The sequence below is a fragment of the Ascidia mentula genome, chromosome 1, assembly GCF_947561715.1.
Source record: "Ascidia mentula chromosome 1, kaAscMent1.1, whole genome shotgun sequence".
In the NCBI taxonomy this organism is placed as follows: domain Eukaryota; kingdom Metazoa; phylum Chordata; class Ascidiacea; order Phlebobranchia; family Ascidiidae; genus Ascidia; species Ascidia mentula.
In genome coordinates, this window is record NC_138566.1 from 3,070,299 (window position 1) to 3,128,496 (window position 58,198).

The window sequence follows — 58,198 nt, forward strand, 5'->3', positions numbered from 1 at the left end:
ATAAATTAACGCACACTTTATTGCACGTAGCGATAATTCAGCGGCCCGTTTTTCATAACTTTTTAAGACATATTGCATCCGTTGGGACTGGAACGGCATCAGACATACATTACAACTGCTTAGCCGCTGTATTGCGAATAGCCGCGGGTCACATTTAGTCTTTGTGAACTGCACACAGTGCAGGTTGTAACTCTGTTTGTCCGGTTTCGACGGTATCTTATATTTTTTGGTATGCGCACATTTTCCTTTTTTTTTTCTTTTGCATTTTCACTGCAGACGACTGCACTTTTATTGAAATAGTGTAAGCATTTTGTATGCAGCTCACTGATCATCACTTGTAATAGATTCTTATTTGTTGTGGGTTGTATTGGCAAATTCAAATAACGGTCACACGCAAAACTTTACGTAAATCAAAAAAACGAAACACTTCGATCGCGCACAGAAAGCGGCCAAAACGGAAGCAAAACTGCAAAACAAATCAGCAGCTAGCAACAGATAATAATGAAACGAATGCCCACATAAAGCAGCTGTACATCAGAAAATAATAAGAAAGGATACATTGGCAAGACGTTTGCAAAAAAACAGAAGCACCTTTTCGTAAAGTATGATTTTTATGCCAATAGCTCGTTTTTTTTGCATATGTTGTACAATCGAGTCCCTGGTTCGGTTTGTTCGTTATTTTTGCACTCGATTGTTATAGCCTAGAAATCAAATTAAGTAAAAAAGTCTTTGAAGTTAATTCTGGACGTCGATCCACATGAAACCTTAAGAGGCTTTATAAAAGACCCTCGTCGATGCCGCTGTGTGAGGTTAGTTTACCTGCAAAATCGTTCAATAAGTTATGAAATAGAATTTTAAAAAAAGTGTCGTATTTAGAAATAACCTACCTGGCCTTGCGTACGTTGGTAAGCCCTCCACAACCACTCCTGCGCAGCGTTCACCGAAACATTTCCGTTTGATTCACTTTGTTCTGGTTCCCCGTCCGACGAAAGGCTGTTCTCTGTTGCGCCACCCTCCGGTGAAGCTAATTCACAACAGTAAGAAGTTTAGTTTAAAGGATTATTTAATAAAGTGTAAATTGAACAGATTTGTAGAAAGCGACTTTTCGCTGAATAAAAAATATATATTATTTATTATAAAAGGGTTTATTAGTCATTCTATTAGTCATTTTCGCAGCATAAACTGCGTCATTTCAAAAAAGTCAATATCGTTTCTTCTTCGTGGGTCAAAATAATAGGAGGTAGAACCGATTTGTAGAAAGCGACGTTTCACTAAATAAAAAATACTGATTTAATTTCTCACCCTCAGTCGACCGACTCTCGGTGTTTGGTGGCATTTGTTGTTGTTGGAGATACCGGGAGGCGACGATTGCCGCCGGGTTGAGATTCATCACGGGGTTGCTAGGAAACCGGGACTCCCCCTGGTTCCGGTTCATCAGACCTTGTGCGAGGGCCGCGTATTGCTGCAAAAAATTATACAACTTTGACAATGAAATAACAAACAACAACAAAACTTCTGTAAATCTATTGTGTTTTTGTCACAAATTGATATAATTTTGTCACTGAGAGTAATGAAAACAAAAGTAAGCAATTACAATTAAAGTTACAAAAATTTACCAGAAAACTATTTAATTTTTGTAACGTAGAGGTATTTAAAATGTGGACAATCCACCCGACTAACCTGGTAAATTGACGCCACCGCTGCAGTACCGGCGTCCCTTGGTGGCGCTGAAGAGCCAACTTCAATCGGTTGAATTCTTGGGACTCCGGGAGCAGGAGCTACTTGATCTACATTAGTGGAACTCTTCATCCATGACGACATAATAGGGTTGTCCATGGAAACGCGACGCCCCCTGCGGGAACCACCAGCCCCCCAGACGTGGGTGCCCATGTGAACCTGTTTGTAAAACAATTGTTAAACCGATAAACAAACCAATACATAAGTTTTGGGGAAGTAATATTCATACAATTTGTTGCTGACGCTGCAATGCTTAATGCTCAATAAACTCACAAGCTCGTTTGGTAAAAAAATAATGCGTAACACACTTTGTGACAAGTAAATAGTTTTTTTTGCCAGACGAGCTTGTGAGTTTATTGAAAATGATTCTAATATTTGCAAAAGAAATTGCTGTCAACATAATGAAAGACTATTCTTTAATGTCACAATTACATGGAATTTAGAGGAAGGATGCCAAAAACAGGAAAACAAACCTTCAAGTTTCCTTTGGTGGAAAAAGCGCGGTTGCAAACGTTGCAGGCGTACGGTTTCTCCCCAGTGTGAGTTCGTGTGTGGATTTGTAGGGAACTTGCAGAGGAAAATTGCTTCTTGCACAAATCGCACCAATGACGTAGCTGAGATTGCGATCTTTTGGCATCCGGGTGATCGGAAAACTCGTCATCCATGAAAGGGCGCTGGTCACGTGATAAAGTAAGGTTTATAGAGATCATATTATGAATATTTTATCGTTGAATAAATCGATTTGTCATGCTCAAAAACTATAAACTTGCTTTTTGGCGGGATGTTGCTTCATGCAACTTAATTCTATTTAAATCAGTTGCGTTGATTTGAGTAACGCAGCAACGTAAATACGAAACCAAATTTACCTTCAAGGCGTATCGTTGCTCCTCGGTCAGACCTGGTCGATTATGGTCGATAGAAGATTCGCTTGACGGGCTGCCGCACGAGGCGCTATCGATGCCTTGTCGAATCACGTGATGCTGTTGTTCTGAGTCGTGGTAATGCTGGAATATCAAAGATATTTGGTTTAAAATGTTGGAATCATTTGATTCAAACACGTGAATTTATATTTAACCAACCTGATTTTCTTGTTTAACAGATGTCAAAGTTTGTTCTTGCATCTGTTCATGCAGAGTTTCTTCGTCGTTGTTGCTTCTGTTAAAAGAAAAGAGTTTTATATAAAAGTTACAGAAAAACAATCAACCCTCTCTCACCGACCATTGATTTGATTTCATGTTCAAATGAAATGTGAGATTGAAAACGCATTTATTATCGCATTACAATAAGAAATTTCATTGCCTACCTTTTGGGTGATTGTCCGCCCATGAAAAAATCCCTCGGTGATGATTCGAGAGATCTATCCTCTCTCTTCACCTGATTATTTCCACCTCCACTTGGATGAGACAAATCCAATGCACTTCCAGAACTAGCGACATCTTGCGGAGACCGAGCAGAGCCATTGGCAACTGGGTAGCGCACTTCGGCATTGCGTTCGGTTGGAGAGCTGGGCTGTTGTGACGGCGCAGTTTGAGGAGTGACGTCATCACATGACGTCATACTAGCCGGTGGGCTTAGCTGCGGAAAGTTGGCGGCTTGCAGGGAGGGAAGGGGACGCCCCGGGATCATTGTTGGGAGATCTTAAAGAAAACGATGAAAGGTTGTAATATTTCGTGGCAAGTTTCGTGATGAGTTTGAGGGACCAATATTTAGATCTATGCGATTTGGCAGAAGGGAACGATAGGCTATAGATCACCCCCGGCTTGTGATTAACTGGAACTCTGAAGGAAACCTTATCACACACCTTGCTGGGCCAGTTGCTGTTTCATAACAAACAAATGCTTCTGTTGCTGTTTGTTGGCGAGCGAGTGCATCTGCATATGTTGCGCGAAAGCTGATTGGTCGTCGAATATGTTGTTGCACAGAGGGCACACGTGACCACGAGAAGATGACGACGAAGAATTTGTAGAATGGGAAGCATTTCCCCCACGTTTACCGATAGATGTCGCGCTAGAGGCGGACGCTGGAGGGAGCTCTCGGCGGTGGACGCTGCTGTAGTGTGTGCGTAGGTTCCCTCTTGTGGTGAATGCGCGGGAACAGAGGTCACATTGGTATGGTCGTTCACCTGCAAAACGATAAAAAAATAGCGTTTATATTACATGTGGTAACAGAACCCAGTTATGCAGAGTTACCGCCGCCGTCTGTTAAAAGTCTTGTTTATTAACGATATATTTAGATTTTATTCAACTTACCGGTATGTGTTCTGTAGTGAAGTTTCAGGGCGCTCGGACAACTCAAAATCCTCCTGCAAGTTCGGCACTGATTCTTCACTAAAGGTTCCTCATCACCAGGTGTCCCCTCCACGGCTCGCTGCTGCTGCCTTCTCGCTTCCGCGGCCGAAACCGAACCCATCGATTGGTTTCCACACTTACGCTGCATTTCCGGCGGCGAAACAACCGAGTCCAGCTTGGAGAAAGCCTTGATCTGTGTTACGTCACCGGTCAAACCGGACGCGATGTTTTTACGCAACAGCGCAGTCACGTGGTCGGGAAGGGAGCCCCCCGGGCGTCCGAAGCCATTTACAAGACTCGCGAAGGGACTAGGTTGATGGGGGGGCGGGTGAGCAATAAATGGGTTCCTGTGGGCCTCGTCGCCGTTCTGGGTGATCCTGGCAGGTGGCGAACCCAATTTCGGTGCCATCGATGGCCCTTTGCTCTCCGGTGACGTCATCGCCTGGCGCTGGGCCGCCACGTCATCGTATCTCTCGCGGAGGTGATCATGCGGAGAAACACCCATTCTTCCGAATGAAGCAGCGGCCAGAGAAGCGATCTTGGCCGGATCCGCGGTGGGGGGGAGCCCCTGCATCATGGCGGGAAACGGAAGCCCCCCGAGCGGAGTGGCGGGCCTTTCCCCGAGGGGGACTACCCCGTTCTGTTGTTGGCGCTGCTGCGATAGGAGATTCAGTTGCCACTGGAGGTATTGGATCATTTGGATCTGGTAAGCATGCTGTTGTTGGATCATGCTGATCTGCTCCCGGAGGACCTGAATCTCGCTCCGACTGTCAGGGGAGCGTTTGTCTTCTTCGCTGCTCTTCCTTGAAGATGTGGGTAGTGGTGGTGATGTGCTCTGGGCGTTTTCCATGCTTCTGGGAGTGCCGATGTGTTGGTTGTCATGGTTACTGCTCTCTTCTGCTTTCAGTAACACTAAGCCTGGGGATTGTTTTTCAAGCTGCTCTGATTGTGGAGACGCAGCAGGATGAGGTTGGAGATCTTCCTTCTCCTCTTCATCCATCTTCTCGTCGATACACAGTTGGTTGTCGCTCTCATTGAAAGAATGGTGTCCGTTGCTGGTCGAATGGTCGTGGCCAAACTCTTGAGTGGGTTGAACTGGTTCTTCAGGATGGTTGGATGGCGGGGGTTGGTAAGTGAGTGGGTGTGCGTGGTTGTTCTGGTACATGTTGTAATGGTTTCGTTGCTCCGAAAGTTGGTTGTTATCTGGTGTTTAATATATGGTGTGAAAAGTGGTTTGAAATAGAAACGATCAAGCAGTTATAATATCTGTATACGTCACAAATATAGCTGTACAGTCTTAAAGGTAGGAAACAGTTCAAGACCTGCAGACTAAAACACTTGATTTCGAGACTGACATTACCTGACATAAGCGTCTCCGGGGTGCCACCTAACGGGTGATGTGGTCTAACTGTTTCCGGTTTTTCCGTTTCGCACTGCGGTCGGTCGCCTTCAGAAAATTCTACAAAGCAAACAAATTTAAACATTTAAACAAAAAATGACAACAATCCTTTTAAAATTTAAAAATAGATTCTTCGGTTGTGGAAAAACAAAAACAGTAAATGCAGCAGTAATTCACAAAAAACAGCACCACTCATAAAGCAGCATTTTCTGGGTTCACCAACACGTACGCGAAATACGCTATTGTTATCGGTACACTTTAGTGCACAAACAACGCCCGTTTTGATCTTGTTGAAAACAAGTTATTTTCGGGTGATCACATGCGCAGGTCTGTTATGAACGTCTACGTCAGTAGCAGGTATGTTTCGCGGGCGCAGTCAAAATGGCACAAAAGCGTGCATTGTTGTCGAACCACGGGCGCCATAAATAAACTCATATTCCAGAAAAGTAGTAACAGATATTCCCCGTGTACGATTTTCGTTGGTAAAACAACAAATTCAGACACACCCTTGTAAATGTCTGCGATGCAAACAAAGAGGAAACCAACCCTTGGAACAAAGATCGAAAACACATTGTGGAGTCGTCACAAGTTTTGATCAGATAATTGTGCTTGCTAACAGAGGGTCGTGTCTCTGTAGGGCTGAAAATACCTCTGTTTTTGACCCCCATTTCAAAATACCCCCATTCATGTCCGGTTGCAAACGAAGAGACAAAATCCACTGTTGTTTTGAGGGGGAGGGGGACCCACAGGTTCAAAGGTCGTGCGGACATTCCGTGACTGCCTATCTGTTTCAATACTGGAAGTACATCCACCATAGGAGCGTGCGATTGCAAATAAATCTTATTTCCACTTTAAACGCGTCAGGTGCTTTGCAGTGTTGCATGTCACCATCACACATTGTCCATAGATGTAACTTTATATTCGGGGTCTACCCAGAAATCCCGAAGGCGCCCACATCTACTTAGAAACCCACAGAGCGAATCGCCATTCATGTTCACACTACTCGCTAAAAAATCCTATTCTACGGGAAGTCTACGAGTTTAAAAGAAACTTCTGTACGTGACGTTTTTTAATAATTCATTGCTGGTTGCATATTTATCACTAGAAGACGGCTCTTCTGACCAACATTTTATCCCGTTTTAAATTAAACAGAACCACTGACCACTGACATTTTGCCATTAACAGGAGTTTCTTATCTTAAAACGGTGACAGTAAATGGACAAAAAAATCCCAACGCAACGAAAACTTAACTAAAAAACAAACACAGACGATATCTCGTGTGTGAGAAAATTGAGTCGGTGAAATGACCCGTGACTTGAGTCCAGTCAGGGGTCCAGAAAGAGCGGCCAACACAATATTAGTGTTTGTTTTAATTCCGCGCAGGTTCGGCAGGGCCTCAAAAAGCGCCGAACATTCCTGTAATTTAATCACCTCACCTGGCTACGCCAACCCAAGCGGCAAAGCTTAAAAAATGGGTCATCTATAGCGAGGTTCGCTGACCACTCACGTGGGGTGGGTAGTCACACGGCGACGAGATCGCGGGGGTTAACGGATTAGCGGGGGCACGATTGGGTGTATCAAGAGGTAGATTTTTTAATCCTGCAGCTTTCTGTCACAGGATTTTCAGCACTATTAACGCATTTTTTTCGAAAAGCGTGGTCAATTTGTGGGGATTTCCTAAAAAGGGTGGCCAAATTATAGATATCCGATTAAACTATGTGTTAATGGATATGCGATTGCTTCATTATTAAACCTTTAGATTAAAAATTTCATAAAACCACCTTTCTGTCGCAACAAAAAATAATATAATTAATTCGATGGTTTTTTCATCATCTGTTATAAAAACCTTTGCCCCCATTAATGGGGTTGCAAAAAGTGACCGAGGCGTTCCTGGTTCATGACAACGCAAGCTTGTTGACCCGACTCACCGATCGTTCAAAGCAAAATGCCTGGAAACGTAATGGAAGAAACGAACACCAACAACCTGCACTTAATCAAAACATACCACGCTCGTAAGGTGGAAGAGCACGTCTCAAGAGGCAAAGAATTAATGCGATTTTCTCTGCTTTGTGATTGCAGTTACAGCGGTACAAGCTGTGATGGGATTCGACTTGTGGACTTAGCAGTCAACTTATGGGTTGGGAGTGATTTTACCTTGGGTGATAAGTTCGTGTCGTGGAATTTCTAGTCGTGGTGTAGTAAGTTTTGCAATGACGTTGGTAATTTGGTATTTAACAAACACCTGGCTCCATTGTTTTATGGAGTTGAGATTATTTTTAGTCATATTATGGTGTACGTCACTTCCCAAAACGTTTGTTTTACAAAGTTTCTAAAAATAACTATTACAGAGGGGTTTAGTTATAGGTCACAAGGTCGTATCAGCACAATGCGAATAGACACAACCTTAAATTCTTTATGTGATTGCTTGTATAATGCTACTAATCACAAACACATATTGCTTAATTTTGCTTTAATGTGGTTCCATAACAGGGGGATTGACCGCGAAAATTCCACAGGGATTCGCCTTCTGCTCTCGCCACGCCTGCTGTCTTCCCATTCCATGAATATTAATGAATATAAACCGCTGCGCAAGGGGTCGTATATGAAGTCATAATATACAGTGATGGCAGTCGTTAAATACACGCATATCGATGTGGCATGTTTTCGATTTGAATCGTAGTTAATGAACGATTTACGCTGATAAGAACGCAAAAACAATAGAAAACCGTAAAAGAGCCATAATAATCTATTGAGCTGCAGAAACAAATTCCTTCCACAAAATACGTCAAACTTGGTTAACAAAATCTTGGTAACTATTTCATCCTAAATGACCCTAACGTTTCCATGCGTGGTATATGATGTAAATTCAGTTTACGTGTGTTCTGTTACATATACACTAATTGAAACACAATAAGAGGAAGTAGATTGGATTGTATGCGGATTATTAATCAGGTTAACGTTTGCATGTACATTCATGCAAGCCTAACACAGTGACTGACCAACTAGTTTTATATGTTAAAGATCACAAACATAACCGGGTTCCAAACCGCACTAAAGAAAGTATTGTAACTTCACCGACACTCCGTATGTTTTCAAGCAGTACTTATTTCATATTGCCAAGGAAACCCTGACGATTTGAACTCTGCATTTTACAAAACCCCAAGAATAACTCGCTTAATACAACTTTAATTACAAAAATATATACTTTTAAAGTGACAAATTTAAACCAAATTCATAAGAACAAAATTAATACCTGAACAATTCAGAACTCGAATCATTTCCTTGTCGACATACGCCAAACGGCTTTCCTGAACAAGAAACTAATATAACTGCTACAGTGAACTAATAACCCTTCCTGTAAGACTGCAAAGCACAAATAATATGAGGCAAGGTTGCAGCACGCCCTTTAATGCCTGGCGCATGAATATCCCGCACCGCGCGGGGCAAGAGGCATGCGCGCTCGAGTTATGACGATGAAAAAATTTAGGGCGCATTTTTTTGCCACGTCGTGTGCCGCTCCTCTCTGCTACAATGTCGATACTGGTCCTGCCTTTGCGCCGCGGGAAGCCGACTTTGATTCCTGCGGCTTAACACTTATCTGAGTATGGATGCCTCAAACTGCGCAAATGCCAGACGCAAATTAATTGATTGGCCGCTGCAAAAAAGGTGCGAGTTCGAGAACCTCCCCCTTGTCCATTGTTTGCGTCGTTGGGGAGGGAGGCCCGCCACGGCCACCGGGCGCTGATTAAACAAACTTTACAGTCGTCTAGCTTGGGAATAGGCGTTCGAGAACTAGGACGTGCAAACAATGTCGACCTCGATCGTATTTTATCGTACCCCGGTGTTATCGCGCCACAAAAGGTGTTGCGATATTCGATTCTGTATCGTATCTCCCCCCAAGTACATTGGACCGCCAGGTAATTGTTGCAAGTTTATTGATATCGCGAGTCGGCGCCAACATTTGCACCTCGTTGACCCGGATTTTAGCGCTACATGCACGCCCTCCCGCACCGGATTAGGGTTTAATAAACGACCCGTGTTTTTGGCGACAATAATGTTCATGACACATAATTATTTTCGAGGTAAAATAATTGGTCAACGATTGTCAGCTATAAGATATAAAAAGATGCTTGGATGTAACTGAACTATACTACGACACAACTTTTAAAATCGTGAATCACTATCTTACTACTGTTAGAAAAGAAGAAATCTTTTACCACCACTAGATATGAGTCCAGTCCGAATCTACGTCTGCGAAACACGTGCAATATTCCACAGATTGTTACAAAAAATAATAAAAAGTCTAATTAAAATAAAACCACACTCGTAACAAATAAAAATCGACCGGTAAAGTAGGTCCGGTCCATGGCGTTCCCATTAAACCCAATCAATTAGCGTTTAATTGTGTGCAGTGCGGTTAATTGTCTCGTGTCAGATATTTGGAACGCGACCTCTGCGGTCTGGTCTTCGGCCGGACGTTAAAATTCACGCCATCCGAGCTTTTCCGCCTAAACTCGTTCAATTTCCTTGACCGCGACCTTTCACAAACAAACAAAAAGTCACGAACTTGGGTCGGTTTACATTCTAGAACGTTGATATTCAAAAGTGAAAGGAAATACCCTCGTACGGAAGTGGCGCGCCGTTTGTCCAACAAGGCGTGAAGGAATATAAGAGTGAGTATGAGGTTGCGACAGCTGGTTTTGTCGCGAAGACGTAAACAACTTCGAACCAACTTCCTGTCCGCTTTCTTTGATACAGATATGCGAGCAAGATGGAAACAACGTATCGACAGGAATGTTTATAGACAGTGGTGTTTTTTTTCTTGTTTTTACCGCACCGGGGATTCGAACCCAGGTTATCCAGGTCACGAATCCCGATAGGTTTTGTACATGATGTATGGGGGTCGGCACCGTGACCGATGTTGTCTGCAATTGAGTTTTTTGCAAAGATTTCACCGCAGTATGGGGATTTACCGCACTCCGTTGGAGCTGATATATGTTTCTGCCTGAATCAGTGTAGCAACACAATTTTCCTATTAAATGCTTGTGATAAAACATGTTTCATAAAAAAAAATATTCACTTGTGCCCAGGTTGGGCAAAACCAACACAACTTCTCCAAACGTGTGACGAAAATTCAAGGTCATTAACCTTAACACAAACGTTCAAGATTATTTAATATACATAAACATTTTGAAGTAGTGCTTAATTATAAACTACTACTCCACAATATACGATGTCGTCATGACATCCACGCGACCGCTTGTCATATTTCAAAGCCCGACCCTACAGATAAAGCGAGACTGTAGTTTCCCGCTGAAACCGTTGGTTATTGAAACCCCAACACCCAAAAGTCGATAAACAAAGCCCCAATATCAGCCGTGTTAATGTAACCAAACCCGAATCTACGAGCAATGATCGGGATAACCAAATAATGACGCAACAACCCTAATGGATCACGATATATCGTATGAAAAGGGATCGGCCCGCGCTTCGCCTCTCCAGTTACATGTTGATCATTATACACGAGCAGAGCAATAGAAGTTGCGGCGAGAGGGGATATTAGTTGACGATCAATTAAGTTAAGGAGTGATGCTTTCTAAGGGTTGCTGCTTTGTGTCTGCTAAGTTACCGACAAACCGACAAGAGTGGGTCTGTTAAAAAATCAACCACGATGGACGAGTCTCAGGAGTCTTCGCTTACGCGCTTGAATAGAAGTATTGGTGTCGGGTTGCTGTTTAGTTAATAGCTCACATCTATCGAGTCGTGATCGGCAAATTTTGGGAGAAAATGTGGAGAGACTTTGGGTATTCGTATAAAAGATGGAGTGGAATACAATTGCGGGTCACGGAAATCTGCGGTCGTTCTGTTGTTGAGGCTGAAAACTATCTTGTTGCGCCCAACTTGCTTCGACAAAAATCGACTATAGTAAAATATACATAATTTGCAAGTGCATGATACATGAAATTTACTTCTTGATCGAATCATGAAGTGTAATGCTGTTGTGGTGATAATAAATATCAAAATCTGAATAATTTGAATCATTGGCGAGGGCGGACTGACTTAACTATTATACGATAAGCAATATAGGTATGACACATTCATTTCTTCAAGTAAAATTTTCCACAATGTTTTGTGCTTGATCGCTTTTTAGTGAAACCACGCATTGCAAGTATTTGCGAAGTTTTCTGACTACGGTGAGAAGTCTCTCATTGAACACAAAACATGACGTCAACATATGACTCTTCTACTGACTCATGGTGCGACTTTTGTTCAATTTAAATCTCTTTTATACCTTTGGGTCTCTGACCGAGGGCTTGCTAATAAAAACCTACATTTTATGAGGGCAAATAGTGACGAACCCGCCATAAGTCAGAGAAATTCAACTAAAACCACATATGCATGAAGGTCGTATTTCTATCTTAATTCCAATACAGCGATCTTGTAGACAGCTCAGTTTGTTGGTATTTTGCAAAATTCAATGTAGGTCGTTTAAAAAACTATTATTGGCAGCCAAGCAGTCGGGTCCACTTTTAGCTTTTGAAAGCTTTATCGCTACCCGTGTGACTGCATATAACATGTTTAAACCAACATCGTTGCACCCAATGTGTTTGACGCGTGCAGATGTATACGTTTTGACCCCAATCACCGGGGCTACACTTGTAACAACAATTCCCCTGACAAGTTACGTCACAATGCTTTCGTCTCGCATGGCTGATCACCGCAGGTTGGGGGTAAACATATTTTGAAACAAGGTGCGGTGACGTTTCGTCCTACGCGAATATCGTCAGCTATATTGAGGTCTCGCCCACAAATTTCCGAACATTGCAGATTATTTTATGTATGCAATGTGGAGCCAATAATATGAATTTGTGTATAAGCTGCAGACAGATGGCCACTGTTTCGACCTAAAAGGTCTCATCAGTGCAGCTGGTGTGACTATAAGACGAACTTTGCAGACCAAACGGCCAAGCAAAGACTTCCACTTTGTGGTGACTACACAGTCACTGTCATCCGTTGGGCACCAAACTAGGTGCAACCAACTATTTTATGTATATTTTAACGGGCGTCGCCTTTTGTGCTTTTTGTCCACCGGTTGGAATCAGAATTTGTTAAAAGTCGGTTTATGAAGTAATCTTGAGTAATTTATTTACGAATGGAGTTCCCCGTGAAGAAGATTGCAATGCACTTAAATACCGAATGCCTTCTCCACGGTCCAAAAGTACCACAAATCAACCGTCCAACCACAACAGATGGCGTTTCGATCCGTATCGCTTATACATACTGCAAATACTTCAAGGGGCAGGTCATGCCTGCTTGAGCAAACTGTATCACACTTAATTTACAAAAGCAGTCTAAAGTTTTCCCGTCAACAATCACTGTGGTGCTGTTGAAATGTGCACGTTCATGACACCAGCATAGTCTTTCGATGGCAACATTCCTCCCGCCCGCACTTGTTCAACTCCAACGCTCATCGTTTCAATATGTGAAACCGAGCATATGTTGGATGTGGGACAGGTTTATGACCTTATCCATATACTGCTCTGTACATGTTCATGATCGCTTACAGTTTTACGGCCCCCGCGATGACGCTTAATCATAGGAGTGGGCGTGGAGTTTATGGCTCGGGCCCTGCGGGACGCCGAACGTATTGGGATCAAGAATGAAAGATTTATGTCTCTCCCCTTGCTTTCATACCCAGTTTAATCAATGGTAATATTTAACGATTTTTTGCTTTGAGGAATGAATATTTATGGAGCAGAGTGACATGTTTTCGCCTAAGAATGACCTTCACCAATACACAAAGACAAAGCAAAATCTGTAAGATAGATACGTTAGTAGCGAGATGTTTTTAAAAGCACTGTAATGCAAATAGCTTCCATTATAAAAACTAACAGCATTTTGAGATAAGCGAAGGTTAGTGTTTATTGTTGAATGGAAGCAATTATGGTTGGGTTTTACCCATTTACTCTTCTATCAAAAGGTAAAGAAACTTCATACTCACTGTGGAACTTCAATCCCCCCTTATATCGCAATTAGGGGTTTGGGAATTTACTTTCATGTTTTCTCATAAACTGAAAGCGAAACTTTGGTGAATTCCCCGTTTTGGGAAACGTGTATGTGAACATATTCACGATATTCAAAACCCCGGGTTTAAAACGTGTCTGTCTGGGCAGATTTACCCATCTCTTATGTCAGTGAGAAACGGCCCTGACCCCATTCGAACCCCCCTTCAAACACCCCAAACAGACCCATCAACAGGGTGTTTGACGTCATAAAAATACGCGTATAGTTACACGTTGTGAGTCACCGCCTCTCACCGACAAACATGTTTTAAGTTTTAGGGCGGTGATTCAAAATTCAGGATGTTTACTCATTCAGACTCGAGACTGTAAACGAGACATTTTTAACGCCAAATATTTTACGCACAACGCCATTCCCTGTGTCGCAAAATTTTTCGTCATGGACTCACATCAAGGATTACATAACATGAATCTGATTGTAGGGCTAGGATTGTTTCTGCAAACAAATCTTTTAAAAACTTTTATTGTCGCGGAAGGTTAATCGCGTCCCCAAGGTTATTAAAGTTGGGTAGAGGACAAAACATTAGAAACGTCAAACAAACGTTTATCTACGTTCATATTTAAGTTGTCGTTATTTTTCCTTTTGTGTTGTTTGCATGCGATTGTATCGATCCGCGTAACCCACGTTTTAGTATTGGTGATCCAAGCAATTTTAAAATCCACTGAACTGTAAAATACATGCAATATTCTTCTCAGTGCACAAACCAGGAAGTTTCCAGAAAACTCCAGAGCATTAAACACCCGACGAAAACAATGTTCTGCGTGATTTTTGAACTTGACATTCTCCTGAGCACGTGACGCATGTTTCCCTGCATGTCGCCCGTCACGTGCCCGTCACGCATGACTTACTGGGCAAGTGTTGTTCACGCTATTTTCGTAACAGATTTTCCACTTGTTGTGTTTTGATTTTTCAAACGCATATCCCAGCTGTAATCTATACGTCGTGACTTTCGGGAAATTTGTGTAAATCACATAAAAAAACGGAATCCCAGCCATATTTGGCTAAACACGGGGTGTGCCATGGATACAGTCTTGCATTGCACTAACAAAATTTTAAATAAAATATTAATTTAGGCGAGGTGAATAGCGAGTATACTGTGGGGCGGGATATTAAAATATTGGGCCGTTATTCCGTCTCACGAATCTTTTGAAACTCGAACGGGCGAAACGCGAACACAATAACACAAAATTCTGTGGTTTGTTGGTGACCAAATTAAACCAGCGCATATTGGGTTTTATACGTTCTCTTAATAGAGGCGTACGCCGCGAAGGTGGCAGACGATTCGGTTTCGTTGTAACAAAATAATATGAAATGTTTTCACATGTGACCATACCTCGAAGGTCTGACAAAAACAAGCAGGAAAAACGCATGCTTACAATTAGACACACGGCTTGAACACCATTGCTTAGACACGTCTATGACGTAGACACAATGTAAATTTAACCACTCGTATTCTTATCATAAAAGAACACTATTTGGAACCTCAAAACAGCGTCAGAATGTGCACACTAAAATTAAAAGGCAAAAATACACTTGTTAATTGAGAGCTGCATTTGCAGACAGTAATACGCACTGTTTCGACCTGTAAGGTCACTTATTTATGTTAACGCAGTAATGTTTCATGGTATCGCACAACCGGCAAGATTGTTTATATTATTCACTCTCATAAATTTCACTAAAGAAAACAACACCATGATGACGTATTCGAGTCATGGTTCAGTTCACGCACAGAAGAAATTGTCTGATTTTAATGGACATCTGGGCTGTGTGTGTATTGATCGTGCTGGTTGGTGATAGCGCAGCATGCTCCCCCATTAAATGACACCACCTTTCAATATCAAACGGTGGTATTCCCAACTGTTGCAAAACACTATTAAAATGGACATCTGTTACTATTTTGCTTAAATCTTATTGACATTTTCAAACTCAAATTAAGTAAATTCTATTCCACCTATACAGCTAACTAGACGATTACTTATTCTATGACCTTTAGCATTGGATTGGTTAAACAGCATTTGAGATTAAAATAAACATTTTGGAGGCAAAATTCCACGCAATGTAAAAGGGTAAGTCTATACATGGCGATGTACAGATGATTTGTTGAAAAAAATATCGGAACGAAGTACCGAACGATAATATTGTTTGAGCAGCTTTAGTAAATACAGCACGACGACGAAAGAAGTAATTTGCCCAAATCCGCTATTGTTTAAGGGGTTTACTTAATATAGTTTAACCTTTTCCATGTTAAAGTAATCTATTCCTATTACTGCTCGAGCGTCAGAGGCAATTTACTGCACATGGTCGAGTTGGCAAAAACAATCACTTGTTTTCTATTTCCCCGACGTGAATGCGCAGCAAATATTCGAGAGCTTTGACGTATTTTCACAAACTTTGTTTGAAGTTTAAGTGGCAGTTTCACGGGTCATGGTTTAGTTACGGCTTCAACACGCAAAAGTCAACAAAGTTTTAGGTATGCAAGCAGGTGTTGGCCGACGTAACACGGTCTTGTAAGTTTATCAAAACTATAACTCGGTTACACCCGTGCGTCCTGAACGGACAGCGCACAACTTTGAAGTCGTGCAGATGATTTAAAACAATCTATTAGTGCTAGTTAGTGCGCTAGAGCTTGACCCGAAGTTCTACCAAGCTTGAAGGACTTGATTCAAGTTTAACAACATTGTTCAATTGTCGATAAAAATATTCTAGAAAAAAATCTTATATTTTGCAATTCAGATTGTAAATGTTTTAAATCTGTACCACAGGTGGTACCTTTTTATCAAAGCACCACTTGTCACATAATACCGCTACTACAATTAATCACTTGTTAATTTTACCTTTAGTGAAAGATCCGTTCATTTCTTCGCCGGGGTGCAAATCTTCTGGTCTCAGCGATCGTAGATCGGTTTCGCTAATCTTCAATCCACCGGAAATGGCTCTTCTAAAACCGGCGGAATTTTCTTTCGCACACGTTGTGCCTTTTTCGTCCATTTCGCAAGACTCCATATCGTTCTGAGCGGCGGAGTTTAAAACGTGCCCAAAGGGTGCTCCAGTGGCCGGGACTTCGTCTTGGAACTGTTGTGGCTTGAGCTGCTTACGGCGCGACATAACGTTCAGGATACGGCGTCGCAATGCTGTGACCAACATGGCCGCGGAATTTCCGCCAAACTTTTTCGGCACCCCTTTTTTCTGCCCCCCCCCCCCCGAACGACGAGCAGCAAATTTTCAAGGGGTCTTTAATAGACACCTTATACTCCTCGCTTTATTGGGTCATAGATAGAGCATAGTGACAAAGTTTACGCCCGGCTAAACCCGGCGCTCGGCTACTGTACACGATCGAAGTTGTGAGTACAAACACTTGGTAAGGTTCTTGCGCCTTTCCATGCAGTAACAATGGAGTTGCATGGGGCGGTTGTTTTACAAGAGTTGTTCGGATTGAGAAAAACATGTCGATTAAAAAACCTAATCGCTTTCATTTTGCACGCAGAGTTGTGATGAACGATAACATAGGGACCGTTAAAACAATGAGGATTATCGAGTCAGGCGCGTATGTGAAGGTGTCATCAAAAATGATGGCAAGTAAAATAACTGTTCTGCGTTCGTCGTTGCCACATAACAAAATCACTGCGGATCATTTGGTTCAATTGTCACGCCTTTAATTTTCCATTTTATTCACACTCGAATTTAGTTGTTGTAATTGTACTTGTTTTTCTTATGCATTAAAATAAGAAAAAAGAAAACTATTATGATTTTCAAAATTCTACGCATTTCTCGTGTGAATAGAATTTCTTGCGGCATTTGCAAGAAACACAACAGTATTAATGGTTTGGGTTTAAAAACTCTTCGCGTCCAGTGTACCGTGACGTCAAGTGATGCGTGACCTGCGTCACAAGCTTCAAACTCCGGATTAAAATATTTGTGTTTCAAGTCATATTTCCACGCAGTAGTGATTTTCCTAAAAACATCTTACTCAGGACGAAAGAAACCTTCAAGCGTTTGCCGTGATGAAGATGTCATCAGTTTCAAAATTGATCAAAATTTTTTCAGGCCTACGTTTGTAAAGGTTTGATTACTGCGTGGGGTGGGCATATTTTGTGCTAAAGTTGGTGGATTTTGCCTTAAAATGTAAAATTCTGTGCGATTGTGGGTCGAAATTGAAAAACCACAAAAAACAAGGTGGAAAATATGAACCAAGAATCAAATGAGGCCCGGAAAATATTTGAATTATCTGGGTATAAAAAGTTTAAAGTCAACCCTGTAATGCGGCCAAAAAAGTAACAAAACAGTGTCGAGCTGACGGCATAAAACCTTTAAATAAAGTTAACTTGCTCGTATATAAAAGATTAATGGACGACTGATGAAGCATTCTGCTGCAAAACCGATTATATGTTTACAACTTCAAGTAGTGATGTAAGAAATTGGATTTCATTGAAGCATTGAAAGCAGTGCAAAGTGCTACAAAGTGGACGAATCTTAGTCCGACTCGTTTGCCAACAAGACCTTGACTCTTCTTTTATTTTTTGACTACAGCGGGGTTTAAACCCAGGATATCCTGGCCACGAATCCCGATCAAGTTTTCTTCTTGGTATATGGGTTAGGCGCTTTACCGATGTTGCCAAGCACCCGCCAACCCAAAGTCAAATTACTAGAAAACTCTATAGCGACACCTTACGGTATTTGATTTTGCAATATGTTCTTTGCGGTGTTTTCCAAATATTCACCTTAATTTATTGACCAGAAATGTAAAAAAGCATTCCAACAACAAGTGTAACACTGGGTTAAGTTTGTGGAGATGTTTGGTTGTACTGGGTTTTATGTTTTACGAAATTAAAGCCACAGAAAGACGACGTGAAAAGGTGCTGAAAAAATGGCGCGGGTAACAGTTTTTCCAAATAGAAATTTAGGCTCGTTAATTCAATCGTTAACCGAACTGGCGTATAGTGAAACTGTAAAACGGGGGCACATTGTAATGGTTGCTATGTACATATTGCAACGTGACTTTTGCAAAAATGTAAATATTTGCATTCACGCATCGCTGCACATTGCGTCAGTGTTGGTTACGGTTCATTGGTTAGCACACAATCCCCGGAAAACAAACATGACTCAGCAAACACACGAAACCTTAACAACAACCGTTCATCGCACACTAAGATTGCCGACTGTTGTGAACGAAGTAGACACAAAAAATATGTATTCGGAATAATACCTGCGGAATTTTGTTCGGCGGTAACTATAAACTGTGTAATTTAATTGCCAAGCAAAACTTTTTTAGTCAGTCTTTCAGACAGCTCTTTTAAAGATGTTTTTATTTTTAGCCGAAAAATATATTTCGCCCTGAAATCAGGGCATCATCAGAAACTGATGTCTGAAAGATTGACTAAAAAGTTTTGCTCAGCAACTACAGATACGGTTATTGATCGACAACCTACCAGGGTGGCTTGGTTCACCAATCCGGTTTTGTTTATTGTTTAATTTAAAAGAGAGAATTTGTACCTATTTTTGAATTTTTGCGTTAACTTAGTGTAACAATTGTTTTTTTATGAAGTAAGTTGTGACAAATATTCGAATTTACTTGATAAAAAACTTACTCACTAAATATGTGTTCTTGAATCCCAACATTTTTGCATGACATGATTTTCAGATGTTCATATAGGTCCTAACCACATCATCATCATGTTCTCCGTAATAAGCGATCTGCTGAATTTTACCAACCTAGTTTGGATTCTTACTGCTGCTGTTCTGTCAATCTATTTGAAACGATTTCTTCCCACAAGCAATTTGCCCCCTGGACCATGGGGTTTACCAATTATTGGTCACCTGCCCTTCCTGAGCAAGAGAGCAGAGTTAGAATTTTCCAAGTGGGCTGATGAATATGGACCTGTTATGTCTGTGCGTCTTGGCAACCAACCCACAGTTATACTTAGTTCATTGGAAGTTGTGGAGCAGGTAACCTGCATAGAAAATATCTGTGCCTGCTAGGTAAAAAATGAGTCCAGTGCCACAATCACCAGCTGCACTGATGATATTTATAGGTAGAAGCAGTGTGCACTGTCAGTGGCTGCAACGATTAGTAGAGCTCGTTTGCTTATATCCATTATGTATGGGTTACAACTTACAATGCAAACTTTTGTTGGTGATTGTTACCAGCAATGTAAAGGTTGTGCTAAGACTGCTAACTATATCACTATTGTATATATTTGAGCACAATTTGAAACTTAATGCCCAAATCCAAATTTTAGTTTAGTTTGGTGTAATTGATGTGTTCAAAGAAATATTTCTGTATAACGATACAATACAAAAACAATGATTACCAGTTTGATTTAAACAGTTTTTCATAAATTTTATGCTTTTCAGGCATTTATGAAACAGCCCCAAGTATACAATGGTCGCTATACCACGTATTTCACGACAATCACCACAGAGAATGCTGGGATTATATTCCTTGATGATCCAGTGAAGTGGAATATCCACAGGAGATTTGGTTTAAAGGCTGTTGGGAGGTCAGTTTAATTATTACAGAAGGTAAACGATCAACAATGACTTTAACAAGTTATACCTCTTATAGCAGTATTTTTCAACCTTTTTGAGCCATGGAACACTTTTTTTATTAAAACAATCTTGCGGAACACATAACTGTTGGAAGTATTGCCGCATTATACTTAACCAGCAACAGGCTCACGCAAATTATGTGTTTTTGTGTTTACAAAATTCCGCCCTGATATGTATGTGTTATTTTTTTAATTTTTATTTCATATGAATGCCCATGCTCCAAAACTGTAATCTGTAATTTTTCAGATTTGTCTATAAAATATTGTAAAAAAAATAATTAAAAAAATAATTCTAATTTATTCAATATCATTTGCAAAACCTGTTTGTGAATAAATTTATTAAAATTAACATGTTATGACAGTGGTGGACAACTTGGCAACAACATTGAAAGCATCGTCCAAGAAGAAAGCGACCATCTTTGTGAAAAAATTAAAGAAAATGAAGGGATGCCATTCATTGTTGAAGTGTGTTTTACGCTTTGTAATAAGATTAGAGCCATGGTAACAAATGCTTGTAATGAAACTCAATCTTTACTTGAATGAGTGCTTCACAGAGATAATTTTATTATAAAACATGGACATGATTTCCCTTTCTAATAAACCTTTCCTAATTTATTAGCATTTTTGAAAAGAAAATCCAAAGCTAAGATGCTGTTAATCATTTTAAGTAAACGTTTCAAACCTATACTTGGCTCATCATCAGCACTACTACAGCTGGTAACTTTGCTTTTTTGCAACCTGCTGTAGTAGTACTGATGATGAACCATGTGTAGGTTCGAAACGTTTACTTAGCATGATTAACAGCATTTGCACCCAAGTATATTAGCATTGTTTTATGACCGAGCACTTTAATCACAATGATTCTAATCCTTTTTACAGAGAGATTTGTTTTTGTTTATCGCAAATGTGATAAGCCGAGTGACAATCAGCGAAAAAATCACGGAGACACAACATGAAGCACTAAAAACTAAATTTCTGGAGAACATTGATGCGTAAGTAAATGTATTTCAACAGCTTGCTGACCAGTATCTTTGGCAAGTTTCAATAGCAGGTGTTAATAATATTGCAGACGTGAGTAAATCTTTGTGTTTTACAAAAGAATGAGGGAAGATGGGATGGCTTATTTCGTCCTGGCAGTCATGCCCTGGACAAGATTTTTTCCTCCGATTTTGAAACACTTTAAACACATCCTGTTAGAAAAACAGAAAACTGATGGTAAGGATGTTTTTTTTTGTACTGCAGTATTCAGGATTGCAAAAATAGTTTGTACAGTACACAAATTTGCCACTCCTAAACATTGAACCAATAATTCCTCTTTATTGTAAGTACTTGGAGTCACTTTAAATCAATCCCAAATCAAAACATAGATTGCAACAAAAGGGATACGAAGCCATTATGACGTAACAGAATCTTTGTCATTCATATTGAAACAATTTTCTTTTAAGATGTTATGAACCTTCTAATCAATGAGCATGATAACAGCTTTGATGTAAATCACCCAAGAGACATGGTTGACCTTTATCTTTCAGAGGTCAAAGCAAACAAACCTGGATACTCAGTGAGAACAAGTTTTATTTGTGACCAAACTGATATATGAAAACCAAAATTGGGGACCTTGTTATATAGTTTGAGTGTTTTAAATGAATTATAAGAATGCAAAGATATTGCCAAAAATAAGACACCCTAAACTTTAGTCAGGGCTTGGTATACATTAGCGTCATTAAATTTAGAGGTTTTTTTGGATTTGGGTTGCAACTTTTAAACGTTAACTTAGGTTGGTTCATAAACTGAAGAGTGAACACTCTTGTCCACGTTTTGCTCATCACATGTACCGTAAACTCGTCTGTCAAGTGTTTTTTATAACTTCCGACCAGTTAGTTGAAAAAATTGATCCAACGGAGGTGGCAACTAAAAAGTAACACGGGCTACGTGGCACCAGAGGGATGCTAGTTGACAAAAGTTTGAACGCGGGTTACTCGGCTGCCTTACGAAGTAGCGAAAATTTACATTAATATTCCAATATGAATATGAAATGTACGCTATGTCATAACCATAAGTAAACATCGATTCCCGCCGAAATCCTTACCACGCCAGCTTACCCCGCTTAGCACGCATGGCACCAACGTAACTTGGGATTTTGCTGTTATTTTTCTAACTAAAAGGGACATTGTTGATTTCAGTGTTTTCATCTGGGCAAAAACCTGGCCGATATTTATGTGGCGGGAACGGAGACGAGCACAAGTACCGTCCGATGGGTTCTCCTCTATCTCATCAAATATCCTGAGGTCCAGAAACGAGTGCATCAGGAAATTGATGAAATAGTCGGTATGTCACTTTATTTAATTACTTCTTTGGTTTCTGCAAATATGCAAAGGGAAAGTTATCAGTGGCTGTGGATTTTATCATTTTTAATTAACTCACAAAGTTCTCTAGCAAAAAACTCTTTACTAATTTCAACATTTCGGTCGGTATCCAAGGGACCTGCATCAGGAAACCGTGCGTAGGTAAACCACCATCACGGTGAATATCAACTTAACGATAAAAAGGCCACTATAATCCCCTTAACACCGAAACATTCACAGTGAGACGTTACATGTTGTGGCTCTGCTTGTTCCAATTTTCCTCGGTGTTTCGTTTGAACGTAGATATCGTGTTGGAATTATCTACCTTGAAAATAAAAAGTTTACAATCCATAGAAAAAGCAATATCTCTACAATCCTCGCTCAGTGCATCCAATTTAAATGTGGATGTGTGGCTTGCTCTTCGTATTTTTTTGAATTGTGGGCATTCTTCCTAAATTTAATTGTCAATTGTTGAATCTCCAGGCAAGGAAGGTAAAATCTCTCTTCACGCTGACCTCCCGTACACACGAGCTGTGATCCAAGAAGTTTATCGAATTGACGCCGCGGTTCCGCTCAGCGTTCCACGAAGGACGACCCAGGACTCAACGCTCATGGGATATAAGATTCCAAAAGACACTCAGGTAAATTCATAGCTGTGTTTTGTTGTTAGTTTTGTGATGTTTATTGAAAAGTTATTTTATGTTTTCACAAAAACGTTTATTTAAAAAAAAGTTTTGCGACAAGCACATTTAGGTATTTTTGTTAAAATCCACGCAGGACAAATAAAATGGATCAATTTGCTCAACGTGGAAAAAATTGGTATTGGGTTTATACAAACTGTGATGCATTCATTTTGCTATTTAAACCAACTATCTAATTAATAAGAGTAACACCAAGCTGCACTGGCGAGTCCTTATTTGCCGACATTGGCCGTCTGTATGCAGTTAACATACATCTAATTAATAGTTTCCGCAAAAAATTCTTCACTAATCGCCAGATCATCCCGAACATCTACAAACTGCACAACGACCCCACCGTGTGGCCGAACCCTCGTGTCTTCAAACCCAGTCGTCACCTTGACAACGACGGAAAGTTCGTCAAATCGAGTCACGTGATTCCTTTTTCCATCGGGCAGAGAAATTGCATGGGTGAGAATTTGGCTCGGATTGAAGTTTTCCTGTTTGTAGTGAAGATTTTGCAAAAGTTCCAACTGTGTCCTGATCCCGAAAACCCAGTGCCCGGGCTCGGCGCTATTTTCGGAGTATTCCATTCTCCCGAGCATTACCGTATTGTATTCAAGGCTCGCTAACCGACATATGTAAAGAAGTGTTGATCTCTTGTCTCTGCTTCTGCTGTATTTTTTTCAAAAAATCTTCAACGCAATTTCCAGTGTTAAATTATTTCTCAGTACTTTGATAATTCAACTTCGAAAGAAATGTCGCTGTTTTCGCTGTAATTGCTTTAAAAGGTCTTCATTGTACCTCAGTTTTTAATTAATGCACACCACTTGTGCAAGTGGTGCCTTGTTTTTGTTAACACTGTTGAGAGTTAAACTATATTAATGGTAAAACTGCTGGAAATTTGCAGCTGGACATGAGTTGCTTTGATAAATTTTTCCAACTTCACATGTTTTTCGACTTCATGTTGCCTCCCACTTCCTATATTTAGTGTTCATTGCTTCCTTTTTCTGTACGTACGATTTAATACCTCTGCCAACGACCAGTCTAAATTTCTTTCTCACTTTTCAAACCTGTTTGCCAGCAATGCAAAGTTTTTTTGCCAATCAATGCATCTGTGTAGCAGTTGAGTTTAAATAGTTGTTTTATGCTTTCTGTATATTTCTGTTTCAAAGTTTAGAGCGATTGTTGTACGATCTTAAGATTTTATTTACTTAATTGTGTCATTTTTTCCAATCTACATCAACGCCAACTACTTCAAATTGCATATATGCGTATAATAATTTATCAAACGTGATTACAATATTTTGCCTTCACTTTAGACACTCATGCTATGCATCTCCACAAGGTTTTGGGTTCTTGAAAACTTCTCATTCATAATTGATAGTCACACATACAGAACTGCAATTTTATTCCGATATACTGCATGATAGTAATGAAATTAGCACATTTCACCGTCCACAAATCCGAAACAAGCTAGTAATTCATATCAGATGACTGTCATGGGACCGGCGTTGGACTGCGAGCATTAAGATTAAGAACAGCAACAAGTGTGTTTAAAATATAAGGGAATGTTTTGCAAAGGGCTGAAACGACGCGTGATAAACAAAATTACGAAGAACTTCAGCAACAAAGCAAAACGCGCATCAAAATTTTATAATGTTTGTTTATGAAATAATTTAACACAGGCGACCCTTCTTGAAACATATTGACGAAAACCCAAACACAATAAATGAAAGAATTATTAAAGTATTATTATCACCTTTACATGGGCGCCTGACTCGATAACCCTTATGGTTTTATCGGTGCCCATGCCATTTCATTTCTCTTTTACGCGCAGTTGCATTTTTTTCGCAAAATAAACATAATTTGATTTTGATTTGTGGAAAAAATCGACATTACTGCAAATGCCGTTGCCCATATGAGGCGTAGTCTCAGTGCGTTTACCCGTTCGAAGTTCTTTGAAAGGAAACTTTCCACTAACGCCTCGGAACCAACACGACGTCGAATGGCGCCGGCACAAAGGCAGATGCATGGCAACCGTTGTCAACCGATGGCGGCGATTTCGTGTTCGGATCGGTTGTGATTGAGAACTTCTGCAGGATGGAGACGAGAGTCAGGAAAACTTCAGTCTTGGCGATGTCTTCCCCCGGACAACGACGTGGACCCAAGGAGAAGGCGATAATTTTATCACTTGTGACGAATTTTCCTTCAGAACTCAGATGTCTCTCTGGTATAAATTGTTTGGGATTCTGCCACAATTTCGGGTCGTTCTGAACAGACCACAGGTTGGCGATCACCTGCGAACAAACAAAGCGTTAAATTGTTTCACGAAACAGTGTTAAAAGGAATCGGTTCTGTTTAGCGATATGGGCCGAACTTAGTTTGTTAAGCGCGGGTAACATATGTCGATAAAAACGATGAAAAAGCGTAGCTATAGCGAAAGTTCATTTCAAAATACATCTTAAAGTCAAATTTGAAATCTGTTTTTAAACAAAGTTAAAATTAAAAATGCATTTTCCATTTCAATTCATTATCACTTTTAAAAACGTAATTAAATATAAAGTCAAAATACAAAACAAATTACGCATTTGTTATTTTTTGTCAAAATGTGTGTGATAGCGATGGGCCACCATACATGTGTTAAAACACTATGATAGCGAATCCAGTATGTATTTTTCGCACACTGGCGTGTTATGTTCATCAACTTGTGGGTAATGGATAGTCTGTTGAAACCCCAAGCCGGTATATGTTGCTTGGCAAATAACACAATCAAGTTTAAGACGCCAATTGCATCCCGGTTTTGGATCAAGTTTAAAAAACGCAATTGAAACGTCATTTTTGCCAGAGCAATGTGATATGTAATATAAAGTTTGCATAAACACGAAGGCTTTTGATCACTCGAACTGGAAGAAAGTCAATAAAAAATCGATCCAATCATACCTCTGTGTCTTTCGGAATCACGAATCCATTCAATTCAACTTCCTTTGTAGTTTTGTGTGATGGGACGATCGGTACAACTGACCGGAACCTGTGAGTTTCTTCAATAAATGCCATCGTATAAGGCATGTAGGTTCGGTGGCGTAACCGCGGTATTCCAGATTCTCCTATAACGAGATTATGTATATGTGACCAATTAATATTATGGTTGCGCATCGGTGTAAGACAGGGGTCGATAACCTTTCTCTAGCGGGACAAAGTCAATCTCTGCAATGTATCAGCGGGCAGTATTATATTTTCCAACAATATCGTGTTGGTCACAGTTTGTAATGTTGGTAAACCTCACTAATTAGGACCTTTTTATTCAGATTAACTCCCTTTGTTGTGCTATAGCTTTTGTTGTACTATTTGTAATTTTGTTGAACCTTAAATTGCGAATTGGGGGATTTCGTCAGAATATGTTTTTGTTGTACTATAGCTTATTAACGCTAATCGAGTCATAGTTACTACAATTTGTAGACGCTGCGGGCCGAATGACCCTTGCGACCCCTGGTGTAAACGAACAATCAAGAACTAATTTTTATGGAAACTCCCAAATTGGTAATTACGGCGTCAACACATCGCGTATTTCGAAGTTATTCCACTAAAACAAGTTTGTTGACCTGTTGAACTTTACCAGAAAGTGAATAATTCCTTTATAGGCGCAACCTATCTATAAACACGGGGTCATAGTGCTTTATTTACGTCATATCGTTTATCCAATCTTAGACACAACCGGTTCATACAGGTCTTAAGTGACCCTTAATGCAATCACGTTTCCGGAAAAACAAAACAATCGCGGCATTGTCACGTCATAAATCGTGATTGTGCGCGGCACGTATTTACATCCTATTGTAGGAAGTAACACCTTTCCACGTTATAACGCATGTTGGCCTCGCAAGGTGCCCTTCCGCGAAACTTTGTGACGTCACACGTCTTAGCTCGTTGTATTTGTGTCGTCAATAATGAGTTTCAAGCTATCAATGTAAGCACATGTTAAACTACGACAAAATAACAACACTGATAAAGACTTGGTTAGTAATACTTGGGTAATTAACAGATCATCCTAGCAAAAATTATATGTTAAATTCATTTGCTACAATGACAATAAAACAATGTATAAAGTGTTAACTTACCTAAGACCTCTCTGATTTCCGCGTGAATTTTATCTTGTGATTCAGGTTTGTGGAGAAGACACAACACAGACCACAGCAACGTGCTTGTGGTAGTTTCGAATCCAGCCACTAGGAGGTCTTGTATGTAATGTACAAGCTGATCCATCTGGAACAGGATGCTTTGTTACATCACTATAGCTTAACAAGGTGTAACTTCACATATAAGCAATAATTAAAAAAACAAAATTTTCGACAAAGTCAAATATGATCACCTGAAAGTTGCCGTTGTCCTGACAACCGTCTTTCGTCATTTCCGCGTAAAAGGCGTCGCAAAAGTCGCGAAGATCGTTTCTGTCGAATGTTTCGGTGTGAGACGAAATTTGTCTCCGGACGAAGTCTGAAAATATTGTTTATTCGTGCGACCATGACGTTAACGTAAAGTTATGCAACAACATAAGCTTGTTTTAGTTCAATGAACCCCAAGTTCTCACCTCTGAGGTCAATTAAGTTCTTCTCAATTTTCAAGTAAGCGCCTCGGAATGGAGGAACGAATCTGAGACTGCTCTCAAACATCGTCATGTAGAAAAGTGCTCCGGTGCTTCCCCGCGAGAAGCTGTAATGCACGTGTTAATAAGCCGATGTTCGATTGATAATTTTCTGTATTGCGATACTTCTAAAACGATAATCGATACTTAAATGGTGAGAAGCAGATCGAGTATTATCTGCAGTTGCCATTTATGTTAGAGAGCTTTTGTGATTTCAAACCTTATGTATATATGGTATTCGATATGATATGAGAAGTTATTAATTGATGTATAACCTTTCAAGCCCACTATAACAATTGACCACAGAAACGCATAAAATGGATACATTAATCTTGTTGTTGAGTCGGGAGAGTATACATACATTTAAAAAGTTGAAAAATAAAAAACCTTTGCACGGGATTTATTGTGAATAAACTATCAGTTCGGCACTGTGAGTTTTGTTCAATGCAATGGGTCCATGGATCATTAAAAAGCTTTTACGTTGACATACGAAACTTTCAAATGTTACAAATTTGTGCCTACAATCAGAAAAAAAATCTTTTGCAGCTAAAGTTAGAGACATGTATCCAAAGAAATCAACAAACAAACTACACAACCTTTGTTACTGGGCGTTTATGACAACATGGCGTAAACTCTTTTAACCGTCTGTGACGTAAATAATGATTCACTTTCTATGTTGCGTCATAGACGGGATGCATGAATGGATTTTGTAAGGTAGTCATAAAATTAAAAGGAAAGTGCCATCAACCAAGTCAAGACAAGGACGGAAGCCTTTGTTTTGACATGCCGAAAAACTTTTCACATACAGGGGTACTTATAATTTTTAAATTATATATTATCTGCAACAAGTACAACTAGCTGATGGGAAATAGTGCAAATGGGAATAATGATAGATTCTCTTTCGTTTGCCCAATCTTATACCACTATGTGCAATAGTGTCATTCCAGAAAAAAGCAAACACTCTCTAGAGTCACAAGTTGTCGATCTCTGTAATAATTTTTGTTTAAGCTGTACAACATGCCATTATACTACTACAGTACTTTGAACATAATGTGTTCAGTCGAAACGATATTTAATTGCCACACTTGGGGCTAGAAACTATAGCGTATATCGAAAACTAATAATATTCCAAGGAATTAAAATCACAAACCTTTCGTCGAAGATATTGACAAGATGTTTAAGTTCTGGATTGTCGTATTCGAATCTTCTTCCAACCAGAATGTTCATCATTATGTTGGCCGATGCACTGGTGATGTCGAACTGAATTAAAAAGACAAAAAAATAAATTGGCATTTTTAATGACGTGTATGATAACGATTAGGTTTTGTGAACATCAGTATTGCAAAAGAATGTTAAAAGATTTAAAAACCTTAAGAACTGACCTTACAATTAAACGTTGATTTTATTTTATAACTTTTCCTTGTTGTATAACAGCCGAAACGATATCGTATAAATGTATGTTTAGTTGTGCCAAAAGGTTGCAGTACTTAAGAGCAAGAGTATACGCTTGGCAGCCACATTACCACAAACTTACTCTTAAGTTGAATGGTTTTCCCTCTTTTTTCAACAACGATTCGATCAAATATTCCATTTCCTCCATGACTCTGTCCTCCAAACTCCTGCGTCCCAATCCAACCCTGTAGAAAGCAGATATTTAACACGGAAAGCGACCAATACACATGTAGTATTGCTTTGAGCACAGAGAAAATTTGAATTTCGACGAACTAACGTATGGTATATTCTTTATTCGTTTTTAGGAGTGTATTTCGTTTGGACAGCGTTTATTAGGTTTTGAACATATTCCATCATTAAGCTATGGCGCCGGCGGGCAAGACTGTCGTACAGTTACCAAAAATGCACCGATGAGACCCTAATAGCTGGAAAATGGCTCTGTCGGAGATTTATTTATATTCCAAACAATTTGACCAAACAGGATGTTAGGGGTCGTCGCTTTAGGTTATCAAATACACACCTGTGTAGTCACGTGCGCGTGGAACATTTCGCAAAATTGCTTGAACGTAATTATAGGTCATAGTTCGCTCCAATGCAGCAACCATCGGCCCACGTTTGTTAATCGGATTACGTGGCCGCGAAATGAACTTACCAGAGAAAATGGCAGGGGACGTAAGTAACAACGAGACGTCTTTACCATTTCGCCGGTCACGTATTTGCGCTGGGCGTAAGAAGTTTGCACTTTTCCAAACACCTACATACGCACGTGGGGAGGGGACGTGATTTTGCCCGTTTGCGTCGTCAATGCTATTTCGATTGAGAATGACTTTTCGAAATCCAGTCACGTAGGAAAATAATGAGAATGCAACTGTGCCACTTGAAGCACTTTGTCGCAATATATACAACACTTATGCGCTATTTCGAAACTACACAAAAGATCTATTTTAATGCATAATCCAGAAACCATGATGTAAGCAACATTTGAGAGATGCGGAACATAAAATATTTTTCCGTACACCTTTTAAGGGTGATTGGAAATCACGAGAATATTCAGCGCAAAATTTGGATTTTTCTTCGCTAATTTTGATTTTTATGTTCCGCATCTCTCATTTCTTTTTTATAATTATTTTTCTAAATTTAATCCATACTTTTACAGTATTGCATTTTACATCACCAATCAATCAATATTTTAACCAAATTTCCCGTGTACTCTATTGAGCACTTGTCTAAATCTAAAATGTCAGCTATGTTAAATACTCTTTATTAACGTCATAAACCCCATTATTACGTCAGTCGCATCACCCCGAAGGGAGGTGGTGCAAGGGTTTGTAAGCCGGAAAAAAATGCGCAAAACCCCAGATAAACGGTTTCCATTCTGCAACTTTAGAAGAAAATCGCCATCTCACCCGCGAAGAGATCTGACGCCAAATTGCCGCTGCGACTTGTAACGCTGGTTGTAATCCAGGAAAGAAATGCCCATGCCTTTGTGGAATATCTTGTGCATGACGAGTTTAAACGGACGACCGGAAAACGCGTCCGATTTGGTGACGAACGCCTAAAAATATCAAATAATTGGAGTGCCAAAAAATTTATTAAAAGAGAGTAACAGACGATCGGTGTTAGTGCGAAGTTTTTATAATTGAATTTATATTTGAACAACAGAAAATAAATTTCGCTTATAAAGGCATCGTTGGTTTCTTCTCTTTTACATAACTGGATTGTGCAAGAGATATTGAAAATTTACTTGAGATATAAATACATCAGATAAGCATGGGAGGTTTTGTGTTGTGTCTTGCCCGTTGGAAAAACATGTGGTCGCAAAGTCGTTAATTCTGATGAGAGAATGGCGGCTCTTACCTCCAGGCCTTATTAGTATTCAGATAATGCGATAAATATCCCGCCCAGGTGGATCGTAACCACAACACACTTCACACTGTCAAAGACATTTGCTGCTTTAATTACTTTCTAAAAAGCTTAACTTTGGCCGTTTTTGAACAAAGGACGTTACAAAATGTCAGATTACAAAAGGTGATTGACCTTTGATCGCACAGGTATGCCGAAATTTGGCCGCACCCATTAGATAACCGGCGATTCTTACCCTAATTTACAAACGGGAAGCATCGTTATATCGAACTTAAGTCAATTTTCTAATAACACACAAATTATGCTAAATTTGCCACACGAACACAACTTAAATATATGATGAACTGACTGCGATTTATTCGTTTCTTCTCAATGGAACCCATGTATTCATTCAGTCATGAACTTGAGATTTGTTGGCTTTTGGTTTGAATTCTTCAAAACCGAAGTAGGAGAAATTACGTGGCCAGTCGTTGAAATAAACTGCACACTTTATTTCATATTTTTGGATCCAATATTTCAATGCATGCGTCTCTCAACTGTTAACGCGCTGTTTTGCAAAAAATATACGGTCTTGGACCACGAAAAACGCATTGCAATAACTGTGTTGACGCAATCTATTAATGTCCTAATATATTTTTTCATACTTTGCATTCGTTGACGCTCCATAAAGGTGTTTCCCCTAAAACGTCACAACAGACTTTTCGGAGAAAGTGATTCATGCGTATCGTGATGAAACATGTGACGTGAGCGCAGAAAGGAAAGGTGTTAATCATAATTAGCTGCATGTGATCAATAATGTGGTTGTGTTGTCGAACGAAACGACAGTTCACAATATAATTTGAATAGTGTCGATACCCTGTCAGGTGTTTTGTCATTTTTATTGCAGCAATCGATTACCTTTCCGATCAAAAAGTTACATCTTTATACACAATAACGTCAGACATTCCGTTTGTTAGGTTTGCTATACGCGCGTAGGTTTATAAAACACACCAAAGTGATCATGCATTGTTTAAAGGACTCCTGTATTTCTTGATTCGATAAAGTCTGAGTGATCGTGATTGACATTCACCCAAGTTAAAGTTGGCGTTCAAGCTAGGTTGAAATGTAAATACCTCATGGATAGTTTCGTATCCGCTTAAAACCACAACCTCATTCCTCCCCATTCGGACAGACATGACGTCACCATGTTTTAAACTCCAATCTCTCAAAGTCTTCGGAGGGTCCTTGTACAAAAGTGGGATTGTGCCGACCAACGGAAGGCCCATGGGCCCTTTTGGGAATCTTTTGGGCCGAAAACGCCATATATACAAGAGCAGTATTGACACAATACATGCCAAGGGAAAGAGGCTTATATCAAAGTAACTATCGTGTGTTAAACCAACCGCCATTATCACTTGCCTAAAAATATTCCATGTTATATTTCCGATACTTTTGCTTGTTTACGACTAACTACTTTGCACGCTTGAAATCACAAAGTAACAATAAGGTACCAGGGAGATAAGCTGTAGGTTTATGGTTGATTACTTCGAACGAATCGACTAAATCTGTTTCTCAGAATTGTGATAAGGTGCTCTCTGCGCTTCACTAACTTTTTGAAGGTTACGTTCGACGCGACTGAACACAAAAACGGTTGCTTGCAAAATGTTTTAAAACAAAAACTAAAGATTTAGTTTTGCTACCAGTGGCTTCACTACCTTTCACTAATATTATTAACAAAAACTGACATTCGTTTTAGAACAACTTTATTCACCATATGTCCCACTAAATCACCTCGTTAGTCGACGTGACTATCTTTGCTTGATGCAAAAGTTTATATTTTGGCGAGTTGAAAACGTTCAAAATGCCTACCACAGTAGACTACCTCTTTCAACACCACGTATTCATCGTCTGGCGTCCAAACCATCTGTACGTGATTGTCAACCTTGCGCGAATGCGGGCCAACGCAAGTTGTTCTACTTCACGCACGCGCTTCACTGATCATAGCCGTGTGCATAACATAGAGCGTGCAAAAATGATCAGGGAGAAGCTTCCGCGCATAATGTCACAGGCCTGACCTTTGACTAAGCGTTATTCGTTAACACTCGTTACAGTTAAACGCAAGTTAAACAAAATACGCAACAAGTCACAGCTAAACTCACAATATAAAAAACCTTGTGTCTAAAAACGTAGTTTACTTGAAGAAAACATGTTTCACTAGAACAGCATCATCATTCCCAAAACACAGAAAAGATAAAATAAGGGGTAAAAGTTACAGTGTCAGTTTGCATCGATTAATTTAATTAATGTAACTGTTACCTAATGACGCATGTTTACATGGCAACTAGCGATTTTTGCATTTAAAATGTACCACACGTAAGACCTAGAGTGCCCAACCTGCCAACGACCAGTAGCATCTCGGTCGCCAGTGCAAAAACCACCATCGATACTTGAAAAGTTTTGATTTTTATACGTTTTGCGGCCATACAATTCCCAACAACTGCAACATATGTCAACTGGGTATCTGCAAAACATGTCAGTAAAACTGTTTTTACTGATCGTCTGCAGTTTGGTGTTACGCATGAGTGACTGGGAGAATGAGGATTTCCTAAAACATTTCACCGATTTCAAGTCTGTAGTGTAACGTGTTGTTCTTTCAATGAGCAAGCTATTTGTATTTAGCTTGTGAAGCACTTTTGCTGAAACTAAACTTAGGCACTAATTTTTAAAACAAAACAATTTTCCGCTTTATTGATTAGGTGGTTTCCCCATTTATTGCGCCACCCAGTGTTATTTCTTTCATAGAACGAACTTTTATTGGCTTTGTCAAGGAGGAGTTGTGTTTTTTCTGCTGTGTTATACTGTTAAAAGAATTGTGTTTGTTCAATAAAAAATTTTCAATTCCGTGGGGGTGTGCAAAATCTTTGTTTGTAGAGCAACAACAGCTGCTAAAAATAGCTTTTGGTGAAACGAGTAGTTTGTGGATCAAGTGGATGCAAAATGGGTGGCCAGGTTGGTCGAATGGCCAAGCGGAGCATGGACTACATCACTGGTCAACCGTCGGAAAGCCAAGAAATTTGTACATCAGTGGCAAACTTCCGTGGTACGCCATTTGTATTAACACGGACAAGGTAAACGGAAAATGCTTGCATTACTTTTTTAAATAGAATGCTTTTGTCTTTTTCCTGGAAAAAAGGTTAAAGTCGGTACATAATTTCTGCTTGCATTGACAGTTCTCAGTATTTTGATGAAGATGGACATTTAGCTCATGAATTCTACAAAGAAAGTACAGAAAAAAACGCACACGGAAAAATCAAACTGAAGAGAATTACGAAAGGATTGAGAAAGCAGGTCCTAATGGATACTGTTTTATGACCTTTTGATTGTTTTGTAATTCTATTAAATAAATTATATATATTAAAATATAATACCAAATATTGATTACATTAAATAGCGTATAAATAAAAATTAAAAGTAGTGAACGGCCGAACTATTTGTAGTGTATTCGCTTGACTTCATCTTTCATTGTGTTGTGCAGGGTGAGATTAAGTTGGATATCCCAAGACTAAATGTCAACTTTCCAGTTATCATATATGAAGGGTGATGCAATATAATGAAAAGGGTTCAAGGGACTTCAGTTGAATTGTTGCTCTGGAAAGGCCAGGGGCTGCGAGCTCTGTCTATGTTGTTTGTTGTGATTATCATATTTTAAATTGTAAACATCATCTATGTTAGAAATTTGGTCATGAAATAACTTTTTATTAATTACTTACTGTATGTGAAAAAAGCATAAAATCTTAATGTTAAACAATAATTCAGCAAATGTGTATGTTGTGCGAATTGCTTTTCACTGTGATTATCAACTGTTATGTGTGTAGATGTGTTGCAACATGCCCAACATTAAACTGCAAGTGTGAAAATAATCACACTAAAAAACAGCATATGAATCATAAACTGAGTCATGAATTTTGTCCCAAATTTGAGAATTGTCCATGAGCAGGTACAACCCTTTAATTTCGCATGACTTTATAAAATAACGTACATAACATCTTCCACTTATACAATGTTTCTGTTGCTGCCAGGCATTTTGTAATTTAATCTTTTACTAAACCTTTTTTGCATAGTGCATAATTTATACCAAAAGCCCCGATTGAAAAACCTGACCTCGAACAAACCTAAGCAGTTCCTATTGCCTCATAAAAGTGATGCTTACAAGTTAGTATTGAACTGCTGCAGGGAGTTCACAGTAGACAATGGCAGTTGTATAAATTATGTATATTTACACAACTTCGTTATGCACACGATACAAAAAGGAAAGTTGTACGATAGTAACAGCGCAAAGTAGGAAAAAAACACAAATAGGATAGAAAGAGTCGACTGGCTTCAAATTCGCAACCACAAAACCGGTATGCAAAAATGGAAGTGGGAGTAACTGAAACTCGTTAGTAAACGCAGTGCATCGTCAGCGTAGCATTTAACATCTTTAGACACCAAAGTATAAAACTTAATTGTTTGTATATGTACACACAACACATCTGAATGGAAAATTCTTTTCAACAAATGCTTTGCTTAATGGGGAACACAGCTAGCCTTACATAATTGTAACTTTTTTTTCTTAATAACATGCACTTTGGTTCAAATGCCAGTTCACAAATTGGCACAATTTCAGACACTTCATCAACAATGTCAATCATCTTGCTTTTGGCAACTTAATACAGCTCTTAATATACAACATAATGCTATATTTAAATATCCGACATAGCAAAATACTGCATTTAAGCATGGTTGTAGAGCTGGAAAGTTTTAATCAAAATGTAACAAAAATCTTTCGACTGTCAAATATTTTTGTGCGAGTAAAAATGTGTTTTACATTGTGTCAAATGCAGACAGGAAACCCACAGTTAGAAACAAACAACACTTCTCCATGGCAAAGTGTAGGCAGAACAACATATATCAACATTAAAATCTCTCAACAAAACAGGTTTGGATAGATGGAAATTCACGGGTGGAAACAATTAATGAAGTACTGTTAATTTTTGATGGCCTTTATTACAAAATGCAATCTAGTTTATGCTACTAGATCAAAAAAGGAACAATAAACAAAAGTAAAGGTTTGTTGGAAAACATTAATCAGGTCAATTGTTTTGTCTATAATAACTTGATTGTTTTAACACCAATGACCAACAATACAATATGCTTTTGAAATGAAATTAGAATTACACTAAATTCCGGGGCAAATGATTTTGATATTTTAGCGACCTTATGTTTAACAACCAGAAGTGCAAAGAAAGAAAGAAGGAAATTGTTCATGAAAAGCATCCCATGATCTGCAATCAACAGAAACTTTTTCAAATCGAAAGGTTACAAAAAAATCGACTATTTTGCACGGAATCACAGTAAGTGGGCACATGAATAAACTTTTTCATGGTCGCTATAAAGTGAATTCTTGAAAGAAAACAACACAAAACCCAACTGACCTTAAGTGAAAATGTTTGAGAATTTTTTTTTATGCAACGTCCATCCCAATGATATCGAAACATAAATTTGAGGATTAACCTTGGATATTTTACTATGTGAGGTTACAACGCATCAACACACTTACAGAAAATATTACTTAAATTCCGCAGTTTTTGGTACTGGTCAAGCATACTTACCATACAAATGGGAACACTTAAACATTGTGAATTTATTACATTCTCGCTCTGTCCAAAGGAAAGACGTAAAGCAAAAACATACTTCACTAAACAATTACTTTGGCGTTCAGAAACAAGTCCAAATAAAAACAACAAAGATAGTTAGCTTTCTTGAAATATGATAAGTTTGCATTGAGTCAAACATCTGTAGAATAGCGACCAATGAAGATGCTAAAAAAAACGCTTCGTCATGACTCCCAGATTCTCTCATTAGAAAACATTATTTGCTCTGTCTTAGGGCTTGTCAAGTCTTCCAAGCTGTGATGTAAATCAAAGCCTTGTCCAACTGCAGCCATGAGGTCAGTTTGGCCGTTTGCTTCAATCGCGTGTGAACCGATACCTTTTGAGTCATGTGCAGAGGATGTTAGCAACACTTCAAAGCTGCTACCTTGGCTGTTGTTATTATTGTTGGAATTATGAGTAACCTCCTCAATACATTTTACTGCACCTAGTAGATATAAAAAATAATTACTTATCCAAGACCTTAAAGCAATGCGTGCATAATAATCTATTTTTTCTGGGAAAAACTTGAACAAGAATATACAAACATAAAATTAGCATTGAACCATGCAGTTTTTAAATGAAAAATAGTCAATTGGTAAAAACCAAACCATACAACAAGTTCTAATATTTTTTAAAGAGGTTCAATGTGTAATGTTCTGTACATTTTAAACCAGTATCAGTTTCATTTAAGCAGTTTATGTTGTACAAACCTTGTGTAAAGTCATTGAAGTCAAAGCTCACAGTGTCAGCAATGTTATTATTCGCTGTTGCATTTTGCTGCAGTAAGTTGTTGTTACCGGTATGCATAACATTGTGTGACCAGGTGTGTGGATCCAGAGAGTTGGACGACAATCCATTCAAAGGTGAAGCCTCATGCTTTGTTTTCTGCAAAAACCCAACGAGAGATCTTATGGAATGTGGACTATTGATTTTTCGCAGCATACAAATAACAGCAAATTGGTTTGAGATTGAATAAAATTATGCTGCTAATGATGTGTATTCCCAGGTATTCTTGCAAAAACATATTTCACTGCCATGGCAAGAAAAAAATAATGATTTAAATATAAGATTACAGTGCTTCAAGTTGATGTCACAAATATAGTGCAACCCATAATGCTCAACTTGTCGAGTACCAATACATAAAACTAAACATGTCTACAAAATTTGCAGAGTTGTATACAAATCAAAGCACTTTTCCTGACAATTTAAACATGTTCACTATGTGTTACAACAACATATTGCAATTCCACTGTGGTCATGTATGGCGTTGAGCAAATGTTAACCAGAAAACTTACCGGCAGAGAGTTATGTCTTGTTTTCCCTGACAAGTTCCTCTTCCTGCCGGGGGTGTGACTTTGAGTCTGGCTGTGGTTTGAACCGCTTAACCCCAGTAAACCTCCGACATCGTTCGGTATCTTAAACACCGACTCAGAAGAAGAGGGGAGACTGTAAGATGAGGTTTCAGATTCTGAAGCCACAACAAACTGATTCTGACCCTGGCACAACAAAGATGCAATGTCCATTGTGTCGTGGCTTAGTGAGGTAGTCATGTTGAAGCTGGAGGCATCTGCTTGGTTAGGCATCTGCAATAAATGCCTTGGCGACTTCGCAACATCCACCGTGTTCCGTTTCATTCTCACCCTCTTCGTCTGGGATTTTTTCGAGATGGATGGATGCCTAGTGAGAGCGCTGTTGTCAATACTGGCTGACTTAAACAAGGAGTTGTGGGTTGCCTGCTGGCCTACTAGAGAACATACAGAGGGGGATGGACTCGTTGCATAGTTTGTAAACACGCTGTCTGAGAAGCTGGACACTTCGTCATTGCATGAACACAACCTCGAATGATCCGACGATCTTTTAAGGCTTTCAGGAATCTTAGCGGAAGGCAAGGGAGTAAAATGTATTCCAGTTCGAAGATTGTTGTTCTTTGCAGCTTTCACAGATGGAGGACGACTGTTCAATGATGTTGTTATGCTTCTCCAAGAGTAGTTCAACTTTCTATTGAAAACTGGTTGCCGTTTATCCATCATCCATCCATTGAAGGAGTTAACCTGTGGAAAACCAAAAAGTTCCATCATGCAGAGTTACAGTAACCAGCATTTTTAAACACAAATTAAAAGTGCCACCTGGAAGACAGTTCCACAAAAAGTTTATCATATATACTACTAATAACTACAACAGAGGAGCCCTCAAAATTAGCTGCAGAGAGTGCAACTGCAGTAGTCACCACAAAGTCAACAGTCATAATAGGTTGAAACAGTTGCCCTGTATGGAGCTAACCTAAAGCAAATTCTGCACAATCATATTTTTGATCAACTCACCACTAGGGGTTTGGGGTTGTGAGAAATGTAATGTTGGTTCGGATCAAAAACCTGTTCGTTTTCTGCTTCGTGTGGAACATCTTTCCAACAATCAATGTGTTTTGGTGTAGGCGTTCTGCAAATAAAGGAAAGACATTTTTCATGTGAACAACTCAACAAAGTTTATGTAGTTCAGAGTTCAGCCAACATTTCAAAACAACTCAAACTACTCATTTTCTAAATTTCTAAAACAAATTTTAACACTATGTGCAAAAAAAGCCATAATATTGGCCAGCTGCAGACAGGATGTGTACATGCACTGTTTTGACCTGTAAGGTCTCATCAGTGCAGCTGTTAAAGTGGAACTGTGATAGCATCTACATTAGCAGGCTACACACCTGTCTGCAGCTCGCCCATTTAAAAACTGTTATTCAACTTTAGAAAGACAACTAAGTGGTTTGTACTTACTGCGGAAATAGTCGAATAAGGTTTTTAGGTTTCTGAGGGGAAGTGGATGGGGTAGGACTTTTTACATCGTGAGTGGATGAAGTCTTGGGCACTCTCAATTGTTCAACTTCAGAAGCTGGGAGTTTGGTCACCACAAATGGTTTGTTTAGACGCTCAATCGGTGCAGAATTTGACTCTGTAAATACTATGTTTTACCACAGGTACTTACACTTTAAATGCACATTTCTGCATGCTATCATGTATGATAAGAAACTGTGGGAATGAATCAAACAACATTTATGGTTACCTTTGGGAGATCTATGAATCAACAAACAATTGGTGCTATGTTATTTGTGCACCTTTTTTTCACAACATATGTTTTTCCAATCAATGGGACACTAATTTATAATTGGTTCTATGTCCAATTTAAAACCAATTAATACAAACAGTCACCCCTGGGATTGGTGGACTGGATCTTTGCTTGTTCTGCCTGCTCTTTTAACCTCTGTTTAAATTTTGCTTGTTCCGTAAGTAGTTCATCATAGGGTTTTCGACGACCTGAAATTTAAGTTCACATAAAGTTAAATTTCTTATTATGACAAAATCAAGATTAACCTCCAAACTAAATCACGCAAAAGGACAGTTTAAACTTGTCATGCATAATATTACAATCGATAAAAAACAAATGAGAAATTGTTTTGTCCATGTATTACTTCTAGTATAAAAATGTTGTTACTTTAGTGAACTTGACTTGTTACTTTAATTTTGTCAAAAGAATGCAAAAAAAATGTGCAATGTTTAAAGGTAAGTCTCACCTGGAACTTTCCGTTTGTGACGCAATGCATGAGTTTTACAGGTCAGCGATCTCGTGCAAGGTAGACTGGTTGATTCCACACGAACTCCACAATGTTTATTGGGATCGTATTCTCTCGCTGCACACACAGTGAACAGTTTTACTACATATTGACTTCTGAGCAAATATTCAAGGTGAAAAAACAGATATGCCAGATAAAAAACCCTTTATTCACCTTATACTGTCCATGCATGTGTAGCGAAATAATGCACAAAACTACTGAATTCAATCGAGAAGCAATAAATATTTCCAAACCTTTTAGAGGTACGTTTTTCTCAGACTTGACCATATAAGAGAGGGTTGACACGGAGGAAATACGGTCGTTTTTCTTAATGACGATTTTATCTGTTGCTCTGTCGACAGGTTTAACAATCTCTGTCTGAGGGTTGTGGTTGTGTTTGTATTGTCGCAGTGGATCGGCAGAGGACACAATCTGCTTTGGGCCACTGGGAAAAGTCTGGTTCTTTGGCATAGATTCAGAGATTGGTAATTTTTTGATGACAACTTCAGGATTGGTGCTGCTACGCAGTGACGATGGTAAGTCGACATCAACTCCATGGTTTTTCTGAGAGTTAGAACCCAGTTTTATCATTTTGTTTGGAGGGTGATGAGGGTGTATGCTGTGTTTCGTTGAGTGATGATGCGATTTGTTTACAAATGGAACTTTCTTAGTCCTTTCTGCATCCACCCTTCCCAATTTTTCAGGAGGAGGTCTAGAAGGTTTGTGTGGCTTCTTTGGTATCGGCTTCTGCATGTCATCACGAAACTTAGTCCTCAATTGCTCTTTTATTGAGACAGTAGCAGCACCACTATGTGACTGGTGGGAAATTGCAGGATCGCTTGAAGCTTTATGTGCATTTGAGGCTTTTCTAGATGCCAACATCTTAGAGGGAACTTTGTCAAAAGCATTTTTAATGGCAACGGAAATCTGTTTGGGATGAGGTCTTCTTTCAACTGGTAGGGTATCATTCCGAATAGACACAAAGCTGCTTTTCGACACTGGTGATCTACTTGTTGAAACACTGGATGGTTCTGTGAATGATTTGTTTTCCGGTGGTTTCATTTTTATTTTACTTTCAACCTTCAAAGGTTTCCCAGCATGATGCTTTTCTAAAGTACAAATGTGTTGTAATTAACAAAAACTTGGTGCACCCAGTTATTCTAATTTAATAAGAACTGTCCTTCTGTCATAAAAGTTAGGTAGATTTTATTTTATCTGATGTTTTGTCTGCCAGGGAAATCTACAGAACTTTCATACCAGACCTGGAAAGTTCTTCTAAAAAACACTTGATATTAAAATCACTATTTCAAAAGATAAGCTTTCTATTAGAGAAATGCACATCAAGTACATAACTGCCATCTCAATAGTCATCAACAACATGGTTGCAAAAACAACAGCAAGTTAGGAAGTAATCCTAAAATGCCACTTACCAACATGGTACTGGAAAGTTTGGGGTTTGAAAGGCAGGTGACAGTGCTCGCAGACAACTAGATAAAAATTATCTTTCGCAGGACAGAAACCAAATAGACCAAGGTCTAAAAAAAAATCAGCAGTAAAGTAAAACATGTCAATTCAGCTAATTATTGATTCATCATAATAATGATACGTAAAACACAATTGACAGTAATATGCATAGAAAAATAAGTTATGTAATAGGAAATGAAGTCATCCACACCTTCTCGTTTAAGAGTAGCAACTTCTTTCTCATGTCGTGTTGATAGTGAGGAAGAAACGCTTTCCTGACTGCTTCCCCCTGTAAGAAACAACATTCACATAATTATAAAAGGTCAAGAGGTTTAAATGTGATGCAATTCATATAACAACAAATGACTCTCTGGCTAAAAAAATTCACTTTGCTGTGCGAATATATACTTTTGGTGTACATGTTTTCTACAAATTGCTTTGCAAGAATCTTACATGTTTTTAAATTTTACATAAAACAATCATCAACCTAAAAGTTACCACAGCTTGCAATAACACCCTTGAGAAGATAAAAAACATACTTTCTATTTGGTTTTAAACTTACATTTGCAGACTAGACCAAAACGATACAATTTTACTTTCAACAACAACCACGTTTTGGGTCATGATAGTTTAGCAACCGAGCAAAAACAGCATTTTGCCAACAGTAAAATCTGTTATTTGTTTGCTCTATTGCATAATTGTGGATTAACATTTTTATTGCCAAGATTGATTTTGCTGCTGTGTATGAGCAAGTAATATGAGGTTGCCAGTATTTACACAAATAAAAAGCTTAAACAACATAAGATTGGATAGTTTGGTCGATGTAGCTTTTTACATAACTTGACAAATTAGACTATTTTTTCTGTGAGGATTGTCAATTAAATTTCACAAATGTGTGCGGAGGATTTTTATAAGCTCTGGATTTTTTCCAATGTTGAAACAACAAAGTTCCTCTTTCCATGTTTAGGGTGGGGTGGCCAAAAACACAACTACTTCAGCAAACCAGTGTATCAATTTAGTCTAACTGGGTGCAAAGAGGATAATTCAATAAAGACATCTTTTCAAAATTTCTCGATTTAACCAAGAATCAACAATAAACAATTGGTGATGTAGGCCTAAGTGAAAAGATGGATGTTGTCTTACCAATTCCATCTGAATCCACAGCCTCTTTCCAATCTGTCCATTTGCAACCTGAAAATTGGTCGAGGTCTGGGCCAAGATTATCTTCGAAGGCTGCCATAGCTAAAGAGGCACTTTGCCACTAGTATTAAGCCTTTGCCATTACAAAAGGCACGCATTGGATCTCCAGGAAAGAACCAGCATAACGACTTTCAAAGGGTTCCCGACAATTATTCAGAAAAAATCCAAAACACTGCAATAAACCCTTATTTTTTCACTTTAACCGTAAGCACACGCTTTCACTTGTTAATTTTAAGGAAAATTTTATTCCTCTGTTTGTTTCAGGCAACCACTATGCGGCGCCTGACCACCTCGGCCTTGAAAGATGCGCTTGTTTAAATTTTATTAAATCATTTGCGCACATTAAAAACGGTTAATTGAAATGAAAAAAAAGTTTTGCCAAATACTTTGAAGTTGTAATCAAACTGTGATATCGAAAAATGAATTGAATAGAGGCCAACTTACGTATAGACATCAAAAAAAGATTCGTTTGCGACAAAAAAATATTCAACGTGTCTTAGGACATTCATTTTTAGTTTGGAAATTTCCATTATACTTGTCTTATTTTATGCAATTGGCGATCAATAGAATATCACGATGCACCGCAACCGAAAGTTCGACGTAAAACCGGCATTCAAATCTCCTATGAGTCTGTTATACCCTCAAACATGTTCAAATTGTTTGCATTTAATTGTCATACAAAACTGCTTGAACGTCAATTCGAGTTTTTATTGTGTTTCGGTTTGGAATGACATAATTAACCAATATCGTTGACTAATAATTCTGTCAGCAAATTTGTTTGACCGCTTGATTTAAAATCATCGGAACAAGGGGCGCTAGAGTTAAAAGAAAAACTTAGTTGTTGTTTTCAAAAAAACAAAAAGCTTGCGTTAGTAGGTAAGTTATTCGTGAAAGTATTGCCCATTGCAAACGCATGTTTCAATGTAAATGCGTCAAAATTATTAATGGTGTTTTACAGTTTGCTTCAGCGATAAATTGCCTTTTATGTGAAAAGTGAAAGTGGTTGAAGAGCGTTTTTATTTTAATTTTGTTTCTTACCAAAGCAGCAAACGATTGTCGAAACTGAGGAGCATTTTACAAATAAAAGTAACATATCAGCGAAATCTGTGATGGAGCAACGCGACATTACAGGACACAAAGCTGGGAAAATATGGCACCGAGTTCCATCACCAACAACAAGCAATGGGTTTGCATTTGAATTCTTTTTATTTCTGTGTCAATCACCCAGCTGCACCTCTGTGGTGCAACACTTTTATTGTTGAATTACACACAATTTATGTTAAAAAACATCAACAAGAAAACAACCTAATGTTTATTTTTTTACTTAGCAAAAAAGTTTTTGATTGTCTTCTTTTACTTCAAAACAACATCTGGGTATTTTTCAGAGTATTAACTTCAGTTGTTAACTCGGGAAAGGGAATCAAATGTGGACGATTTAAGAGATTCCTTCATGTTTCTTTTGATAAATTTGGAGAACAAGTTTTTGCTGCCGACCATCTTGGAGGAATTTATATATTTGACTTGTCAAAAAACAGGTACCATTTTATCTGAAATCCAAATCACTATTTAGTCATGTATCACTCTCATATGTTAGTGATACCTTGTTAAGGCATGATGTATATAATGTTCTTTTTAACAATTTTATGATGGTAAAATATCCTTACCATATATAAAAAATATAAAAAAACTTTATTCACACTTATTTATGAGACAAACTCGAGAAAAATACTTTTGCAGTCTATCTACTAAATGTCTGTCTGGATCTAATGCAGATATTCGGATACAGCCGAATAGTAGGTGTTTTTAAATATTCTACCGAATGTCGACACCGAAGCTGAATCATGACCTTGATCCATTATTTACTGTGTTTTACTCAAATTTAAGAAACAATACTTAATATTTTTGAAATTTCTGTGTAAAAACAGGATTATTCAAAGCAAAAACTGGCCAATTTAGCACATAAATGACAACATCTGAATAAAATTACGAAAATATAAATGGTGCACCGTGCACATGATTTTTTACAACCAAAATGTAAGGCTGCGATGTCATTAAATATTCGGAATCGGTTTGAATATTGGGTGTAGGTATTTAGATTCGACTGAATCCAAATCTTTTTTGTTTTGTCACATCCCTAGTTGTATATGACTTGTTGTCCCCAGATTTTCTGAAATTCAGATGTGTGGCCAGTCTTGCACGGCTTTAGCAACCGGACTACGAAGACAAAATGAATATCTGGTTGGTTTGGCTGATTCCTCCATCAAGTGTTATTCAAAAGGTATGTTAAGGTTTAGCTGTGTATTACATTGCACTTGTGCAGTTTATATTCATTATCAATGTGAATTATAACTTAATAATCTGTTCTTCTGGCAAAGATAAAACGTAACTTTATTCACCGACGTTTCGCCTGTTATTCAACAAGGCTTCCTCAAGGTAATGGTACAGTGCAGCACACAACTAACGCCAAAAAAAAAAAAAAAAAAAAAAAAAAACGTGCCAACACGAAAAAGGGGATAACGCTAACACCGCTTGTAAAATCATGTGATGTATAAAAAATGGGCGGGAAAACTACAGTTACAGTAAGTTGTTATAGAGCACCATTACCTTGAGGAAGCCTTGTTGAATAACAGGCGAAACGTCGGTGAATAAAGTTACGTTTTATCTTTGCCAGAAGAACAGATTATTAAGTTACAATATGCCTGGCAGCAACAAAAACATTATAAATGTGAATTATGTTGATCAAGACAATTTAATATTTTGTGATAATTTGTTAGAGCATTACTGGGATCCGGGAACATGTGTCTTGAGACAATACTCCCTATACATATGTACCTAGTACCACTTTGGAAATTTTTCCATGTGGGATATGCATGCCTGCTAAAAAAAACTCCAATTTGACTGTTATTGATTGATTTTTAGATAACAAGGAATTGGTAAGTTGGATGAGGGGTCACGAAAGTGCGGTTCACTCCATCTCAGTACATGACAGTGGTCGATTTGGCATCACGACTTCCAGGGACACAGCTCAAATGTGGAACTTCGACACATTTGAGAGAATTCGCAAGTTAAATGTTAAAAGTGAGACTCCTATACAGCAGGTCGGATACTTAAGTTTCTTAACCCATGTTAAAAAATTGGATTACTCAGTTATCTTCATTATTTTGACACTTTTTCAGGTGTTTTTCTTGCCACGGAGTGACATAATTTTAACTTGTTTCACTGACGACACAATCTTTGGATGGGAAAGTGATAGTTTTACATGGAAGTATAAGCTAAATGCTGAAAGCCAAGTTAAATTTGGATACAAAACTTTTGCTGTGACTAGGTATGTATGTGAGGTAAAGTTTCTTCTCACATGTATGTGAGGTAAATATTCAGTATAACAAGTAAATTGTATTATATTGATCAAAGTGTATTACTTTGGCCCATATTTGTTGATCACTATTTGTACATTCTTGTAAAAAACAATGAACACGATAATACTGTTGGCGTTTTATGTTGATAAAAAATAAATGATCTTTCTTAGGAACGGTCGCACTTTGGTTTGTGGCGGAAAGTCCAACTTGCTTCATCTTTACTCCCTGCAAACTCACAATCTATCGCAAGTTATTAAACTTCCAACCACTGTGCAGTCCGTGAAACAACTAGAATTTCTCACAGACAAGTTTGATCGTGGCGACAGTAAAGTAAGATTTATTGTGATGTTATGGTTGCTTCATCAAAACTTCTTTCCGACACATTTTTAATAAGATTTTTATTGAAGACGAAAATTAGATACGTAGTATAAAATTATTTTGTGTTAAGCCAGTAGCTGTGGGTGTGGCAATTCATTGCAATTAAAGCATAGTTCATATATTTTTATTTTTTTAGATATTGGGTGTTTTGGCCCAAGATGGGGTTGCAAGGTTCATTGACATCAACACATGCCATGTCCTGTTCGACATACAAGCTCCACCGGAGGGCGATAGACTCACAAAAATCTGCACACACTCCCAGGGTAGTGACTACATCGTTGGTCTGACTGAAAATGGAGCAATTGTGTTTTACAGTGCTAAGTCACTAACAAGCGAATTCAACAAGGTGGGTTGGTGTGCTTGACTTTGAAACCACTTGCCTCGTTCTGACTTGTATGTTTGGGGGTGCCACTGTTGTGTTTGACTTCATATCCATTGTATGTGCAGTGGGACATAAACAAAAACACCTGTTTTGGTCTTTGAATGCAGTTAATTCACCAAAGAATTTAGCCTTTTTCCAGCAATTTTTTTTTTATTTTTGGGCACATGAATTTACCCTAATACAAAACAAATAAATGGATACAGACACCCATATGCTGTCCTACTGATAAGCTTATATAAACAAGCAGCACAAAAGCACCACTTAATGAACACCTTACATTATATCTTTAGTGGATTTGTCAATTCCTATTGAGGTGTAAACTGAGATAAAACAAATGTGCGAAACACAAAACGAATAAAAAGTCGTTTACACCATTAGAAGTTTGCCTGCCTTGTCGTTGTTTTCATTGATAAATGAACATAAATATCATATTTTCACCGCACGAACTAGATTAATTCTATACGATATTGTCGTTTGGTTGAATCAACAATTCCAACTTATTTTTCAACGAAGCCCCCTGGACCACTAGTACGTGTGGTAAAAGACGTTTGGAAGAGAAAGGCGCTGGTGGAGAAAAATGTGTCAGGCGACTCCAGACAAGCACAACGACCGCTAGATGGCAGTATGACGACTGGACGGATTTACTGCCGGAAGTTAACGAAGACAGACCCAGAAAAGGTAAATTTTGTCCTGGGTTTTAACGGTTATTTTAGTTCGTACGTAACCTCAATATAAATACCTCGGGGGAAGGTTGTTCAATGGATAAGTTGCTGCCATGCATATTGTATTTGAGTTAATCTGTTCTCCTGGCACAATTAAAAGTATAGGTTATAGTTCGTCACATTATTACGACATAGGCCTACATTGTTTTTTTTGTGCGTCAACATTAAATGACAAACAAACCTATTTCACGTACGGTAAAATGACGGTGCAAAATTAACAACGCAAACCGTTATGTTTTTTTCATGAAGTTTGCGACTACATTATAAATTATTCCATGTGTAGATTTATTCAATGACTTTTTTACGGTGAAAAACAAGGCTTGTTACATTTCACCAGGAAGGCGATCGTCTTCCCAACGGTTTATCGCTACCCCGGTTGCTCAAAATCGTTCGCTGGTTCGGGGAATACCCGGAATCATACCGCCTTTTTATATGGAGGAGTTTGCTTCAGTTGCCCGAGAACCAGGAGGCGTTTTCGTCTCTTCACGACAAGGGAACGCATCTGAGTTACGCCACGTTGCAGGAAAAATACCCGGTAAAGAGCGGGAAGCTGCTACGGGTGCTTGAGAGGTTTGTTGATGTCTTGGCTTGAATTTTGCGCGGTTTGCCATTGGATATTTTGAGGTTAGCGTCGTTTTTAATATGTGTCTAATAATGCTGAACGAAATAAATCCAGCAAAGTATTCTAAGTTCGTGTTTTATGTTTACAACTTCATGGGTCCTTTACTTTGTTACAAATACTGAATAATGTGTATCATGAAAACGTTTTATTTTCCAGGGTTCTCTCTGCTCTAGCACATTGGTCGGCCATTTTTGCCGAGCTTGATTATCTTCCGTTGGTCGTCTTTCCATTCGTCAAATTGTTTCAAAACAACACACTCATTTGCTTTGAGATGGTTGCGACTATTCTCAGTGAGTTTAATTAACTTATTCAAAGAGAGTAAGATAGACGAAATCACGTCATCATTGTTTGTAGCGACAGTTGCCGAAAATATCCCCGGTAGACCCATTCTGTGGCGTTTTGAAACCCTAAAAAAGCCCAGTGCCTTCCAAAAATCGCCTTGTGTAATTGAACTGCTTTTGCATTTTCTAAAAAATTGCCCTATTGCTTCAGACCAAAATATTCCCCCTATCGCCTTATCGCCCCTCGCAACCAGTAGCACTTCCATTTTAAATTAAAATCATCAATGCATGACAATTAAAAACATCAACTACCTGACATTAGGCAGTTGTCGTCAACCAGTGAATAATCTGTGGTGATTTATGACGCAGCAAACTGGTGCCAACACTGGTTCGAATTTTTCCCCAACCCTCCAATCAACATTCTCAGCATGATCGAAAATGTGCTGAGTCACCACGACCGGGAATTACTTCAGCACTTTGTCAAGTATGACGTCACAACCCAGGTATTTTCACCCTCGGGTTTTGCAACTCTCCGATTTCTTATCAGTAATTTTTAATCCGTTTTGCTGCAGATCTACGCGTGGCCACTTCTTCAGACTTTCATGTCTGAGGTCCTCACTAGAGAGGAATGGTTGAGGTTGTTCGATAACGTGTTTAGCAACCACCCAAGTTTCCTTCTCTACTGTGTGGTCGCCTACTCTATCTGCTGTAGATCGGCTCTGCTCAAAACAAAACAAACTGACGACTTCAAGGTGGGCTTTGACACGAAAACTGGTGTTTGAGTGAAAACGACCTAGCGCTGTTTGGGAACTTTTTCAAAATTGCGAGAATAAAAACTTATGGGAATATCTATCCGTGCGCAGCAGTGTTGTCAGCGATTTTCACCTTTAAAACACCTCTTGTTTTTAACTTACTCTATGGAATGTGTATTATGGACTTGATTTAATGTATGAACTACTCACTGACATCGAGTTTGCCAAAGCAGGAAACGCATATTCATTAAATACTGTAAACAGATTGGATATTTTTCACAAAAACATTTTTTCTTCTGACAACAAAGAGCAAATACAAATACAAATCAAATGTATTTTGCGTAAAAAGCAACTACGCAAATTAACAATATACAACAGAAATGAAATGGCATGGGCACCGATAAAACCACAAATGCTATCAAGCCAGGCAGCCAAGAACACTTATGTTAAAATTAAATAAACGTTGTTTCCAGTATTTCTATCACCACCGAAACGCTCTGGACGTGAGGGCTGTGATCAACGAAGCGTATCGCCTTTCTGAGTGCACCCCCAAGAAGATCGACCCCAAGGAATCCCTTCACCCTTTCGAACCACTGGCGCACGGACCCACTTACCCAATATTCAACAAATACCCAAAGTTTATTGTGGATTACCAAGCACAGGAAAGGGAAAGAATAAGGAAAGACGAACTGGATTACTTGAGGGAGAAGTGAGGATTAAGGGTTTAGATTAAAAGCTGGGATTTTGATGTATATTTTAATTCCGGTTATACTGTTACTCAGTCATTTGAGTAAATCTGTAGAAAATGTCTCAAAAAATCACCGAATCTCGGCAAAATATATCTTTTTAAGCATTGAGTGAAAACGCTTCGTTCATGTTCGTTTCTTTCAGACACAAAGGTTACACTGATGCGAATCTTTTTAACCAACAAACAAATTAACCCTAGAAGAATTAAAACACAGTGTAACTTTCTGCGTTAATACATATTTTTTTTTGTATTTGCAGAATGCGAAATCGATTTTTTAATAACTTTAATGAACTATTGAGACATTTTGTCTCTTTACAAATTGAACCTAAACCGATTAAAATCTTTCCAGACATATTGCCCAGGAGCTCTCCGACCAAATGACGGATCGCAAACTCCATGAGGAAGCTTGGTACAGGAAGAAGGAGATGTTGCAGGAGGCGGAGCAGGAGAGGAGGAGAATCCTCATGGACGAGGAGAAGAAGTTGATCGAACAACGCAAAAAGTTAGAGGGATTTTATTTTAATTTCTATGCAGTTCAGAAAGACCACGAATGTGTTTTATTACGGAAAAGTATCTTGGGGTGGGCGATCCTGCTAATCATGCGATGAAACATTGCTGCGTTGTCCAAGTTATTTTGATTGACAATCCGAATCACTGGGATTTAACTCTTATAATAAAAAATAAATGATTTCGAGCATTCTAAAATCGACCAATGATCGAATAAGTAAATACGTAATATTTCAACTTACACCGGCAACTCTCGCCCAATGACCGTGTCGTGTAAAAACCTATAGAATTGAGGTTCAGGCTGGTCGTTAAAGGCGTAAGCATTAGTGCTTTAATGCCTTTGTGTTAATCGGCCGCTTTGTAAATGCGTCCCAACCTTCATGGTTATCAAGGTTTTGTGAATATCAGCAAATAATCCACGAATCTTTCAATCTGCTGTTGACGTTTGTACGCTCCACCTAAAATAATAAATAACATAAAACAAGCAGCTTGGACCAACTTTGTGTTTGAAAATCTTCAACTTTTGTTAAACATCGAAGGTTGGCAGCGATGAAGAGAGAGCTTCGCGTTCGGGAACTTCAACTTCTCGATAAATCTCGAATGAGGTTCGTGGACCACCAGCAAACACTCAAACACATCGAGATACAAAGACTAGAAGAAGAACTTAAACGAAAGGTGGGGATTTGTACGGGGGCAGTTGATGATTCGGAATCTATTTCATGGGGAACAAATCCATATCATGCATTCAGTGGCATGTTTTCTACAGTAAAACATTCCTAAGATTAAAACTAATATTATTGCAGATTTGAAACAAACAACATTGCTTAATTAGGAATATTTGCGTCATCATATCACAAATGGTTAAAGTTGACATGACTCCCTGATTAACCGCAATCGTTTTGTAATGCTACTCCATCGTTTCCCCTTATTATTTCCCATCTCACCCAATACGTGATCTTTGCACCGCAGTGTTTATTGCGGGAACAAGAAGCAGCCGCTGTGGTTGAAGATGTTGAGGTGAAAGGTTTAGAATTGGAAGCTCATCGCGCTGCCATGGAGCAAGAGGTAGAACACTGTGTATTTCGATTGCTTAATAATTGCGAGCTTTGGTGGAAACGATAATATGCCTTTTCCCGATGAAGCTTGGTGGCAAAATTTGAAAATTTACATAGAAATCTATTCTTCAAAAAACTCTATGTAAGATATCTAATGGTGTTTAGCGTTTATGTCAAAGGTAACTAAAGCTCCATTTTCTTATGTATTTTAATTAGATATTGTAAATCCTTTCCAACGCTATATTGGTGCAATTGCATTTGCCAAACGATGTCTCATCCACTGATTGTGAATTAATTTTTTCACACAAAATTAGAAATAAAATTCTGATTCTCGGGCAGATGGCGAGACAGCAGTCGGAGCTGGAGGACGTGATCCGGTGTGATGTTGATAGAAGAATGAGACTCCAAGATGCGGAGGAGAGGATGCACAGCAAGATGCAGGATCAGGACGTAGATGTTGTAGAAACAAAGGTGTGTGATTTTTTTTTGTTTTGCAAATAATTTGCTGCCCCTGTTGTATTTTAGCATCACATTGCAGTGGATTGCTTTGATCTATGCAAAGCTAACGTTTAAAAACAAGCTCGAAATGATCTCGAATCCACAGGATCTGGAGGAACAAATTGCGTCGTCACAACTTCGCGAAAACGCGCTCTCCACTCACACAGAAATCGCATCTCGTCTGCTCCACAGCGACATCGAGCGGGAAAAGGGCTTGGCGAGGTCTTTGTCTCGTAACATGGAACATTTGAAGCAACAAAAACATCTCAACACCAGACTAACGGAGATGCGAAACGAGAAAGTAAGTTTGAAAATTTTCATCCAAAAATTTTTTATTCCTTGTTACGCCTGTATGGAAAAAAGTAATGTAAACTTTGCTGGACCGGTAAACCAAGTTACCCAGGCAGGCTATCGATCGGTACCTTTATCTGAAGTTACTGAGCAAAAACTGTAAAGTCAATCAGGCAGATCGCTCTAAGGATAGCATTAAAAATGTATTTCGCCTTAAAGAAAGCATCATCAGTTTCTGCTGAGGTTAAAACGCCTGTATTGAAAGTGCATTTATCTCATAAGTTATAGGTGAATTTTGTATCGATTATAGAAGTCTTAAACACAAATACAATCAATGACCTGGTGACCACTTTCCTTTTAGTAATAATTATACATAAAGCTGTCACGCACAATCAGCCCTAATGGCATAATATAAAAATATTCCGCCCTATGGACAACGTCAGTTCTGTGCGCATTTCATTAGTTTGTTTTAAAGTCGAATAAATTGACTTTATTTTATTCAAGGAATCGAGGGTAAAGCAACAGCAAGATCGACTCCGAGTCCTCGAGATGATGAGGAATGAGGGAGACGAGAGAAGAGCTCGGATGCTGGAGGATCGTGATCTTGACGAGAGCAGAAGGAGGATCAAGGAGAGTGAGAGGAGAATGGAGGATCACATGAACTCATTGAGGAGAGAACACGAGAGGATTCAGTTCGGTGAGGAGGAGAGTATTACTGTCAGAAGATCTTTTACCGCAAATTTAGGATTTTAAGGGAATTGTGAACTGTGTGGATCAGTGGTTCTTAAACAATGGGAATAGGGTTGTAGGTGGGTAATTAGTGGGTATCAATATATACCAAAGTAGTTGGAAAAGAGATATTATATTCTGTATTCACTGTTTGTCGTAAACTTATTGGCGCCATACTTTTTGAAATTCTACACCTAATCGCCCGTACATGATGCACAATCCGTTTTCTGTGGTCGAACGTTTTACAGTTTCGGGAAAATCGTTTAACATAATATGACAAAATGTTCTTTCCAGAAAATAGTTTGACTCACGAAGACCGAATGACGGCGGTTCGAAACGCAGCAACAACCGAAGATGCCGCACTCGATCCCGCAGATGAAGTGGAATGTATGACGTGATTATCTTAACTCCTCTCGACACTTTCTGCCAGACCCGCTCATATACTAATAAGTTAAAATTTTATAATTTTCAACGAAAAAATTGCAAGAAAGCGTTCGATAAAATGAACAATAATACGTCTGTAAAACGTGCAAATAATAATAGCACGAAGGAAGCTTGTTTTTCGAAACTAAGAAATACTAAAATGACCTTTTCTTGTCATAAGTACGGTAACTTTGGCCGACTACTCACTAAAGTAATACAGCGCCGTGTTGAAAAAAAGTTGTTTCAAGTTTTTCCACATGTAAGTTTACGTTTAACTGTCCCGATTTTTTTAGGGTCGATCAACCGTGACCGAGGTAGCTTCGCGGAGCAAGAGCGCCACCTGATGGACGATGTACGACGACTTCGTGAACGCTTGGTGTCGCAACGGAGAACGGCAGTTCCCTGAATTGATTCGATTCATCTGCGTTGTACTGTTTATTTTAGCGTGTACCTTATATTGCGTAATACAACCCACTGTTTGCATTTACGTCACGGCTTTGATGACGTCATAGCCTTCGATAGGGCGACTGCTTGGGTGGAAATGAGAATGGAATCTTGGGGGTGCTTGGTGGGGTGAACTGGGGTTTGCTGAACGGCATCTGGGTCGTCGCTGGTGACCGGAGAACTTTGTGAAGATATTCATTATTTTGTTGCGGGGCTCGCAATGAAAAAAATATTTAGACGAAACCCAGCATTGGTAGAGTAGAGGGATGACGTCACACAAACACTGAATTAGTCAACACGTGAATAAGTTTCAGTTTGCAACCAATGTAAATCGGCATAAAAGAATATTAGCAATAACCCGTTTAACCACCTCCCAAAAATGCTAAAATTGATGAAACTTACCTGATGGGAATTGTCGGTTGTGTGGAGTGCACGGCATGGATGTCGATAATCTGACGACAAAAACACTTGCTTGTAAATTGAACCGAATTCTTGCTTTGCTTTTTTATAGACACTGATGATGCTTTCAAAGCGAAATGTATTTTTCTAATTTAACAAGATTGACAGATTTCAGTCTGAAACAAAAGTTTCAGAGATTACAGCGGACAGAAACACTTGCGTTACTTTTTATTCTCTACCGATCATTCTGTGGATGTTTTTCAAGTGAAATTCTTGATAAGCTGAATGACTGAGATATCATCAACGTTTGCCAACTTATAATATTAACCTTATCCGTAGGGCATGGACGCCTATATGGTTTTTGGTAAATATAATTAAATCGCAATGGCAAAATTATTTGGGCACCCGCTGTGCCGGCACAATTGGACGATTCAATGAATCATCAGAACGACTCTGCTTCGACCGCATCACACATTTTCAGTATGTACACCATAATAAAATACATGTTTACTTTCTAAGCAGAATACGTACATAATAGCTCACCTTGCAACTTTCGATATAACGCCATCGTGTGATTGGTAAGCTATTTCACCACGTGGCGAACCTTAAAATATTTGCAAGATGTACTGTTTTTAGAATCTTGTTATTTGCCCCCATTAGTTCCAAAAAATATATTTTTTGTTTAAAATGCGCGTGAAGTCCTTGGAACTTCAAAACGACTCATGGTTTGAGAACCACTGATGCAACTAACCAAATTTGTTTATAATTATTGTCAGCACAATAACAAAAATGCGATTTTGTGCTACAAAATTACGACAGTACCATGTTTGGAAGGAACTCCTGGTGATCGTTTGGAGAGACGGTTGGTGCCGACAGGTGACACGTTTGCCCTCACCTGTCATACAAGGTCATGCAAGGGGAAGTAAGATGAAATCACGTTGAAATCAATGACAAGACTTACGTTCTGTATGTGTTGTTGAACCCCTGGTGAAACCCGGTTGCTGTAAAAATATGAAAGCAAGAATGTTCTTCATTGTGCTAATCAGACCTTTTTGACAATTTAGAAAAAATTTGCAAAGCTATGATATAAAATATAAACTAAAATGTTCTGAACACACTGACAAGATGAATTTGTAACAAGGCAAAATTGTGCGATTCGCGCCTCGGGCCAAATTTCATTTATTGTGAAAATTGCTATTGTATTTTTCACATAAACCATAATCTATATGTGGCCCTATATAAAAGTAACTGAAAGGTGATTGGACAAACTGTTGGGAGAATGGTAAAGGAAACTGGGACCAATCTGCATTAAAAAAAAACACTTATATTAACTTACGAAGTTGGCGACTGATGACTGAAGCCTGGAGGTGTTTTATTCCTGTGTTGTGAGTGATTTGGACTTCCGTAACTTATTGGTGGAGTTTTGTTTCTTGAGTAAGCGTGGTGACTGATTGGGGATGAACTTCTCGGCGAAACAGTACCACCTGACCTTGGCGAGCGATCTTGCAATGGAAAATGTTTTTTTATGACGTGAAATAATGGCAGGGTGGTCATTGAAGTAATTGAAATTGTATTTGATGTTTCCTGTGTCTAATTTGAAAATTTTAGTAACTCTTTGAAGAAATAAAATAATGGTTTAAAGAATAAAAGAAAGTGATATATTTTGCAAAGCACAAAATATTACCTGGACTTCTTATCAGATAACTTCCACCGGGTGACAATCTGTCAAAATAAAAAATATTTAATTTATCCTCTTGGCTATGGTAAATTATCAGCTTCCATTTTGTGTCGTGTATGCGTACAATACATCGTCCTGTTAAATACCTTCACAAATACACTGAATGGTTAAATTATGGCATACCCTCCGTTCGCCTTTAAATGACGTCTCAAATCACCAATTTCCTTCTTCTGCTGTCTGTTTCAAGAAGGTAAATTAATGTATGATGGGCTGTCATTGAAAGCTATATGTTTTTAACTGAATCTAAACAAGAGCTTACTCCATTTTCTGCATTGCCCTTTGTAGAAACGATGCTTCTTTCTTGATCTGTAAAAATGCTGGAATTTATTCCTGTACAAACTAAAATTCCAAACTATGAATAACCACGTTAACCAATCCAAAACCATATCAAATATAGTCTAAAATAAAATCGTAAACCAGTACCTTCTCATCAAACGACTGCAGTAAACGTTTCAATTGGCTTTGTTGAAAGCGCCGAGCCTTGGAAAGAGTAGACGCGATTAAAATGGTGGCGCAGGTGTTTAATTTGGGCATAATGCACCTACCTCATCTGCCTGTCTCAGCAATTTAAGTGCTTGGTTTTGAATTTCATCTGGCGACTTAAAAAACATCTTTACTTCTTCAGGAACCTTTTCGAAAACATCAAACATTTGAAATCTGAGTTTTGCAACAATGTTTAAACTAACAAGTAGGGACTAGTCTTACCTTGTCCTTCAATTCCAGCACTGAACACTGGTTATGGCATACTGCACAACCCGAAGCAGTTGCTGCCAACAAAACAAAACTTAAATTACTGAAGTTAGGTACTAAACATTATCGTACCTATAAAAACCTACCATTTTTCACGCAAACATCACAAAAAGTGTGCCCGCAGTTGGTTAAATAAAAAGCCGCAGGTCGATCAGAAACGCGCTTTACACAAACATTGCAGTGTAACCACTTGTCCATCGTAATGCACAACTGCAGTACTTGTGAAAACTGGTTGTACAAAAGGCAAAAGAAACATCAACTGCAAACTGTAAAGCCAGCAACCTCGTCTTAAAGGAGCAACATATTGTGACGTCATGACGCAATAATCCAGTTGTTTTGTCATAATGAGAGGCCAGTGAACTTCTGTATCCATGTACGTTGTCGGTTAGGTTCCGTCAAGTCAAGTTTTTTTTTACTTCGGGACACAAATATTTGAGACATATACCTCTCCCCAGCTGCATAAGCAGGCATAAACAGATCTCTGTTGGTCAAATGGGAAAATTTTGACTTCACAACCAGTGTGGAGAAAAAAGTTACATCGAGATTTTGGCGAAACAGATTTAGCATGAGATATTCGATGTTCAATAAGGATATGCCGCACCAAAACCATGTTCCATTTTGGTGGAATAACAAAACATACTATTGCACATGTCATACCCACATTCAATGTGCCCAACTAAACTTAAACTTTCAAAGATTCAAAGTTGCTTGATGTTTAGTTTCTATTCGCTGGAAGTGAAACTGCATTCTTATAGCAGTGTTGTGCTCACTATGGCGAGGAAGCGTTACAGGATATGAGCTAAGGCTGCAGTGACAAGAATGCCCTGCGCCTTTTTTCTGGTGCTTGGTCTCTGCCGCGGTCGTTGTTTATTATTTTGCCGATGTGCTGTTCCTTAGTGTTGTACAGTTTCAGTTAGACATTATTAAACCTGGAGTTTTTGTTCACGTTCACTAGCGGCAGGTCCCGTATGGGTAAAGTTGTTAGTTTTCGAGTGCTATAGAATGCAAGTCCGATCCCAGTGAGGCTTTTTGTTATCGTAACTGTGCTGCTGGACTGCTGAAACCAACGTTTAATTAGATTACTCCATGTGAGCGCATTTAGCTGTCGAAATTGTTTTGCTACTAATCAATGTCTTGTTGTGAATAACACTTAAAGATCGTG

The 58,198-nt window shown here is 38.8% G+C and overlaps 6 protein-coding genes across 6 annotated transcripts; 3 read left to right on the forward strand and 3 right to left on the reverse strand.

The window, feature by feature from the left end:
* Positions 1–351: 351 nt before the first annotated feature.
* LOC145902976 (uncharacterized) lies at positions 352–17,110 on the reverse strand. The gene is made up of 12 exons (XM_082991071.1): positions 16,341–17,110; positions 5,386–5,484; positions 3,987–5,228; positions 3,539–3,859; positions 3,041–3,374; positions 2,817–2,892; positions 2,604–2,741; positions 2,211–2,411; positions 1,681–1,896; positions 1,303–1,462; positions 888–1,024; positions 352–819 (listed from the first exon to the last, which is right to left on the reverse strand). Exons 1-12 carry the CDS (start codon positions 16,648–16,650, stop codon positions 811–813), a joined length of 3,243 nt encoding a protein of 1,080 aa, XP_082847197.1. The 5' UTR covers positions 16,651–17,110; the 3' UTR covers positions 352–810.
* Positions 17,111–19,002: 1,892 nt separating this feature from the next.
* LOC145903309 (cytochrome P450 2J4-like) lies at positions 19,003–24,391 on the forward strand. Its single transcript, XM_082991389.1, has 9 exons — positions 19,003–19,449; positions 19,858–20,003; positions 20,414–20,516; positions 20,931–21,043; positions 21,151–21,266; positions 21,497–21,609; positions 22,232–22,376; positions 22,877–23,034; positions 23,391–24,391. Exons 1-9 carry the CDS (start codon positions 19,177–19,179, stop codon positions 23,700–23,702), a joined length of 1,479 nt encoding a protein of 492 aa, XP_082847515.1. The 5' UTR covers positions 19,003–19,176; the 3' UTR covers positions 23,703–24,391.
* A 94-nt stretch (positions 24,392–24,485) lies between these two features.
* On the reverse strand, positions 24,486–32,655 carry LOC145903299 (cytochrome P450 2B19-like). Its single transcript, XM_082991380.1, has 9 exons — positions 32,137–32,655; positions 30,568–30,716; positions 29,244–29,346; positions 28,860–28,969; positions 27,656–27,777; positions 27,437–27,561; positions 27,186–27,330; positions 26,014–26,177; positions 24,486–25,370 (listed from the first exon to the last, which is right to left on the reverse strand). Exons 1-9 carry the CDS (start codon positions 32,410–32,412, stop codon positions 25,050–25,052), a joined length of 1,515 nt encoding a protein of 504 aa, XP_082847506.1. The 5' UTR covers positions 32,413–32,655; the 3' UTR covers positions 24,486–25,049.
* A 1,182-nt stretch (positions 32,656–33,837) lies between these two features.
* LOC145903402 (tumor suppressor candidate 2-like) lies at positions 33,838–34,913 on the forward strand. Its single transcript, XM_082991490.1, has 3 exons — positions 33,838–34,131; positions 34,234–34,351; positions 34,539–34,913. The coding sequence occupies exons 1-3, from the start codon at positions 34,001–34,003 to the stop codon at positions 34,602–34,604; spliced, it is 315 nt and encodes a 104-aa protein (XP_082847616.1). The 5' UTR covers positions 33,838–34,000; the 3' UTR covers positions 34,605–34,913.
* Positions 34,914–35,258: 345 nt separating this feature from the next.
* Positions 35,259–43,199, reverse strand: LOC145903047 (uncharacterized). The gene is made up of 11 exons (XM_082991138.1): positions 42,905–43,199; positions 41,973–42,050; positions 41,728–41,832; positions 40,552–41,406; positions 40,259–40,375; positions 39,897–40,001; positions 39,465–39,639; positions 39,018–39,132; positions 37,992–38,747; positions 37,407–37,581; positions 35,259–37,141 (listed from the first exon to the last, which is right to left on the reverse strand). Exons 1-11 carry the CDS (start codon positions 42,999–43,001, stop codon positions 36,882–36,884), a joined length of 2,838 nt encoding a protein of 945 aa, XP_082847264.1. The 5' UTR covers positions 43,002–43,199; the 3' UTR covers positions 35,259–36,881.
* A 612-nt stretch (positions 43,200–43,811) lies between these two features.
* Positions 43,812–54,172, forward strand: LOC145903009 (TBC1 domain family member 31-like). Its single transcript, XM_082991102.1, has 22 exons — positions 43,812–43,837; positions 44,008–44,147; positions 44,347–44,496; positions 45,124–45,239; positions 45,881–46,059; positions 46,138–46,286; positions 46,488–46,647; positions 46,832–47,041; positions 47,591–47,755; positions 48,137–48,369; positions 48,578–48,711; positions 49,072–49,205; positions 49,275–49,454; positions 49,928–50,163; positions 50,552–50,704; positions 51,249–51,384; positions 51,679–51,774; positions 52,104–52,235; positions 52,369–52,563; positions 53,058–53,250; positions 53,577–53,669; positions 53,999–54,172. Exons 2-22 carry the CDS (start codon positions 44,071–44,073, stop codon positions 54,109–54,111), a joined length of 3,234 nt encoding a protein of 1,077 aa, XP_082847228.1. The 5' UTR covers positions 43,812–43,837; positions 44,008–44,070; the 3' UTR covers positions 54,112–54,172.
* Positions 54,173–58,198: the final 4,026 nt, after the last annotated feature.

Coding starts and splice junctions, on each gene's coding strand:
- LOC145903402 (XM_082991490.1), top strand. CDS start 34,001: ATGGGTGGCCAGGTTGGTCGAATGGCCAAGCGGAGCATGGACTACATC. Junction 34,132..34,233: donor TTTGTATTAACACGGACAAG/GTAAACGGAAAA, acceptor TTGCATTGACAG/TTCTCAGTATTTTGATGAAG. Junction 34,352..34,538: donor CGAAAGGATTGAGAAAGCAG/GTCCTAATGGAT, acceptor TGTGTTGTGCAG/GGTGAGATTAAGTTGGATAT.
- LOC145903009 (XM_082991102.1), top strand. CDS start 44,071: ATGGAGCAACGCGACATTACAGGACACAAAGCTGGGAAAATATGGCAC. Junction 46,648..46,831: donor TTGATCGTGGCGACAGTAAA/GTAAGATTTATT, acceptor TTATTTTTTTAG/ATATTGGGTGTTTTGGCCCA. Junction 48,370..48,577: donor CTGCTACGGGTGCTTGAGAG/GTTTGTTGATGT, acceptor TTTATTTTCCAG/GGTTCTCTCTGCTCTAGCAC.
- LOC145903309 (XM_082991389.1), top strand. CDS start 19,177: ATGTTCTCCGTAATAAGCGATCTGCTGAATTTTACCAACCTAGTTTGG. Junction 19,450..19,857: donor CATTGGAAGTTGTGGAGCAG/GTAACCTGCATA, acceptor TATGCTTTTCAG/GCATTTATGAAACAGCCCCA. Junction 21,267..21,496: donor AGAAAAACAGAAAACTGATG/GTAAGGATGTTT, acceptor TTTTCTTTTAAG/ATGTTATGAACCTTCTAATC.
- LOC145903047 (XM_082991138.1), bottom strand. CDS start 43,001: ATGGCAGCCTTCGAAGATAATCTTGGCCCAGACCTCGACCAATTTTCA. Junction 42,051..42,904: donor TGTGGATTCAGATGGAATTG/GTAAGACAACAT, acceptor TGTTTCTTACAG/GGGGAAGCAGTCAGGAAAGC. Junction 40,376..40,551: donor GAAAAACGTACCTCTAAAAG/GTTTGGAAATAT, acceptor CTGTGTGTGCAG/CGAGAGAATACGATCCCAAT.
- LOC145902976 (XM_082991071.1), bottom strand. CDS start 16,650: ATGTTGGTCACAGCATTGCGACGCCGTATCCTGAACGTTATGTCGCGC. Junction 3,375..3,538: donor ACAGCAACTGGCCCAGCAAG/GTGTGTGATAAG, acceptor GTTTTCTTTAAG/ATCTCCCAACAATGATCCCG. Junction 1,463..1,680: donor CGGTGGCGTCAATTTACCAG/GTTAGTCGGGTG, acceptor AATTTTTTGCAG/CAATACGCGGCCCTCGCACA.
- LOC145903299 (XM_082991380.1), bottom strand. CDS start 32,412: ATGGCGGTTGGTTTAACACACGATAGTTACTTTGATATAAGCCTCTTT. Junction 29,347..30,567: donor GGCGTCAGATCTCTTCGCGG/GTGAGATGGCGA, acceptor TGCTTTCTACAG/GGTTGGATTGGGACGCAGGA. Junction 27,331..27,436: donor AGGACAACGGCAACTTTCAG/GTGATCATATTT, acceptor ATCCTGTTCCAG/ATGGATCAGCTTGTACATTA.